The sequence below is a fragment of the Vicugna pacos genome, chromosome 1 (genome assembly GCF_048564905.1).
Source record: "Vicugna pacos chromosome 1, VicPac4, whole genome shotgun sequence".
NCBI classification, from domain to species: domain Eukaryota; kingdom Metazoa; phylum Chordata; class Mammalia; order Artiodactyla; family Camelidae; genus Vicugna; species Vicugna pacos.
In genome coordinates, this window is record NC_132987.1 from 121622459 (window position 1) to 121683406 (window position 60948).

The 60948-nt window shown below is 52.7% G+C and overlaps 2 protein-coding genes across 4 annotated transcripts in view; one reads left to right on the top strand and one right to left on the bottom strand.

Annotated features, from left to right (window-relative positions):
- TMPRSS3 (transmembrane serine protease 3) overlaps nucleotides 1-3834 on the bottom strand; it is an 18479-nt gene extending 14645 nt beyond the window's left edge. Inside the window, exon 1 of the mRNA XM_015239791.3 lies at nucleotides 3723-3834. Within this exon, the coding sequence (XP_015095277.1) occupies nucleotides 3723-3816 (94 nt within the window). The 5' untranslated portion in view covers nucleotides 3817-3834. The remainder of the gene's footprint in view (nucleotides 1-3722) is intronic.
- A 10632-nt stretch (nucleotides 3835-14466) lies between these two features.
- Nucleotides 14467-53957, top strand: UBASH3A (ubiquitin associated and SH3 domain containing A). 3 transcript variants are annotated; one of them, XM_072938555.1, is made up of 14 exons: nucleotides 14467-14583; nucleotides 16508-16561; nucleotides 18968-19154; nucleotides 21969-22167; nucleotides 25363-25532; nucleotides 26335-26543; nucleotides 34573-34723; nucleotides 38340-38439; nucleotides 40999-41121; nucleotides 43315-43407; nucleotides 47470-47614; nucleotides 48385-48491; nucleotides 51065-51174; nucleotides 53508-53957. In XM_072938555.1, exons 1-14 carry the CDS (start codon nucleotides 14471-14473, stop codon nucleotides 53643-53645), a joined length of 1899 nt encoding a protein of 632 aa, XP_072794656.1. In that variant the 5' UTR covers nucleotides 14467-14470; the 3' UTR covers nucleotides 53646-53957. The 3 variants fall into 3 exon arrangements, with proteins under 3 accessions (XP_072794656.1, XP_072794727.1, XP_072794768.1); XM_072938626.1 differs by having other exon boundaries at nucleotides 34573-34699; XM_072938667.1 differs by lacking the exons at nucleotides 48385-48491; nucleotides 51065-51174 and having other exon boundaries at nucleotides 34573-34699.
- Nucleotides 53958-60948: the final 6991 nt, after the last annotated feature.

Genomic DNA, 60948 nt, shown 5'->3' on the forward strand with positions numbered 1-60948 from the left:
CAGGACCAGGCCGATTTGGTAGAAGAGAAGGCTTCTATCCAAAAGTATAAGCCTCTCTGGGCAACAGGAGAATTTACCTTCAGGAGAACAGGCCATTTCATGCAAATTGTCTCATCAATCTCAAAAATGCATCTATGCTGAAGTTGTGTTCACTTAAAATTAGGAGAGTTGGAATGCGGGATGGGGGGGAAGGCTTCCAGGCAGCACACGATTTCTCAGGACAGAGACTGCCCCACCCTCTCTTCTCCTGCTCCTGGAGATGCAGAGCCCAGAGCTGTTCCATGGAAGAGCAGAAAAGATGTCCCACTGCCTGTCCTTGGAAACCCACGGCTCTACTCACTGCCAGTAAAGACTGTGATTGTGAAATGGTCAATGCCATTCAAGGTTGTCTAAGAAGAAGAGAATTGGAAGACAAAAATGGGGGGAAAGTGATGAAATGGGAGGAAAAGGAGGAAAGAGTAAAGAAGGAAAGAGCCTGTGGAGAGAGGGAAGAACAAGGGACCAGGAGATGCACCCCACGCTTGGAGCAGAGCAGAGGACGTGCAATCCGCAGGGCACTTGTCTCAGGTCCAGATGGAGGAGCTGGTGGTTCCTGCGAGCCTGTGTCCTCAGCACCTAGAACAGCACCGCCCGCCAAGCCACGGTCCTTGATGAACATTAGTAAAACGGACAGTCGGATGGATGGATGGATGGGTGCGTGGGTGTGTGGATGGGTGGGTGGGTGTTTGGATGGATGGGTGGATGGATGGATAGATGGGCGGGCAGACAGATGGATGGCTTCATGCTCATGAAGGTGACTTTATCCCAGGGCCAGAGACCAATTCCTTTCAGGATGACCAATTCACTGACCTCCTCTCCACTTCCCCCAGCCCCAGGAGCCCACACTAAATTAGTCACCTTCCCTCTGGAGGTGCCCACGCTCCATTCACACTTTAAAACTCAGCAGGAGCCCCAGAACGACTCTAGTTTTCTGTATCTAGGAGTGAGATTTAAGAAATGAGCCCAAGTTGTAGACCCAAAGAATGCTGTTCAATTAGAACCTTTGTATCTGTTCCCATTTGCCCCTTTGTGGCTCCTCCACCGCATTCCATGTGTCCCACCATGGCCCCACCCCCTCCTCGCCCTGTCTTTGAGGGCGCCTGCAATGAAAAGCAAAAGGCATCTCTCCAAAGAAGGAAAGCAAATGCTAAGCAAGCACAGGAAGACACTGAACCTCTCTGGAAATAGGAAAAAGGCAAATTAGGTATAATATCAACTTTGCAATGAATTATTATTACTGTTAATTTTTCCCACTGAAGTTCAAAGTGAAAGGAAATGGATCACACTTAACAGTCAATAGGATTATAGATTGTGTAAATTTTTGAGAGTCAAATTGGAAATATGTCCCAAGACGCTCAAAAATGGACAGAATTTTTGACCTATTAATTCCCTTTCTAGGAATTTATCCTAAAAAGCCATCACAGATGCACACAAATCTCTATGTACAAGGATACGTAAAGGAGGAAAGAGTGGCATTTGTAACATTGATACACGGACACATGGGAACAGCCTAAATGGCCAGTGAAAAGAGGGCTGGTGAAATAACAAAGTTACAGACACCTAAATGACAGAGGGGCCAGCAAACTTTTCCTCTAAAGGACCTGATAGTAAATGTTTTGAGCTTCACGGTCCGTACGCGGTCTCGGTCACAACCACTCCACCCAGCCGCTCTGGCGTGAAGGCAGCCGGCCACAGTGCGCGTAAATGGATGGGTCCGTGTCCCAGCAAAACTTCATTTATAAAAACAAGCGGTGGGCCAGGTTTGGCCCCGGGGCTATAGTTTGCCAACCCTTAAAGACAATTTAATTATTTAATGCCATGGAAAGATGAGCACAATATTTTAAAGATTTTTTTAAAAAGCTTAAGACTCTGCACAGCACAGGCAGAGCCCGACCTGAAGCGCTTCACAGATACTGTCGTCGCTGAGAACCAAAGGCTTATGGCAACGGTGCGCTGTCAGATGACAGCTAACAGGTTTTAGCAACGACATTAATTGTTTAACAACGTTAAAACTAATTTTTAAGTCAAGGCCTACGTGCATGGTTTTTTAGACGTAATGCTATTGCACGGTGAATAGGCTACAGTGTTCACATAACTTTTACCTGCACTGCGAAACCAGAAAGTCAGGTAGACTCACTTTATTGCAATACTGCTTTATCGCAGTGGTCTGGGATCGAACCCACAGTATCTCCAGGGCCTGCCTGTATGTGTCACTTCCAAAGGGAAACGTGGATGTGTTGGGGGGTGGGGGGTATAGCTCAGCGGTAGAGCCCTGCCTGGCGGCATGCGTGAGATCCGGGGTTCAATCCCCAGTGCCTCTGTTAAGGGAAAAATAAATTTTTAACGCACTTGTAAAAAGATATTTTGATAGGAAAAAGGCCCGAAACCCTGTAATAAAGCGCCACTAGAGCTGTTTCTGAACAGAAGTAAAATTGTGGGACATTAAAAAGCCTTTCCGAGTAACTCGATTTTCTAAGTTTCTATAATGAACAATGCATTGCTTCATTTAAAAGAAAAGCTTTAGAAAGTTTTTATTCCTTCCCACTACTAGGAGTCAATCATGAAGAAATGATCAAAAATCAGCAGAGAAAAATGTATATTGTGCTATTTATATCATGAAACATTAGGAGCAAGTATATGTCAATAATGACAGAATGGCTGTGTAAGTTACACATCCGGTCGATGGAATGCTCTCATCCCATGAAAAAGGCATTTATACAGCCCCCAAACCTGTGGGGAATCGCCTGCCTGCATCTGCTCTGTGCGTGAGTTCACACTTAACAGGCGTTCAGACTCACGGGAAAGGGACAAAGAAAACATAAAGACCAGGTAGGTTTTGGTGGTCAGTTCATTGCAGGGTATTTTTTTTTCTTTCATTTATGCTGATGCTGATTTTTGAGAAGTATTTTTAAATCGTGGCTCTTTTCTTTTATGGAAGCCTCTGCTTCTCCTCCCATCCTCTCCGCCTCGTCCACGTCAGCTGTCCAGGTGGTTTAAAGGGAATCGTTAGGACAGGTCCCACTCCATGCTTTCTGGAACCTCAACCAGAGCCCCCAGGGGTCCGTCTTCCCAGCCCCTGGGGTCAGTGTTCCTGGCTGTATCCGGACCAGGGAGCCACATCTTCCGGTGACAAGTCCTGATAGTTTTTTGGCAAAAAGATCCTATCCAGGCATTAAGGTATCCGCTATTTCTCCAAGCATTTATGACCCATTTCCAAAACCAACTTTCCTTCCTTTAGTTGCTAGGAGCACCTCTGTCACCTGTGGTTGAATTTTAATCTAGGCATCCGATACCTTCAGAGACACCCAGCTTATTCTCAGTTTTCTGGAAGGGCTGGTGACCACGGGTTCTCAGAACTTCCTGGGGGGCTCAGAGATTTCCTGGCCAGGACCTGGCCCCTAACTTCCTAACCCCTAAGGGGCAGTGGGAGGGTCACTTTCAGAGAAGCTCCATCCAGAGAAGGCTGACACCTGTCTCCAGAGAGCTGGCCAGGGGCTGAACAAAGTGATGGCCTCTCTAACGCCCCGTCTCGCCAGGATTCCGCAAGCCCAAGGGAGCGTGTGTGTCAGCCAGTGGGTGCGAGGTCGCCCGGCGAGGCATTTCCCCAGGGGACACTCAGCCACGTTGGGCATGTGTATTGGGGGGGAGGGGACTGCAGTGAGCACACCCGTGCGCCCACCTACCTGGTGCAACAGGACTTATTTTCAAATCATCAAGTCCGAAAAGCGATCTGAAGGAGAAGGGGGCCTCGGCAGCCGGCGGGTCGTTTTCCCCCATGGTGACTATTTCAGGACCTCTGAGACCAGGCTCCGCCTCCACCTCCACCTCCTTCACGGGAAGAGCAGAAAGCATCAAGTCCTTATTTATAGCTTTAGCATCAAACGAATCTTTGTCGTGTTAAATCTTTGAAATCTGACTATCCACAAGAAGCTTGTTCACTGCCAATAAATCAAAGCCATTTGTCCAGGGAGAATGCATTTTGTTTTTCCCGAGCTACAGCAGATAAGAGAGACACTTCTGAAGTGAGCGAAAAGATGCGAACGGAGTCCTGCCCCAAACATGACTTTCCCATTATTTGTTCAACCAACCTCAAATCAATTGAACAGCGTATCTTTAGAGACAGGCCTTTTTACCTTTAGAAGTTAGCGTACCATTATTTTTCAGAAGATAAATTACTTTCAAACGCTTTCCTTCTCTTTCACCACGGCTCTTGGTCCCACATAAACCCCACCCTTCGCAGGCACCGGGCAAGCACCTACCAGGAAAGTAGTGTCCGCGCCCCCACCTGCAGGCGGCACCAGGGAGGGGACTTCCACCCACAGTGCTTGTAGCTTCCCGTAAGCACAACCCTTTCCAGGCTCGCACAGGGTTGACCTAGTTAAGGATGAAAGTATCCCTGCCCTCTGGGTGCCCAGCCCCTGCCCCCCTTGCCATGCAGAAGGAGGAGTGGCTGGGGACAGCGGGCTTGCTTCCTCCAAGAGAACTCCACCCACCTCAGTGCCAGAGAGGCATTTCCAGTCACTCGAAGGGAGGCGGAGGGAGCAAGGAAAGGGCTGCATGTTCCCAACTAGATTCCAGCCCACCCTCCCCGGAGTCAGGCACCAGCCCTCCCGGACCTGCTCCCGCCAGCGCTGCAACTGAGAGGTTCCAACAGCCGTGTGAGCGTAGGCGCTTAGCTCAACCATCTTTATTTTCTTTTTGTTTATTCGTAATGTTTGAAATTCAAAAGGGAACTGTTCCTCCACTTAAACTCTGTCTGCTTAGATTTTCCTACGACAAGGTCTGTTTATGCAGCAGTTATGCACTAAAAATATGTATTTCATTTTCATCCCAAGAGTAGCTTCGCAGAGTATCTTAAGACCAATAAAATCACATTCACCAGTTTTCACTTTGCTGGCGGTTGCCACTTACTAGCAGCAGGTAGCAAATTCCACAGCCTAACTTCAGAACAAGAATGAAAGTCAATGGCCAAAGGGTTTCTGCAAAGTGGAATCTGCGTCAGGAAGCCCCTTCCACCCGGCCGCGTCGGGAGGCCTCACAACACGGAGAACTGCTGGAAAGCCACCTCCTAGAAGCGTCTTCTGCCCCCCACCCCCGCCCCCACCACCCACTAGACTCACCATTTCCAGAGCAGCCATCACCGAAAGCAGAAGCAGTCTCCTTTTTCATTATAAAAGAAGGCGTGATGGAAAACAGGCCGCCAGCCGGTTAGTCCAAGCGGGAAATATTTCCACCAAGTCACTCAGCCTTGTCGGCTGGATCATCGCAGCGGCCGGCAGTGCCGCGGGCCTCTGTGTAACCCAACCTGGAGGGAGCTATCAAGTGGCCGGCGCTGGTAGGGCTGCAGGGACCTGGAGGGGAAAGTGTGGCTGCCTTTACCTTAATTACTTTACCTTACTTACGTACGGTAAGCAGACCTTTTCAGAAACTTCACCTAAGGGAGGCTTTGGAACACAGGCACTCCTCTTACCTAAAAGAACACGTCAGCTCACCCAGGGGGCAGGCGATGCTTGGGTGGGGGTCTCCACCCCTCTAACCCAGGCCCAGGGTGAGACCCGCAGCCACTCTGCAGACAAAGGATGGGGAACCTGCAGCCAGTGATCTAAGGGACACTTCGCCCTCCGTCCCGCAGGGGCCTCTGCATCCCAAGAGGTTTCCACACACAATGCGGCTTAAAGGTGTGCTATCAGGAGAGAACACAGCCCTGCCGCGACGGGCGAGGGGGCTGAGCGCCCCTTTGGAAGGGCGGCATGAATGGGAGCGAGATGAGAATCGTGCATTCTTTGTTCAGCAAATATTTATGGGCCATCTGCTGGGAACCAGGCATCCAGATTCAGAGCGGATGGCAGCGGGGACAAAGCACTCGCCTGTGGCCTCAGAGGGTGACAAACCCTAGGAAGAGATGAGGCTGGGCGAGGCTTAGGGAGTGATGACACAGGCTGGTGGAGGAAGAAGTGACGTTTCAGTCAAGACCTCGATGATGGGGTAAAATGGGTCTTGTGAGCCGAGGAGGGGAGGGTTGCTCCAAGCATCAGACCATCACGTCAAAGGCCCAGAGGGAAACAATGAGCTGGTGGTATTTGAGAAAGTCAAGAAAGCTTATGTGCCTGGCGAGGCTTGAGGGAGTGGGGACCAGGCTGGGAGGCTGACCACCCCCCCAGTGCTAGAGAAGTTGGCTGACTGGCTCTGACCAAGAGGCCCTGCGCTTGCTTTTCCTCCCTCCCTGCTTTGATGCCGAACAGCCCCCAGGCTTTTCCGTTGCACACCCCCTTCCTGTGCATTCTTCATTGAGAGCTGCTTTGGCCCTGGGGCTGTGCTCCGGGGGGAGATGACAGGCTGGTGACCTCAGAGGGGTGGGGGGCCCTCCGGAGTCCCTCCGCGGCACCGGGAGGGTTCGCTGGCGCTGGGAGGAGTGCAGCGCCCTGTAAAACGCCCTGATCGTTAGCCCCTCTCTGTTCTACCCAGTTTTTCTATAAAACCTCAAGCCCCCAACACCAGGACGGAGTCTCAGCGTCGAAGGCATCATTAGCCTGCTGCAACTCCACTTCGCCTGGCAAAGCAGTAGGCTCTTCTTTTCTGACTCTCCCCAAACTCTGCCTCCGAGTCTCAGGCCATCTTTTGAGGCACAGAGGCCAGTTTTGCGGCAGCAGGCTGATGGGTGGATCGCAGAGGGCCGGGCCCCTGGAAGGACTCTGGTTTGGTTTGCACGTGAGGGAAAGGCACGGAGGTGCCGAGAGGCGTGGTCGGGACTCACCTATGTGTGTGCAGCAAGATGGGCGAAGTGGGGGTGCACAGAGAGCCTGGAGGAGGCTGCTGGGAACCCGGGCCCCGCGGCTGTGACCTGGACCGGGGGCTAGCGCTGCAGGTGGAGATCGAGGGCTGCGATGGGGACTGCTGCAGAGCGAGGTGTTGGTGGGATTCACCAATGGCGATGTCGACTGAAAAATTACACAACCGAGACGCTGAGAATATGCTTTGTTCGGTGCTTTCCGAGGACTCCAGCCCAGGCGGGTGGCCTCTCAGCTCGCTCTGAGGGACGGCTCCAAAGAGGCAGGGGAGGAGCCAGGATACATAGGAGCTTTGCCAGAAAGACCAGGTAGTCAGAACATCCAAAGATCACTGTTAATTGAAGAAAACCAAATATCTCAAGTTAAGGAATTTAGCGCTTTTCTAGGTATGGGAGGGTGCCAAGGCCTGAGCTCATTGAAACCGCTCCTTAGCTGCCCGGGGCCGCGTCCTGAGTTCCCTCAGGGTGCACGGTGGGGGTGGCTGCAGAGGCCGGGCTCTCTGCTTGTCCCCACCCTGCATTCCCTCTGGCTCACCTTCAGGGATGTCGGTACCGGCTGATGACTTGATGGCCACAGCATCCCTTGTTTACTGATACGGCTGCAGTATTTTTCATTTGCAGCAACAATAGCCAAAGATATACATTCAGCCAGTCGTGGTTTACTTCAGTCTTGTTTCCCCGCCTCCCAGCACGTGCCCACACATCTCTCAGTGTCTTTGGGATTTAGCACCAGCTAACCTTCAAGCTCGTACATCCCTCCTTTGCACCTTTCCTAACTACCCTCTCCAGTCCCTGAAGGAATATTTGCTCTCAAAGACGGTGACAGGAAACTTGGAACTTAATGCTTTATTTGCTTTCACCTGCTTGTTGTGGGTGGGCCTCCCGACAAGAGCACAGCTCTCGGAGGGCAGAGTCTAGAATGGACTCTTAGGGTATCAGGCACGGTGATGAGTGCGCTGTGCGCGCCACATATAGGAGCCGATTGTGAACCAAGGTGGACGAACGCTACTGAGCAGACATGCGGACTACCAAAAGCAATCACAAGGTCATACTGACATGTGTTACGTGTTGGCATGTGTGCCAGATGAGGTCAAAGATCGAGCCAATTCCCCAGGAGGTGTTCGGAAGAAACCCCTGCAGGTAGCTGACTTCTGTCGCCATGAAGTAGCCTCTCAGAAAGGTTGCTTACAAATCAATTCCATCAAGCTCAAAATGAAATCTTAAGGAAGCAGAACTCAGCATACTTAGGGCTGGCATCTGATATTTACCACGCTGGTGTCTTAGGAGGTCTTTGTCTGGAGGTAGGAGAGGGTCATCCTACCTGAGGGCTCCCCTAGGAGCTGGGAAGCCTTAGTGACCCTGTGTGCACAGCTTGAGCTACAGGTGTGAGCTACAGGTGTCTCCACCTTGACTCCTTTAGGGAGTGAGGGGAGGCTTTGGGGGTCAATCACAGTAGAAACTGTCAATTAGGAAGCTTTAGTCTTTTCACTGTTGGCCTTGGAAGGTAACTTTGCAAGCCAAGAAAAAAGGAATTTAGTTAGGGCATTTCCTGGTTTACGCAAATAAGATTTTTTTTAAAAAGAAATTTACATTTTTATAGAAGTACAATTGCTCAAAAAGTGGTTTACTATTACGAGAGAAAAATATGTTTGAGTAGAGGCTGTATTTCAGACCCCAAATCTACTTTTTTCCTTTTGTCTACTCTCAGACTTTCACATTTAAGCTCTATAATTTATCTGATTATAAAATTATTTCATCTTTTGAACTCAAAGGAAAAGGACATTATTTTAAAATATAATTTCTACATTTCACATTTAAAGGTGAGATATTGAAAGCTTTCCCTCTGAGATGGGGAGCAACATAAGGAGACACGCTGTATGGACATATACCAGACGATTCAGTATTTGCAGCTCAAGCCAGTGCAATAAAACTGGAAGGAGGAGGAGGGGAGAAGGAAAAAGAAAGAAAAAAAATGAAAAGGAAAAAAGGTGAAGGAAAGAACGAAAAAAGAATGGAAGAATGGAAGGAAGGAAGGGAGAATTTTTAAAAGAAAAGAATATGTACTGCTAAAAAAAGAAATAAAGCTATTATTATTGTTAGACAAAATTATTTTTGAACATAAAGTATCTTTAAAATTCTAAAGATAAACATTAGAATTAGTAATTCACATAAAACTTGTGGATATAAGTGAAATGCAAAATAATGTGAAATCAACAGTATTTTGATATGCAAATAACAGAGAGTAGGAACATGACATTTTAAAAAGATGTAACTTACAGTGCATGAATCATAATCAAATATCTAAGAATAATCTCATCAACACTGCACAACGTCAAACTGAAGAGGGGAGCCTCACTAAAATGCAGCTGGGAGGCCAGAAGGGGGAGCTCTCACAGACGCACAGGTAAATGTCATTACAGGAAGACTGGTCAATTACAGACCCAAACCGAAGAATCATTAAAAGGAAAGATCACAATGGGCCCCAGTGGGCCCCAACAGGAAAAGATGCACATTGCAGCTCCTACGAGAAACTGACACCACAGTCACTCAGCCAGTGAGAAACCATCATCACCCTAAACTCTCACTTTTCCCCATGGACTGAGTCCAAAACAAGCCCTCCCGACTTCCCCACTTTATGCTATAGAAAAAGAATATTCCTCTCCTTTGTTTGTTGGACTTGCCTGTGGTTTTTGCCACGCCTTGCTTGTCCTAAATTGCAATTCTCTACTATTCTCGAATAAATCCATTTTTGCTGGTAAAAAAACCTGACTTTCATTTTTAAGATCAACAACCTGACCTGGACACAGAAAACTGTGTAACAGAACTGGAAGAAAATAAAGAAGCCCTGGTAACTCTATGCCAAGAAATCTGACAACCTACGTAAAGTTGTCAGATTCCTTGAAAAACAATTTAATAAAATAGATAAAAGTAAAATACTCCTATACCTGTTAAATAAATTAAATCCATAGTCAAAAACTCTACAAGGAAAATTCGAGGCCCAGAAGACTTCATTGATAAATCTTTTTAAACACTTAAGAAAGAGATTACACCAGCCTTAACAAAAACTTGGAGAATTTAGAAAGAGATAATACTTCCCAAGTCATTTATGAGGCCAGAATAATGTTGACACTTCGGGAGACCAACGGTCCTTGTTTCCCTGGGACTGAGGGGGTTTTCCTGGGACGGGAACTTTCAGTGCTAAGACCAAGGAAGTCACAGGTACTGGTCACTCTACTGATAACAAATCTGACAAGGAAATTACAAGAAAGGAAAACAACAGGCTAATTTACAAACATTGATGCAAAAATTTGAAACAAAGCATTAGCAAATTGGTTCCAGCAGCATATTGAAAAAAAAAAACAACATATTAAGACCAAGGAGGTTTCATCTTTGGAAAACAAGGTTGGTTTAACATTCAAAAATCAGTTGGTCAATTACCTCATTCATTGAATAAAAGAGGTATGATCACCTCAATAGATGCAGAAAGAGCATTTGATAAAATTTAATATCCATTAATGAAATTTTAAAACACTTCAGTAAGCTAGGAATGAAAAAGAATTTCTCTTATTTGATAAAGAGTATCTACCAAAAAACCGCTTTTATTCAACATGGTCCTGGAGGTCTTTGCCAGGCAATATGGCAAGAAGGTGAGATAAAGTTTATAAATGTTAGAAAGTGAGGGGGAAACTGTCACTATTTGAAGGTTACATAATTGTGTACATAGAAAATCCAGAAGAATCTACAAAATATTAGAATTAACAAGTAATCTTGGCCAGATTATTGCATGTGATGTCAATACATAAAAATCAGTTGTATTTCTCCACACTGGCAGCAAGGAAATGGAAACAGAAATTATTTTTAAACAATAGCATCAAAAACACACAACATGTAGGAATAAACTTAGTGACAGAAGAACCAGATGCTGAAAACTACAAAACATTACCACAGGAAATTAAATACATAGAGAGATATACCATATTCATGGAATGGAAAACCTAATATTGTAAAATTGATCCACAGATTCACATAATCCCAAAAAAATTTCCAACAGGGCTTTTTTTGGTGGAAATTAGCATATTGTTTTTGTTGTCCTTTGGATTCTTTCCCTTTCCTTTTCAAAGATCAATTTTATTGAGGTTAGTTTACACACTATAAAATGCACTGTGTTTAGTTTAATCAGTCTTGAAAATCTATACAGCCATATAGTCACCACCAAATCAGGACATAGAACATTTCTGTCATCCCCCAAACCCCTTCATACCCCAGCCTGGGTCAACCGTTTGTCTGCTTTCTGTTTCTATAAATTAGTTCTAGCTTTTTAAATTTTTCATTTAAATAAAATCATATAATATGCATGACTTCATCTGTGGCTTCTTTCAGCCAGCATAATGTTCTTTTAAATTCATCCATGCTGCTGCATCAATCTGCAATGTGTTTCTTATTAGTGGTACGTGTTATCCCAACATTTGTGTATCCATTCACCAGTTGATTGACATCTGGATTCTCTCCAGTTTGAGTCTTCTCCTGTGAATAAAAGCCACCATGGACATGCATATACAAGCTTTAGTGTGGACTTACCTCTTCTTTTCTCCCTGGTAAATTGCTAAGAGCAGATTGGTCATGTAGCAAATGTATGTTTAACTCAATAGGAAACTGTCAAGATGTTTTCCAAAATGTTTAGACAATTTTGCATTCCCACCAACAACGTATGAGAGTCCCAGTTATTCCACAGCTATGTCAAAACTTGGTATTTCAGTCTTTTCAATTTTAGCTCTTCTAGCAAGTGTGTTGTGGTATCATATTGCGGTTTTAATTTACATTTCCCTGATGACTAATATATTGAATATCTTTTCACATCTTCATTAGCCATTCATGTCTCTTCTTTTGTTAAGTGCCATTTAGATCTTTTGCCTATTTTTAAGCTGCATTGTTTTTTCCTATTATTCATTATAAGAATATACACGTACAGATAGACACATACATAATTACATTCTGGATGTAAGTCCTTTGTCAGATGTACACATGATGATATTTTCTCCTGTGCTTGGCCTTTTTATTTTCTTTATAGTGTCTTTCAGAGAGCAGATGTTTCCAGTTTTGATGAAGTTCAATTTATCAGTTTTCTTCTGGTACGATTCATGCTTTTTATGTCCTATGGAAGCTTTGCAAACTCCAACATAGCAAAGAGTTCTTCTTTTAGAAAATTTACAGTTTTAGCTCATGCCCATATCATACATTTTGAGTTAATTTTTGTGAATGATGTGAAGGAAGGGTTGAGGGTCACACATTTCCCACATCCATACACAGCGCTCCAGCACTATTTGTTGAAAATGTTATCCTCCCTCGTGTGAACTGCATTGGCCCCTTGGCTGAGAATCAGTCTTCCTGCACTCTCCAATGTCACACTGTGGCAACCTGATTTTTAAATTTATATGAAAAATCAAAGGGCCTAGAGGAGCAGGACAATCTTGAGGCAGATAAAATCAGAGGGCTTAGCACTCTAACAGTTAGAGCAGTGTAGTGTAGATATAAAAATGGACAAATGGAAAAAGAGAACCAAACAAGAAAACATAACAGACTAGAAACAGACAATACATGTACGGTCAACTGCTTCATAATAAATGCTCTTCTGCAATTCGCTTTTCGATGAACGAAGTACAGGGAAGTGGATGGACTTTCACCCCTACTTCCCGCCACACAGAGTTAGTTCAAACGGATCGTACAGCTAAATAGGAGCGGTGAACGTGTAAAGCTCCAAGAAGAAACCCTAGGAGACTGCCTTCATCCATGCCAGTTAACAACGACTTCTTGAACAGGATGCAGAAGGTTCCAACCATGAAAGAAAAGACTGATAAGTTAATTTTTATTCAAATTAAGAAACTGTACTTCACCCAGAGATATTAACAAGCAATTCAAAAAGCAAACCACAGCCTGGAATAAGTCACCACCTTTAAAGACGTCCAACAAAACACTCATCTTCAGAGGTTCCACAGACTGATAAGAAAAATCAAAGAACCCAACTTAACAATGGCAGACAACCAGAACAGCCCTTTCCCCAAAGAGAATAGTCCAATGGCCAACAGCCCGTCCCATGGCGCTCAGTGTCATTGCCGCTGGGGGAAATGCAGATCGGAACCGCCGTGAGATACCGTGACACACCCAAAGGCTGGCTGAAACTAAAAGACTGATAGTATCAAGTGTGGGCAAGAATGCAGAGCAGCAGGCGCTCTCCTCCACCAAGGGTGAGATGCGGAGTTGGTACCACTGCTTTGTAAAATCTCTTGGCAGTTGCTCACAAAGAATGCACGTGTCTGTCCCATGACCCAACTACCTCACCCCCAGATGGGTACCAAACAGCAATGCTCACATCTGGCCTTCAAAGACACATACAAGACTGCCTGCTACAACGAAACAACTGAAAACCACCCAAATGCACGTCAGCCGAGAACCGGAGAAGTAAATAATGCTGATTTACCTGATGAAATACAACCCAGCAATCCAGTGAGCTAACTGTGGCGACAGGCAGTGATGTGGGTAGATTTCACACACGTGGGGCGAGGGGACAGCTCAGAGGTGCAGTGCGTGCTTTACGTGCACGGGGTCCTGGGTTCAATTCACAGCACCTCCATTAAAAAAAATTCACATATAATTTTGGGCAAAAGAAACCAGACATGAAGGAGGACAGCCCCATATTGCTCTGCTTATGTCAAGTTTAAAGATGGGCAGAATTAATATGCAAGGGAGCGCAGCGGCTGCCATTTTTGCAGGGAGGGAGGAGAAAAGACCAGGAGGCTGGGCGAGGGGCTGGGGTGACAGGGGCGGTCCTGAGGTTCTGGGGATGTTCCAGGACAGAGCTGCTCAACCTTGGCGCTGCTGACGTCTTGGGCGGATCCCTCTCGGCTGTCGTGTGCACTACAGTGTTCTTGTCCTCAGCCCGCTAAGTGCTGGTAGTAAACACCCCCACGTCCAGCTGTGACAACCAAAACTGTCTCCAGACGTGGCCAATGGCCCCTGGGGAGGGGCAAAATCCCCCTACTTGAGGACCTGTTTTATTCTGGTTCCGGAGGAATTAGGTGTGTGTGCCCACTTTATGAGAATGCGTCGAGCCCCAAACATAGGAGTTGTCAGCTTTTCTGAATGCATATTAAACTTTAAAAGTTTAAAAATTTTTAAAAAGTCAATGAATAATTAAAAGAGCCAAAAATTTTAGAGTTAGCAGAGACAATAGACACAGTGTGATTTAATGTCTTCTGCAGGAAAGGAGACTAGGACCCAGGTGGCTCGGGGTTCTGAGGCCAGTGGGACCCAGCGGAGAACCCTACCTGGGCTTCCACTCCCCTGCCCTGCCCCCTCCTTCTGAGCCAGACCTGGCATCTCAAGTCCGTGCAAAGGCCGACCCCATGCAGGCCCTGCAGGGACTCAGCTGGACCTCTGGACCCCAAGCCCCACTGTGGAAGCGGCGTTGGTGGACCCGACACCTGCGCTCTGCAGAGAGAATTCTGAAAGCCAGAATCTCATGCAAACAGGATATTAGCTTTTGTCAGAAAGATCAAAAAGGGCTTGAGGTTTTTCTTCTCAGCCTCAGCCTCTCCTGCCTCCCCCTCTCCGGCTTTATCTGCTCTGTTCAGTCTGAAGCAGGAAGAGATGGCCGCAGGGGAGACTCAGCTCTACGCGAAGGTTTTCAACAAGCTCCGGGGCCGCAGCGTCCCCTCGCTCCTGGAGCCCCTCCTGGGGATGGGCTTCCCGGCGCACACCGCGTGAGTACCACTCCCTGGGCTCGTGCCCGGGGCCCGGAGCCCACCCTTCTGTGGCCGCAGAACTGCAGGGGCTCAGAGCACGTACTTCCTGTGGAAGGGGTGAACCGTGCGGGCTAGAGACTATCTCAAAATAAGGTCTTTTCTGCTTCCATAAACGACACCATCTTTGCCTTTTAATGACAAACTCTGCTGGCTGGTGACAGGGGTGGGGGACCCTGAAATTTGTGAAAATTGGAACTAGGGTTTAGAGGAGCTTAGGGCCTGGCTGTACCCTCTCTGCGAGCAGCCCAGTGACTCTGAGACAGCGTTTCACTCTAATTTGAAAGCCCCGAAGTCGGGGGGTCTCTGATGCTGAGACCTGTTGAAATAAACAAGACCGCGTTTCTAAATGTGCAGGGAAACTGTCCGTCCTCAGGGGGATCTCTTAATGCCTGGTCATGAAGGGATATGGTCACAGGACTCCCCCAGCAGGGCTGGTGCGATCCTTCTCACCCAAGGAGAAGGGCCACGCGGACTGCAGTCTCAGGAGTACCCCCTCGGAGAGGCGGGTACCACAAAACAAGGAGGCCAACATCAGGTTGCGGCTTCCACAGGGAACCAGGTTCTTAGACCTGCCCTTTCCACGTGCTTATTCGCATGGGAAGTGCATCTGAAGTCTCTTGGTAACCTTGGATTTGGGTGGGGGCAAACTTTCCTTTAATGGATAACAAACCTGTGACCCAACTGGATGGAATGACTGGACCACTTTCCTCCCCAACCCGTCGGGACCTCTTCATCGCACATATCGTGGTAAACGGGGGTCTGTGCGATGGCAGCAGAACCAAGCGTGTGCCGGGTGCCTGCTGGGTGCCTGCCGGGTGCCGACACCACCCATCAGAGGCAGACGGGGCCAGAGGCCAGGGAGGGCGGGTGGTGGGAGGGCAGGGCAGGCATCCCACTCCCGGGGACTGGAAAGCCTTAGGACTACATGACCAAAGCTACCGCTGGAAGCAGACTCAAAATTCCTTCCGCTGTAAGCGTTAGCCATGTGTCAGAGGTGGAGGAGCGTGTCTTTAACGTCTTCCTGAGGCTGAAGCCCGGGTAGGGCCCCTGCTAACCACTCGGGAAGCCTCACCCCGGGGCCTGTACCCTCCAAACCAGCGTCGCCGGGCACCATGCCTCCTTGACACCCCGGCTACCTCCAGGCTGAGTTCCTGGATGGATTCCCTTTGCCACACTGCATTCTGTCTGGTGTGGTCCCCTTCAGGTAAACTCAATGCAGCATACTTACACGCCAGTTTCAACAATGAGGAAGACACGGTTACTCCCAGGGAACTCACAGGCAGGCAGGCGGACACAAGTCCAATGAGATGAGGGGCCGGTGACCACATGTGCAGTGGGGAAACACAGGAGGGCTGCACATCCACCCTGCTTGGATGGTCTGGGGAAGGCTTCCTGGAAGAGGAAGACTTCTGAGCGGAGCCTGGAAGGCCCAGTGTCGTTCCTCTCAGGGCACGTTGGCACCGCGCTGCATCTTGGCAAGGAGGCAGGTGTGAGAGCCAGGGACGTGACTCTGCACAGCCAACTGGAGGGTCCGAGAGTGGGAGCACCTGGCTGGGGAGCAGGGTGCATGGGGTAGGGCTGGGGAGGCCGGATTCTGGCATGGCTGCCCCTCAGGCATGAGTCCTTGGACTTCCGGCCAGGGACAGGGGGTGGGAGCCAGGGAAGGAAAATGATGGGGAAGATGCAAGCCGTCTGCATTTCCAAAACCACAGTGATGCCACGAGGGCAGAGGCCTGCATCCCCCACTGAGACCTCGCCATTCAGCCCTGGGTGGGGGACTCCTGAAGGTCCCGGGAGTAGCAAGGACACCCCTGCCTCTCTGACCTTTTCTAAGGAGTAGAAGGCGGGTTCTGAGACCTCCCTGTCTCCCGATTCCCTACAGGCTAAAGGCGTTGGCAGCTACTGGAAGGAAGACTGTGGAGGAGGCCTCAGACTGGTGAGTGGAGTGCCCACAGGGGCCGGGAGGGCTCCGCAGGGGGGACGCTGCTCACTCTGGGTGGGCGGTGGCACCTCCATGCTACCCACCCAGCGCCCAGGGAAAGGCGCAAAGAGCCCGCATTTAAAATGGAAAACAGGAGAGAGAGAACTTTGAACAAAGCTTTCTTCCCTTAAAAGTCTGATTTAACCCAGGCATGATTGTCAATGAAGAAAAATATTCATGTGATTTGTTGAATAAATTGGGAAGTGCCATTTGTGCTGCTAGGAAAAGGAGGTTGCCGCTTCAGATGGGGCGAGAGCTTGTGGGTGGTCATGAACGCCCCCTGAGCCTTAAGGGTGCCAGGTGCTTGGGGGCGGGGGGGGGGCGCTGGTTCCGGAGGCTCCACCCCCCCAGCTCGGCCGCCGCCCACTGCTCCGGTTTTCTGCCCTGGGAATCAAAGGGGGCACCCCGTCTCTAAAACCCAGTCCTGCCTGCGTGTGCCCTGATGCTATCATCCTGCCCTTTGGCGGGAAGTCCCCTCGTGCTCTGCCCCGGAATAGCTGTAGTGAAAATCAAGCAAAACACCCAGGTCCCATCAGGCTGGGGCGCCCCCCCAGAGCAGGATGGCAAACACCCGCACTTGGTCTCTGAGCGTCCAGCATGTCCTCGAAAAGCTTAGGCCAAGGGTGAAAAGGCACCCCCTGTGCAGAGAAACACCCAGGACCCTCTGGGCTAGAGTAACTCTGAAGTCAGTTACCACATTTGAATTAAAAATCAAACCCCCTGCTGTACAAGTGCTGGTTGGTTTCTGCCAGCGACGACTCAGTGGAAAAGACCAGCAGGCCCACCAGGAGCAGGGAGGCGGGGGGCCCCTGGACTCTGCAAGAGTGGCCCCAACCTCACTCCTAACAGGGAGGTGCAGATTAGGGTGCTGGGAGCAGCGAAAGGCAGCTTTAAGCATTGGTGGGGATGAGGAGAAGGTGGTCTCAGCTTCCAGGTTGCCGTCTGGGGTGACTCTCAACCCCGAAAATGTGTGTGGCCGCAGCCCACCAGTTCATGTCTGAGTACATTCCGTGGCGAAACACAAGGGGCCTAAAGAGACACGCACAAAGGTCTTGACTACAGTGCTATGACATTGCAAAAAAAAAGGGAACCAATGTACACGCCCATCAATGGCCTGGATGGACAGAATATCACTCATGCAGACAGTGGAACGTGTTACAGCCCTTAGACGGTTCGTGCTGACGCACTTAACTAGATGGCTGTGTATACGCTGCAAAAATGTCTTTAGTAAAAAATGCAAGTTGCAGAATAATTTGAAGAACTGCTTCTGATTCATATGAAACACACACAAGTGCTATGTATGGATTCGTTACCTACATGTCTAGTAGTAAGCAAAGCGGATTATGAACTGAGCTGCTGCTAGACAAGTGAGCCAGGGAAGGGAGCCAGGATGAAGGGGACACAGCTTCCTCCGCTGGCATTTTTGTATTATTACTATGAGAAGGTATCTGTGCACATCGAATGTTTTCTCAAGTGGTTGTATATCGATTCCTAAATTTCATATCATGTCACAAGCACTTCTCGGAGGCATCAGAAACTATTCAAATCCGTAATTTCTAACGAGTACCTGATGTATAAATTTACCATTATTTATCTAGTTTTTCCTTCTTTCCCATTAAAAATCACTGTACAATAAATGTCTACGCAGGCCATTGTATTTATCGCTTTTGCTTTTTCCTTTGGACCCATGTCTGGAAGTGGAGTTATTAGTGCAGAAGGAAGGGGAGTTTAAAGGCTCTTGACACATGTGGGCAAGTGGCTTCATATAAAGGCTGCAGAGATTCATCCTCAAGTCTCAGCACCTTTGACACGACTGAGCGTACTTTTACCCCCTGAAAGACATTCTGTTCATTTGACAAATAAGAAAAGTGGTGTCTCATGCCTGTCTCCATTTTCTTTATTATTGGTGAGCATGAACTTGAATTTGGGGCTCTATATCATTTTTCCTAGTACTTAAAATAACTTTCCAAATTGACAGAAAATATAGGTCTTTGTGGCTTTGATTTTTATACTTCACAAATTTGAAGTTTGGGATAAAATTAAAACGTCCGTCTTTTCCATATAATTTTCAGCCCTAAGGAGATGCCTGGCCCCCAATGATCATTAGAAAACCAGGTTCTGAGCCTTACTGTCACCTGCCTCTCCTCGCGGTCTTCGGGCCTGGGAATCAGACCAGCTGGCGCTCAGACCGGCCAGACCCCGACCTGCTCCGCGGTCGCGCCGCGCCCGGACTTGCTGAGCCTCGCCGGGCGTGCAGCTCAGTGCTCTGCGCGGCCTGTCCGTCCGAGACACGGCCCGGCTCCATCCTCCCTGGGGAAAGACTCTTCACACCAGGTGAACATGTCCCATCCTCTGTTGCAGGCTGCACTCCCACTGCAATGACCCTTCTCTCGACGACCCCATCCCCCAGGAATACGCCCTTTTCCTCTGCCCCACGGGGTCCCTGCTGGAAAAACTCCAAGAGTTCTGGAGAGAGAGCAAGCGGCAGTGCGCGAAGAACAGAGCTCACGAGGTCTTCCCTCACATAACGCTCTGTGACTTCTTCACGGTGAGTCCGCCCAACGCGCCTTTAACGCTCATTAACATGGCGACAGCTGAAGTCATTTTCTGCGATAACTGGGCAGTGATGGGACAAAACTGAGGGCAGCCACAGGATTCTCTTTCATGGAGTGATCTGCAGTGGTGGTGTTAGCTGGCCTCTTTGCGTGAGATAGCCTTTACTTTCCTCCTCATCTTTGTCAGCTCAACTCCTATTCATTCTTCAGAACCCAACTCATTTATCCCCTCCCTTTTTTTAAGTATTCCTCAGCTCTCTAGGCGGAAAGGGGTGCTGCCTTTTGTGCTTCCACCAGCTTCTCATTTCTATCGCTGATGGCACTTTCCCTGTTGTATGGCAACGTGTCTGGTGCAGCTCTGTATCCTTCACTGGACTGAAATCCTCAAGGAAAGGTGGATGCCTCACTCACTGTGGGACCCGCTGAGACTAGCACAGTGCCTCAAACAGAGTGGGTGCTTCACAAGTGTGTGATGGATCAACTGGAGAATGGGAGATGATTGGCCAGTCACAGAGGCAGATGGGCAGCTCCATAGGCATCCTGGGAAGGTGAGGAGGACCTGGGCTGCTCAAAAGACAAGAGGAAGGGTGCGAAGCAGGGAAGGAGGGACACCACCTCCTCTGTGGCTCTGGACCAGGGAAGCCTGGAGACCTCCCTGGCCCCGCCCCGGCTCTGCTGTCAGCAAGCTCTAAGTGTCCCACTGGGGCCAGGGAGCCCTCCATTCCAGGCTCCTGTGCCCTGCGTGGAAAGGAGGATGCAGACCTCGTAGGGAAGGTTTCCAGAAGATGCACAGAAGAAGCGGCACCTTCCCGAGCCCCTGCCAATAATCCTCATTTGCTGGGCTGGTGGCATTTGTGACATTCGGGCTCCTTTCTGGCTGTCCTTGGAGTTCATCAGGGAAAGAAGAGGCAGCCGGGCTGTGATAAACATGACCTTAGAAATGCACATGCTTGGCCGTCGGGGAGAGAGTGCTGGCCTGGGCTTCCATGTCCTTCAACATCTCTACACTGAGGTGTGTACACGCCTGCACATGCACACACATATGCATACACACACACGTACGCATACACACAAACCATGTCACGCACAAATGCACACACAGACACACACACACACATATGTACTGTAAATGAAAAATATTTCAGCCATCAAGTCCTCAGCCTCTACCACCACCCTCAACAGTGAGCGGAGGGAACTCAGGATGCAGACAAGCAGGCAGCCTGGCCTCTGCTGCCACCCCCAGCGGTGCCCCCTGAGGGGGCTCAGGATGTGGACGAAGAGGATGCTGCCCTAGACAGCAAAGGTGCGGATCAGAGGAGTGACTTCAATGAGCCCAGCCCTTTGCACCTTCCCACACACAGAAAAGCGCTAAATTCCTTAACTTGAGATGTCTGGTTTTCTTTAATTAACAGTCATCTTTCGATTTTCTTTGTTGCGAAAACTCATATGCATCCTGGCTTCTACCTTGCCTCTTTGGAGCCATCTCTTAGGGGATCTGAGAGGCCGTGTCCCGGGCTAAAGTCCTTGGAAAGTCGCTGAATAAAACATAATGCTCAGCTCTTAGGTTGGGACTTTTATTTCAGTCGGCAATATATACAGACACACAATGTCACACACAGATACACAGACACAGACCGTGTCACACAGACACAGACAGACACACACACACACACACACACACCCCTCCCTTCTGCTGCGCCTCCTGGTCCCCCCACCCCTGCCCCACCCTGCCTTGGTGGCCAAGACCCCTTTTCCAGCAGAAGCGTGTAACAGGGTCTCTCTCTGCCTTTGACTCGGTAAAGTGAGAACGTGCGACCCCCAGGTGGTGGCGTCCACTGCAGCTCTGTTTATAACATGGCTCTGAGCGTCCTGATCAACGTCTGAGACCGAGAAACACCACGTGGCCAGCTGTTCCCCCACGTGCAGTGGTGCCCACTGCTTTCCAGGCCCGTGAGGGCTGCAAAGACGGAGCCCACAGGGTTTTGTGAGTTTAGTGTGCCCCCAGTTCAGAGTGGGGAGGAAGTGTCCATTAAAAGCGGCAATAAGGTTTATCCCTCAGAGACTAAGGAGTGCGTGGGAAATTCAGAGGGAGCCCGTGGCTGGGGAGAGCAGGGACCGGCCAGCCTCCCGTGGGGGTCACCGTGTCCGGGTCCTACGGGGGTCCCACGTGGCCTCGCAGAGTCTTCCGTGTGGAGGAAGGGCTTCAAGTTGAGGTGGCGGCTTGGGCAGCGCTGAGCCCAGGAGCCAGGAGGCGCTCGGTCTGGCTGGAAGGCAGGTGGTGAGTGACAGGCGGGGGGTGACGAGGAGCTTGGGACCCAAGACCACCTTGGAGGACATGCTGTCAGGGACAAGGACGGCTCAGTCACTGGCTGAGAGCATGGTCTGCTGCTGGCTACGACCCTCCTCTGTGGGGTAGGTTCTGAGCAGGGTACCCTGGGGCTGCCTCAAGGTCGACTGGATTCCTCCAGAAGCCAGTAATGCGGTGCTGAGCACAGCTGTGGGCCCCGGGAGAGGAGGGGGCTCCAGAAGCGACGCAGGGTTGCGTCACCGCAAGGTGGAGTGAGTGAGGGACGGAGTTAGACGGACAGGGGACTTCCCACCTGGGCACTTAAAGGGTATTCCATCCCCAAAAGAACTGTACCTGAATTGTCTAAGAAACTGGGAACCAGCTGTAGAGCAAATCCATAGCCCCGAACGCCAGGACCAGTTACATTATGTTATAGTGTCACAAGCACAAAAGAGCCTCCCGTGTCGGGTGACTTTTATTCATTAAGGTAACAGGTGACTGTCCTGTCTCTGTCCCTCAGTGCGAAGACCAGAAGGTGGAGTGTCTGTACGAGGCACTGAAGCGAGCTGGGGACCGGGTCCTGGGGACCTTCCCTGCGGCTGTGCCCCTGGTTCTCCACTCCTCCATCAGCTACCTGGGCTTCTTCGTGAGCGACGGCCCCGCAGACATCATCCGGGAATTTGCCGTGATGTTCGCCTCGGAAGCCTCATCCTTGGCAGGTAGGCAGGGCCCGGTGCCGAGGAAGGGACCCCTTTGTGCCTGGGGCTGAGCTCCCGCACTTGGATGCCATAGGCGGACCACGAGTGCAGGCTGTTCTCCGACGTCAGCCGGCTGGAGGCCTGGCTTGCCTGGTCTCCGGGGCAGGGGGCGCACGTGCCCTCAACAGGCCACTTCCGCCCCCACCTGCTCTTTCCCATCAGCAACTGGGACACAGCCTTAACCTAAAGCTGAACAATTAGTCAGAGCCTCCCTACTGGGCTAGGATGTCCTTCAAAACCGTGAGCGAACAGAGACTCAGAACCAGCAGAGAGCTGTCCTCTAAGAGGGAGCAGCCTCGTCTGCAGGGATGTGGTTTTTTCAAAACACTCAGTCATAGTCCAGCCACCTGGGAGACTGTCCCAGGAGGGGACGTTATGTGGCTCCAAAGGGACGGGGGAGTGTAGGCTGGTGTGCACACAGGGGGTTGGGGAACCCCCGGCCCTATGTGTCTCCCCCTCCCCAAGGTCTCTCTCCTCACGGGGCCAGCGCTGTGTGTAAACACAAGTCCTAGACGGTTCATTTTCATTTTTTAGGTATGAGTGTAGCCTTGCCTCCTTGGCCTCTTGGGGGAAAGATTATTTAGACTCACTTTGAGAATTAGCCAAATCCCTTTTCTCCAACACCAGCCGGGGTCTGGAGGCTGAGGTGCCAGCTGGGGTTTAGAGGCAACTCTGCCCCTGACCTCAGGCGCGAATTCTCCCTCATCTCCACTTAGGGATGTGCCCCTAATCACCTGCTCTAACCCCCGAGCCATTTTCTGCAGCCTGTTTGGGGAACTTCCTGGCACCCAGAGGTGCTTGGTCCTGCTGTGATTTGCTGAGTCTGAAACTCGAGGAGACCGCGGTACCCGGGGAGGGGCCGTCCCTGCCCCCCGCAGACTTGTGCGCACGAGGATCCCAGCCATGTGACCACGTTCCTTGGCCCCAGGTTTCCATCTGGATGCTGGCTTGTTGGGTCTGGGGTCATATTTGCTAGATCATTATAAACATACCCGCGTCTTTGAGGACTGGTCGCCTTTGTGTAAACGTGCGTCCAGAGGACAACTCTTTAATCTCCTCGTCTCTAAATGGACAACGTGGCTCTTGTCCTGGTGAAAAGTGTCAGCTACTGGCCTCCGAACAGGCACAGCAGCCCACTGACTCTTCATGCCCCCCCAGAATGGCTCTCAGTGGTCCCATTTTAGAAAGGAGTGACCAGGGCTGTGAAGAATAAAGTGTTTGCCCAAGGTCACTGTCATGGGTTGAAACGTGTCCCCTAAAATTCATGCCCTCCCAGAAGCTCAGAGAAGGACCTTGTTTGGAAATAGGGTCTTTGTAGGTGTAATTAATTGAGGTCACACTGGAGTAGGGCAGGCCCTAAACCCAACATCTGGGGTCCTTGTAAGATGAGGGGAAGCTGCAGGGAGACACAGAGAGGCCATGTGACACTGGACGCAGGCACTGGAGGGGCGCGGCCACAAGCCAAGGAGGGCCAGGGGCCGCCGGGAGCTGGAGGAGCGAGGGAAGACCTTCCCCAGAGCCTGCAGAGGGGGCTGGCCGGCCGCCACCTTGGCTTTGGACTTCGGGCCTCCGAATTTTGAAAAGAAATGTCTGTTGTCCTAAGCCACCCAGTGTGTGGCAGTCTGTGACAACAGTTCAAGAAACCAACAGAGTCCCCTAACCAGTGGGGGCCGGATCTGGCACTGGAGTCCAGCCCTGTCTTGCTCCACACCGCCTGGCTTTCGTGCTGGCCGGCCCTGCTTCCTGGGGGGGCCGGCTCTGACCTCCTGCCCCTCACCTGACCCTGGGCAGGCTCCGCCCTGCCCTTCCACAGCCTGTGCCCTGGGCCGACTCCGACCTGTGGGTCCTCTCCAGCAAGTGTGTCCCTTGCCACCTCGGCGTCCCCAGGGCCACGCTCACTCAGATGCCGGTTCCTCCGTGATCTCTCCGATAAGGACCGGCGGGCCTTTCCCAAGCCATGCTGACTCACAGGGCACGGCCATCCTCCCCTGCTCGGCTGAAACACCCGAGAAAAGGAATTTCCCCGCCGCCCACACACTCTCTTGCTTCAGGCTTCTCACCCCCGCAGCTCAGGGCATGGAGACCTCACTGGTTTCCCCTTTGGTCACAAAGTCTCAGCTAGAGGGTGGAAGACAAGGGTGGGGCCAAGTCTGGGCTCCCGGAAGCGCTTGCGTCTCCTTTGACTTTTTTAGGGGGTGGGGTGGAGGGGAGGGCAGAGCCTGCATGTGGCTAAGGGTGGCCCGTGGGAAAGGGGGCAGATAACTAATGCTACCTGAGTCTCCTGGGGACCTGACAGTTAGGAGACCGGTTTCCCACGACAGCCCTGCGGGCTGCCATCCTCACCTCAAGTCATTGCCGTGGAAACTGAAGCTGAGTCAGACCAGGATGCTCCCAAGGTCATCTGCCAGACAGGGCCAGGTCTGTCTGACTCCAAAGTCTGTGCCCTTCCTCTGATCACCGCCACCCTGGAACATAGCAGCCTGGCAGCCTGGCTGATGTTAGATCCTGCTGCTTCGGGGTGCCGCCGCCCACTGACCTGAGAGCCCCGGGAGGAGGGCCATGAGGGCTGGGGCCACAAGGATAGAGGTCACTCAAAAAGGCCAGGGCCCGGCCGCTCCGAGGGCACCCGCCTCACCAGAGCGGCCGCTGTTAGAGGGGCTGCCGTGCTTGCCGGAGGCGCATTGCCCAGGGCCTTTCTTCCAAAGACTGCAACTGAACAGAAAGCCGACGACCTGGAGCCTGCCCGAGCTCACCCGCCCCGGCCACTGAGCAACATGTGCATCCCAGGGGATGCAGATTTTAATCATTTGGGCAACTAGCTTGCAAACTGGTAGGCCACAAACCATCCCCCCGCCCCAAAAAGAACCCTGTATCTCTACACCCGCCGCTTTCCCACTTCCTCGTACAATCTGCAGGCGTCCAGTCATCTCCTTACTAATGAGGTGACCTCTGTGCCACGACGCCATCGGGGCCGAGTGTCTGCCTTGTGGAGGAAGCCCCGCCCGGTGCAGGGGGGTGGGGAAGAGGCTCCACGTATAATGGCGCTTTCACCGCCAACCTGGGCGCGTAGCTGCCCTGGGACGCGGAGCCCCTGGGCGTGCGGTGCTGGCGGTTTGGGTACAGGTGCCCAGCACCCCCGTTTGCCTGATTTCACAGACTGCACCGTGAAGCCTTGCACCAAGCAGCTGCATCTGACCCTGGCCCACAAGTTCTACCCCCACCACCAGAGGACGCTAGAGCAGCTGGCCAGAGCCATCCCCCCGGGCCACAGCTGCCAGTGGACCGCCGCGCTCTACTCCCGGGACATGCGCTTCGTACACTACCAGGTAAGCAAACCCGGGCCTGGGGGCCCAGCCAGGGAGGCCCCAGTCAGGCTGTCGGGCTGGGTCCCCCCACAGGAACAGGTGCATGGCTCCCCCTCTGGCAGAGCACTGGCCCCAGGGCCCTTGGCTGGAGGAACTTTAGAAGAAGGAATAACTTCTACTGTTTCTCCAAAATCACTTTGTTGTCTGCATTTTGAAATCAACTTTCTTTTGTAAGTGAGTTGCAAACACATAGAAATTTGGGGGAAAAAATGGAAAAATTTCTGGCATTAAAAATGCACCATTATAATTAAAGAGGAAACAAAAAAATGCACCATTGCAAAGGCTCATAATGGAATACACTGGGTTGCTTATTAACTATTTAATGACTTGAGTGAAGTCGCATGCCAGGACTTCCTCCCCATGGAACTGGTTGGTTTAAATAGGAAGCTGGTCCTCCTTTCAGACCCATGGAATAAGTATGACCGAATCCACCACGTTCCTTGGTGTGGGAGATGCTGCAAATCACCTCACTCCAAGGAGGGTGGATGTGAGCATCTCGTTACACTTTGAGAATTTTCATATGAGAAACACATAAATAGAGATAACAGTAAGATGGACAGGGACAGATACCAAAATTCACTTCTACATGCATCCACAGAAGCCTATGCACCCTTTTGTTCTATCCTACTGTCATCAACAAAGGCTTGGATGCGTCTTGGAGACGTGGAAGCCATCAGGGGAGCCTGAGAACAAAGACCCTCCCAGTGCTCTTTCCCAGCACACGTCCTTGCTCGAGACATGAGGACACTTGCCTCCTTTCTAGACCCTGAGGGTCCTGTACCAGTACAACCCCCAGAACGTGGATGAGCTGATGCTGAGTCCCGGCGACCACATCTTCGTGGACCCCACTCAGCAGGAGGAAGCCAGCGAGGGCTGGGTGATTGGGACCTCGCAGCGGACTGGCTGCCGGGGCTTCCTGCCCGAGAACTACACGGAGCGGGTCAGCGAGTGTGACACGTGGGTGAAGCACAGGTGAGTGTCGCTCCGCCGCTCTCTGAGTCAGTGTCTGGGAGCTGTCTGCAAACAGTGGCCACAGTGCCTGTGTGCTTCTAGACCTTTCCACTCTTGGTAAAAGTTGCCTTCTCCATGTTGGCAGCATTATCCCTGCAGGTATATGGTAAACATCTTGGTTGATTCGTGGTTTTCTGCTGACAACAATCAGAAAACATGAGTTACTCTACAAGAATCTTCTGAGGTCATAACCCCAAAAGGACTACAAAATGCCGCCTCCTTGTTGGGAGCGTAATAACTTAGAACCAGCAGCCCGGAGCTCAGTTCTTCTTGTCCTTCAGCTCAGTGTATAAGCTGTAACATCCTAAGGGGCAGCAGTACTTTTCTGTTGCTCTGTGAGAAATGGCCATGAACGTAACAGCTAGAACAACACACATTTATTATCTCCTAGTTTCCCCAGTGGGGTTGGCATAGTTGAGTCTTCCACTCGGGGTCTCCCAAGGCCGCAGTCACGCTTTGGCTGGGGCTGGGGTCCTATGTGCGGCTGGGGGTCCTCTCCCCAGCTCACGTGGTTGTAGGCGGAATTCCTTTCCTTGAAGCTGTAAGAGTCCTGGTGGCTTGCTTCTTCGTGTTCAGCTGGAATTTCTTAATTTTAGCACCGCTAGCATCACTTGGGGAGCTGAAGCTTTTCAAAATCATCAGGTGCTGGTTCATTTTTGCTGGATGGTTCTCCTCTCGATTTCTCTCTCTCTTCACACGTTTTACTATAAGCAGCAAGAAGGAGCCAAACCTTCAGTGCTTGGCTTGGAAATGTCCTTACCTACACAGGAACTTCATCACTTACAAGTTCTGCTTTCAATGGACAATGTCACTAAACTCTTTGCCACCACATAAGAGGGATCCCCTTCCTGTGGTGTCCTACCAGTGTCTCACTCCACCCCGCGTCCTCACCAGTGACACCTGGGACATCCACATTCTATTCACAGTCTGTCCAAGTCATTCAGACTTTTTTGACCGTGCTTCTCAAAATTCTCCCAGCCTCCCCCCTGCTCAGTCTCAAAGCGGCTCCCAAATTTCAGGTATTTGTCACAGCAGCTCCCCACTCTTGAAACCAAATTTTGTATCAGCAAAGACTAACCAGAGGAGTTGAACCAGTAATTTCTATATTGTATATTTATCTAATACATGTTTAAAATATACTATTCTATTCTTAATATATGCTAATATATTGATAATATAAATGATTTATATTTGTTATATTATTATAATATACACATATGTCACATACCACCGAGATACATACAGTGTATATATGGACTTATCATAAGAAATTGCCTTGTGTGGTTGTTGGGGCTAAGCAAGCACAGGCAAGAAGAAAGGGAAGGCAACCACAGCAGGCTGGACACCCATGGGTGAGTGGAACTTGTCACCTGTGTGTGACAACTGGGGAGGACCACCCGGGCAGATGGAGAACAGTTAACTGCAGACACAGCTGCTATTTGGAACCTCTGAGCTCAGGGAAGACCTAAGCCTGTTCTGTTTTTTTAAACTCCTTTATTGTGGTGTGGCTCCTGTACCATAAACTCCACATATTTCAGATGCACAGTTTGATGGTTTTGATAGATGTCCACACCCATGAAACCACCACCACAATCAAGATAGTGAACATTTCCATCGCTCCCCAAGCACTGCAATTTTCGAATTCCCAATTTATCCCTTCCCACCCCCTTCACCCCCTGGTAACCATAAGTTTGTTCTCTGTGTCTGTGAGTCTGTTTCTGTTTTGTAGATAAGTTCATTTGTGTCCTTTTTTTAAGATTCCACATGTAAGTGATATCGTATGGCATTTTTCCTTCTCTTTCTGGCTGACTTCAAGACCTCAGCCTTTTTCAAAGACCTTCCAACTAAAGAAGTGAGGCCCACCCAGGATAGTCTCCCCTTTGATTAACTTAAGGTCACCTGATTAGGGATCTTAATTACATCTGAAAAACCTCTTTGCATCAGCACCTGGATTTGCATTTCATTGTATAGCTGAGAAAAAGTGCGTGTATGCTTTTGACCATGATCTAGTCTGCCTGTAGAAGAGATAATTAAATAAAAAATAAGCTAGTGAAATATATTATGATATGGCCATACAGTAGAATACTTGAAGTTTTAAAAAATGATGAGGAGGAAGTATTTTATGTGCTGTTAGTTTTTTAAAAATCCAAGATAAGTTGCAGAACAATGTGTGTAGGACAGCACTGCTTGTGGGGAAGGATGAAGTAAAACATGAGCATCTGTACACGGATGCACAATGTGTACTGATATGCGTCTTTATGCCTAAAAGTTCCCTGGAAGGGAGGACCTCTAGAAACTTCTAACCATGGCTCCCCACAGGGCTGAGGGTCGGGGACTGGACAACAGGACAGGGAGGGAGAAATTTTCACTCTATACCACTGCATAATTTAAAATTTTTTTGAACCATAGAAATGCATTACTTATTCAAAATATAAATTGATCAATTTTAAGTTAAAAAAAAGAATATAAGAAAGTTGGGTCGAAGGGATGATAAATGGAGAAAAGTCAGACAAACTCAGGGCCACACTTTGCACACACTGTGCTCGCTGTGGGGCCCCAGCTCCGAGCTCTCCCCAGCCCCAGGTGGAGGGGGACTCGCTCCCACAAAGTGATCACAGCTGACCGAGGTGCGGATGTGGACCAGCTGTTCCATAAAAGCACAGTTTTGTGGGTGTAGGCATGACCATGGGTCCAGAGGCCACGGCAAAGTCACAGGGACTGCAGACATAATCAGATCAGTCATCCTCCCTGAGAGCTGAGAATGCCCGGGCCCAGGGAGGTGGGAGGCTGGCGGCATCGCTAGATGAAGGAAGCCCTTGCTCCGTTTTAGACCCAGCCCAGCCCGTCACCTGGTCCGACGAGCTGTTAAGGAGGAGCAGGAGCGGAGGTGCTGGTCCCACCCTAAGTGGCCACCTACTTCCACGGAGCATGGGCTCCCCTGTGGCCCCTGTCCCTCAGGACGAGACAGCCTCACTGTCACCAGACAACTGGCAAACTGGATGTCTCTAGAACCATGCAGCAAAGACTCTGGAGAAAATGAGCCTGTGGCTGTTACATTTCTCACCTCACAGTGAATCTGTCAGTCACCCGTCGCCAAAATAACCATTCCAGCCTTCCAGCTGGACATATCTGGGGCTGCTCTTCCTAGAAACAAGCTTCCCCTCAGGACTTAATAAGTATTAACAAGAATTACAGCAAAAGGAGAGAAAACTAGGCACTGGGCTAGGCTGTGGGGCGTCCGACTGGCCGTGTCTGAGCAGCACTCCATCCTCACTGGGGCAGCAGTGAGACAGCGTGTCATGTGACTGTGGGCAGAAAGGCCGGGAACCACCCTGCTGTCGGACTCAGCTGTCCCAGCTAAGTCTTCTAAAGCTGCCAAAGTTGTACTTTATTAAACACTTAAAGCCTTTAAGATCAGAAATGGCCCTAGAATGTCTGGGCACATCACTGGTCTTTTGAGCACTGGGCAGTGTGGTCAGACGGCACTGTCCCAAGGCTACCTGCATGGTGGACGGACAGACCGCGGTTCAGACGCTGGACCAGGATCCCCGACAGTGTCAGCACAGGGTCCGCACTTGGCACAGGGAAGCCAGCAGGGAGAACGGCTGGCCTTCCACCCGGCACCCACCCCAACGTGGCCATGCGGCCTTGGGGCAAGAGCTCGGGAGTCTGGATTCACAGGACAACAAAATGAGCCGGCAGTCTTTGCTCCTTACCTTGAAGAAAAGGCTCAGAGGTGACCCGAGGGACAGTGGTGGAGGAGTGCATTCAGGAATCACAGCAGTTCTCGACTCTCCACAGAGAAGGACGGACGTGGCACCCCCTCGCACAGAGAGCGGAGGAGCCGCGCACGTTCGCGCTCCAAGAACCTTCCGTCTCCTTCTGGCCAGGAGGAGGTTACCAACAGTACATACCCGGTGACTTTCCAAAACCACAGCGTGAGCTGGTGGCAGGTAGCTCAGACATAGTGAAGCACTGTCGTGGGCTGCATTGCATCCCCAGAATTCAAATGTTGAAATCCTCGCCCTCGGCACTCAGAATTTGACTGTATTTGGAGGTGGGTTTTTAAAGAGGAGATGGACGTAGTGTGAGATCATCAGGCTGGGCCCTGATCCATCTGACTGGTGACCTGGTAGGAAGAGGAAACTGGGCCTCAGGCGCACACAGAAGGGGACCGTGTGGGGACCCAGGGAGGAGACGGCATCCACAAGCAAGGCGAGAGGCCTCGGAGGAGCCAGCGCCGCCCCACCCCGGCCTTGGCTCCCAGAGGAGGAGGTCGGCTGGTGAGCCGCCGCCTGGCGCCTCGCTGCGGCCGCCCTAACGGCCCGCGCACTGTAGGTGAACCGTGCAGTGAGCCTCTGAAGTTTAGGGGAAAGCAGAAATACTAAAATGCTAAGTTCTATCCTTTCCCTCTCGTCGCCAACCTAGATCATGTTTCATTTGAAAGCCTCGCCCTCCGAAAAAAGATTCCGTTTTCTCTCTGACTGTAAACTGCACAGATGTTATTTATAGATAAAGACCCGTGCCACCTGCACCGCGGCCGAGCGGGGGTGCGCGGCCGCCCGCCTCCGGGAAGAGGAAGCCGCCGCGCGGGGGGCGGCGGCCGAGTGTCGGCCGCTGGGGGCGGGAGCCCCCGGGTTCTGCGCGCTGACAGCGGCCCCGGGGGCGGGGGGCACGCGAGCCCAGTAGACCCGTCCGCCCTGAATGCTGCCGTCCCGCCAAAAGGAGCTCAAGGCCGCAGAGGAAGCAGCAGGCGAAGGGAAGGCACCGCTTGCAGCCGGTTTCGGAAACGCGTTGCCAACGTCCAACCACCGCAGGCGCGGAGGGCGGGCCGGGCGGCTGCGGGGTGACAGGCAGGTGGCCTGAGCCCCAGGGCCGCTGAGCCTCGGGAGCAACGATGCCCCTCCCAGGGCGGGACCTTGCGGGGTCTCCGGAGGGACGCCTGGACTGCCGTCAGCTTTGTGGGAATCTGGGACTTGGGGCCCCTCTGCGAGAAAGGCAGACATTAGCAGATGGGCTGAGTGAGTAGAAACACCACGTTCATGATGGAGAATATCAATCCTCTCACTCATTTCCAGGTTTCGTGACATTCGAGGGACAGTCCCAAGGGGATCATTTGTTGGGCCTTCACTGAATGATTGAAAAGTGTATCTGGGAGAGTAAACAGGAGAGGAGAGTTGAGAACACTTTGAACAGTAAAGGGGAGGAGAGGAGAGACCTACCCTGCCAGATAGTAAAAACATGCCGTCCGCATGTGATATGGTACCGCCTGGAAGGAAAGGGAAAAGGCAGCTCCGGGGAACAGGTGGATGGCAGGGGGAGAGACCCGGCGTACTGGGAGGTTGTGTCTGCTGGGCGCCTCAGAGACAGGAGCGTAAATGGGTTCACAGTAAATGGTGCCCTACGTGACCTCACAGCATGCACTGAAGTCAGCTCCTGACAGAGAAGAGAACTCGAGAGAGAAAGAAAATCATTTCAAAATAGAAGGCAGTTTAAATGACAGTATGTCTGAATTCTGGACTGGGGAGAGCTTTGAAAGCAGAGAAGCATGTGGGCACATCTTAGAGTGAAACTTAACAGACCTGTCATTAATAAGGATTAAATGCTTAAAATTTAAGACTTCTGTAGGTTAAAAATCATAAATATATTACAACTTATGAGCAAGATGGAGAAAAGGGAACCCTCCTACACTGTTGGTGGGAATGTAGTTTGGTGCAGCCATCATGGTAAACAGTACGGAGATTCCTCAAAAAACTAAAAACAGACTTATCATATGATCCAGCAATCCCACTCCTGGGCATATGTCTGGAGGGAACTCCAGTTTGAAAAGATACGTGCCCCTCAATGTTCACAGCAGCACTATTGACAACAGCCAAGACATGGAAACAACTGAAATGTCCATCACCAGATGACTGGGTAAAGAAGCTGCAGTTTATTTATACAATGGAATACTACTCAGCCATAAGGAAGAATAAAATAATGCCATTTGCAGAAACATGGATGGACCTGGAGATCATCATTCTAAGTGAAGTCAGCCAGAAAGAGAAAGAAAAATACCATATGATATCTCTCATTTGTGAATCTAAAAAAAAGAAAAAAGAAGACACTAATGAACTCATCTACAAAACAGAAACAGACTCACAGACATAGACAATCTTATGGTTACTGGGGGAAAGGGGGTGAGAAGGAATAAATTTGGGAGTTTGAGATTTGTAAAGGTTCACCACTATATATAAAAATAGATAAAAACAAGTTTCTTCTGTACAGCACAGGGAACTATATTCAATATCTTGTAATAACCTTTAATGAAAACAAATACATGTATGTATATGTATGACTGAGACATTGTGCTGTGCACCAGAGACCGACACATTGTAACTGACTATAATTCAATTTAAAAAAATAATAATAATAATAAATAAAATAAAGAGCAAGATGGAAACAAGGCTTTTCAGAAAATAGTAATTAAGATGAAGTTCCCTTACCAGTGACTCAGGTGAGCAGATTACCTGCCTCCTCTTCCACTAGCATCAAAGGCCCAGGCATCCCTGGACGCTCTGCTGGCCGGTTGCTTTGTGTCTGACCCGCTGCCGTCTACACTCCAGGCACCGTGACAGGTGGGCGTCAGGAGAGCGCCCACCAGCTCTTGCCACCTGCGGCCTCTGGGCCCACCTGCCCGTCTCCCGCCCATTAGACTATGATGCTCGGTCCAAACTCCTGGCCAACTTACCAAATCCCATCCCTCCTGGGCTTCTGGTGCCCACTCCCCCAGAGCACTGTGCCAGCATCATCTGCCGTCCCAAGACCTTCCCCAAGGGTGGCCACCCGCAAACAAACATGCTGTCATCCTCAAAGCAAAACCAAGCACAAGCTCTCTTTCCCATCTCCCTCTCCAGCTCCTGCCCGTCACTCTGCTCTGATTGTATGTTTTTATTTTAATCAGCCTGGTTTGAACCCAGCCCGCATGCTACATACAGCAGGCTGCCCGCACTGTCAGGACAGCTGCAGTGGCGCTCCTTTGCGACCACCAGCACGGGTGTTCGGATCCCGCAGGAAAGGGAACCAGAAGTGGTTGTGGATTGTTTCTGGATCGAGTTGATGAAGATGACCTTTCCCTTTATAACATGGGTCTTCCCTGGGGCGCCCAGTCATTTCTTGCCCTCGGAGGATTTCCGTGACCACGGGCTCCTTCCTTACTCACGCTCCTCCTCCGGCCCCTCCCTCATCCCTCCCCTCGGCGTCCCCCACTCACTTTGTAGAGTTCTCACGGCGCTGGTATGCTGTGACCTTTGCCCTCAGCCATCCCCAGAGCTCCTGAACACCTGCCCACCCCAGGGGCACCTTTCCTGATCCACCGGACAAGGAGAAATTTCTCTCGGCTGCGCCCACCCGCCCACTAGTCTGGGCCTTTCCGGGGCGTTCCCACGGTGCAGAACGTGCCTGCTCTGCTCGCCTGTCCCCGTCTCCCAGCCACAGCCACCTTCACGCCTTTAGCTGTTTCAGAAGATGGGCCTGAAGAGGGTGATGTGCTGGTTTGCTCCGGTCCCTAACAAGACACCATAGGCAGGCGGCTTAAGTGACAGAGCTCATTCTTTCACAGTCCTGGGGCTGGACATCCAAGATGGGGCTGCTTCCCCTGAGGCCTCTCCTTGGCGCGCGGATGCCGCTCCTCCGAGTCCTCACACGGTCGTGCCTCTGTGCGAGTCGGTGTCCTGACCGCCCTTCTCATAAGGACACCAGCCAGATTGAATCAGCACCCACCCTAGCGGCCTCTTTTTACTTGAATCAGCTCTTTAAAGGCCCCACCTCCACGCAGGGGCACCTTTGGAGGTCCTGGGGGTCAGGACTGTAAACTTCAAGGGCACGCAGTTCAGCCCATAGCGGGGTGTGATGCCCTAACCCGCCCACCGCTTCCTGTACCCTCCCAAGCACGTGCTGACCGGGGCTTCCCCGTGTCTGCCCCACATGGCATCCCCTTCTCCTCCTGCAGGACGTACACCTTCAGTCTGGCCGCGGACCTGAGCTCCAGAAAGGACGGCGAAGCCAGCGGCAGACGAAATGGGGAGCCTCACCCTCCGCCCACGTCCTGGAGCGTCTGCAGCCTGCAGTCCCTACAGGTGACCAGGCCCCTTGATGTCAAAGTGAGCTGAGTACAACTGCGCTCGGTGTCAACTCCAGGTGTACACAGACCCTCGGGTGTGGCTTCTGTTTGGAGACCCTGCCACCCTGAGCTCAGACCCGGGTGGGTCAGCAGGGGACCCATCTGTCTGCCTCCGGGTTGCTCTGTCCTGTCCACCCTGGGCAGACAGTGACCCCTACACACACACACACACACACACACACACACACACACACACACACACACACACACACACACTGTCTGCAAGAACGTGCAGTTCATGTCCGTAGCTTGGCCGGTCATAGTGCCAGGACCAGGGTCAGGAATGGGGCAGGACACGGCCCTCCAGGAATCCCCTCCTCCAGCCTAATTCTCTCATCAGCCAGCTGGTTCCCACCAAGAACCCATCGGCCTCCCAGTGGCTGCCTCCAGGCCAGACAAGACTGAGCCCAGGGCAGAGGACACTGGGATGCTGGGAGGACAACGGGGTGACCTCTTTAGCCAGGTCCTCGGTGGGGGAGGACGGCCCAGACAGAGGGGCTACTGACTGTGAGCCAGGGTCCTGCCAGCCACAGACAGATGAAGATGGGGCCGCCCCAGACTCGCTGCGGTGGGGAGACCAGGCACGGACTCAGGTGGGGGCTCCCCGAGGCTACACCCCACTTCCCAGGCTGAAGGGGGGGAGAAGCTGGATTGGGAGGCTCAGCCCCAAGCCGGCCTCTGAATGCGCTGGCGCCTCACACGGGGGAGAGCTGGCCCCGTCGCCATGACCGGAGCCCCCCCACCCCAGGCTCGAGCTCGCCCCTTCCGGGCGGCAGGAAAGGAGGGCTGTGGCCGTGGGCTAGCTGAGGCGGACGCGCAGCGTGCTGAGTCGTGGCCCCAAAGACGTGGGGTCCTGACGCCTGCCACCTGCGAATGTCATGAGAAGAGTCTTTGCCTTTGGGGCCGAGATAAGGATCTCCACGGGGAGATGGTCCTGGATTAGCCTGCGGGCCTGAAATCTAATCACCACCATCCTCAACCAGGAAACGAGGGGAGGTGAAGCCCACAGACAAGGAGACACAGGCATGCAGGGAGCGGCCCTGTGACCACAGGACAGAGACTGGACCGTCCGCCACACGCTGAGGATGCCAGGGCCACCAGCAGCTGGAAGAGGCAGGAAGGGGCCTCTCCTAGAGCCTCTGAGGGGACCTGGCCCTGCGACACCTTGATTCTGGACTTCCAGCCTTCGGAACTGGAAAAGAATAAGTTTCTTTTGTTTCCAGCCCCCAGTGGGTGCTTCGTTACCGCCGTCCTGGGAAAGGCGTCCACACCTTCGGTCTGCCATCCTGGAGACCCTGGAGATGAGTCCATCCCAGTCCCCATGGGCCTTTCCCTTGATTATAACACTCCGATTGCAAACCTCTGTGCTTCGTAGTTCAGATGCTCTGGCTCTTCCAGGGAAGGAAATGCCTCAAACCCAAAACCTCAGCCCGAGGCAGCGGCGGCACTTTGAGACAGTCAGTGAGCTGACCAGCGCTGGGGCCCGTGTGTGCCCCGCAACCCACTCGGGGATCAGCCCCAGCAGGGAATGGGATGGACAGGGTGCCCTGGCATCAGTATCGGCAATTCCGCGTGGACACACTTGAGCTGTAAGATGAAAGACAGCCTTGCCCTTGGAACTGCCCTGGGCGTTGGCATCCAGAGCCAAACATCCTTTGCTCCTCCTCAAAGTCACCCCACATCACAGCCTGGAGGTGACCCTTGGGTTAACTCACCAAAGCACTGACCTCCCTAAGAACAGAGGTGGTCGTGCTCCCTGCAGTTGTGAGTCTCAAAGGCCATCGAGCCCCTGCCCAGCGCAGAGGAGGGCTGCCCCAGACCGATCTGCTGGTCCCCTGGCCACACGCTGCTGACCTCCGTCAGGGCCTTTCTCCTGCCAAAGGAAGGTACACAGGGTGAAACAAAATGCCGTTTCCCCCAGCACCCAGCCAAACAGAAAACCGCCAGCTGTGGGAAGGAAGAGCGGCCAGCAAGAAAGAAGCAAGAGGATAGATGCAGGGCTCCACCCCCCAGCGCTCAGAGCTGAGCACATGCCCTGGCACCAGGCAGGGAGCCACCTTTAACACACCAAACCAGGCTGGTCCTGGAGGGCCCCTCGGAGGACGAGTCCCAGCAACAGAGATTAGGATGGATGGATGGATGGAAGGAAGAAAGGAAGGGACGGAGGGAGGAAGGAAGGAAGGAAGGAAGGAAGGAAGGAAAAGAGAAAGAAAGAAAAAAAGAAAGAAAGGAAGGAAGGAAGAAAAAGAAAGAAAGGGAGAAAGAAAGAAGGAAGGAAGGAAGGAAGGAAAGAAGGAAATAAAGAAAGAAAAGAAAGAAAAGAAAGACATATGTACAGAAGGTTCGACTGACCGTTTTTCAGCGTTCCTATGGTGCAAAGGCAACATGCATTCGGTGGAATTTTGAATACTTGCATTTTGAGTGTGGCTCTTCCCCTGGACTAACGATACGCAGCGCGATCCTCCCTCGTGCTGCGGGGCAGAGGCAGCCCCGCTCGCCGTCAGCCGCGCAATCATGAGGGCGAGCCACCGACGCACTGACAGCCGTGCCGGACTGAGCCCCCTATTCTGTTTCTCACTTTCCGTTGGGAATTCAATCAATTACACACGACTTTCAACGCTTTGTTATAAACAGGCTTTGTGTTGGGTGATTTTGCCCAACCTCAGGCTAATGAAAGTGTTCTGAGCACGGTTAAGTTCAGGTTGACCGAGCTATGATGTTTGGTAGGGTGGGTGTATTAAATGCATGTTTGATTTAAGAGATTTTTAATTTACGATGGGTTTATGGAGGCGTAACCCCACCATGAGTCAAGGAAGATCTATATATTTATGTATGTATATGTATACACACACGCACGTTGATTACACACGTCTATCATACAAGGTGCATTACATAATCTATAATACTGTACATCACTATAACGTTATGTGTACACATACTGTTGCTTTTAGACAGGTACTGATGATGCCCTAAGAAGTCACCGTGGAGGGATGCTGTGGGCTGAGTGTTTGTGCCCCCCCCAATTCACATGGTGAAATCCTGTTGATTCATGTGATACATGAGGAGGTGGGGGCTTTTGGAAGGTGGTTGGGTCATGAGGGTGGAGCCCTCATGACTCGGATTAGTGACTTGATGAGAAAGACACCAAGAGCCCCTCACCCAGCTGCACTGCACGCTGACCCTGGGCACCCTGGGACTCCCAGACCCCAGAACTGTGAGACGTAAATCCCTGTTGCTCCTAAGCCAGCCAGGGCACATCATTAGAGCAGCCTGAAGGGACCGAGACAAGGGGTGAGGGCTTGGAGGACAGGAGAGTAGACACTGGATGGGCTGTGGGGTGGGTCGTTAAACCATCTTTCCATTTCCTGTGTACACGATAATGCCCATAAATTAAAAGTCGCCAGAAATTGAAGCGCTCTCCACCTGCAATTCCTCGTCCCCTTCACCGTCGTGGCTCTGGTGACACGGGCAGGAGCTGCTGCACAAGGAGGGAGGCAGGTGGCGCCCAGTCCAGCCCTGGGATGAGGGGAGATGTGTGGGGCAAGTCTCACCATGTGGGTGTTAAAGCGCACGTGCCCTTCTCTCCGCCGCTCCAGGCCACGGCAGCGAGGAAGAGCATTTTGGTGGTGCGCCACGGTGAGAGACTGGACCAAATCTTCGGGAAGTCGTGGCTGCAGCAGTGTTCCACTCTGGACGGTAGGTGGAGTTCTGGCAGAACCCAGACACAGAAATTAGACAAACTTAACAGATGAGATTGCATCTCAGGGTTCCTAGCCAGAGCCCCCGGGGCACCGTTCTTCAGAGTGGCCGCGCATGGACCGTCTGTGCGCCCCGCCTTGCCCCTGGCACCACACATACGCATTCGAGTGTGGATGCAGTCTGTAAGTATCTTAATGCTTTGCAGGAGATGGAGGAATGGTTTCAAGATTAAGCAGGTCTGCTGGTGTGACGCACGGGCAGCCTTGTGTGTCCGGGCGGCTGGCAGGTGGATGCGGCGTTGACCTGAGAGCGGGTCGCTCTGACCCACAGCCTCGGACCCCTCAGCTGCTGGCACGCACCCCATCCTGCAATCTCACAGCTGCAGTTCTCTGAGTTCGCCTTCCCTGCGGGGGTCACTGCCCTACCATGTGTGGCCATGTTGCTCAACAGAAGGGCATTTTTTTTAACGTGTCTGGTGTTTATACCAACTTCACCCCCCAGGATGCCAAGAGCTAAGAACAGGGCTTGTAAAAACAAAATACCCACAAGCAGTATCTGTACTGACCCACAACTGTATCAACGCACATCCCCTGGTGGAAAGTCCGCAGCGCCACAGTTTCTAAGCCACGGATAGTTACATAAATGAAAGTATCTGATGAACATAGGGATGAAGTCTATTCACACTGGCTGGACCTGCTGAGCCCTTTGGGGGAGCCCTCCAGGAGCCCAGCAGGCCAAGAAGGGGGATGAATCAGGGGAGGCATCAGCAGATAGACGACCAGCGCACACAAGAAGTTCTGAGCAGGTTAGATCACGGCCACACCTCCGAGAACCCACAGACCTGAGCACAAAGCAGAATCAGGTAGAGGCACAAAGGCTCGAGGAAGACGCAGGTGGATCAGAGGATGCACTGACATTCAAGGACTTGTAAGGAACTTTCCTGCAGTAAAACGGGTATGGAAACTGCAGTCTGAAATGGCACAGCCGTCAGTGGTGGCGGTGGTGGTCTGGGAGCCAAACCAACCAACCGACATCAAGGACAGTGACTGGGCTTCATGAAAAGAGGAAAGTGTTCGGTCCTCTATACCGGAGATCGAGGCACATCTAAGGGGAAATATTAAAAGTCATGAAAATTCCCCGGGTAAAGGGAGCCGCTGGCGGTGTCTCGCCAGGCGGGGAAGCCCCGATGGAGTGGATGCTGATGGTCTAGTTGGTCTGGAGTCTCCAAGCGGCATCGTTCGGTGAATTACCACGGGGTGTTTGGGGGCACTGCTGACCCCTCCTCGGATTCTAGAGTCCCTCCTCACTTCTGCTCACGTCTGGCCCAAGCGCCCACACCCTCTTATGGCCTCTCACTCCCCGGCGGGGCTCGCCCCACGCGGCCCTGCTCACTCGGACCCTCTCCCTGCGGGATCTGACCTTCCCCCAGGTGCCCTCTGCTTCTGAGCTCTGCTCTCTGCCTCACACGGAAACCATAGATAAAGAGTCGATGAGGGCAAACATTTGCGAATCACAGATGCCTTTGAGAATATGATACAAGTGGTGGCCCTTCTCCTTAAATGAAGAACAGATTCCACCGCTCCCTGTGGACACAGCTAACGCTTTGGCACTTCATTTACGCTTACGGTTCAAAATCTCTGCCAACGGAAATTCCAGGGAGTCAGCTTCCAGAAAAATCTTGCATGGAACCTAAAAACCAAGACCTGCAGGGTGGCCTCTGATGGGAGGACCGGCCGCTGGGGGGCCACGAGAAGCGCTGGCACGGCGTAGTGTCCTCCGCAGGGACAACCGATGGTCTGAGGGTGAGAGCAGACCTACCTCTCGTTGACCGCTTACTCTGAGCTGGGCTCAGGGCTCTGGGCTTTAACCCACCGACTCACTCAGACACATCTATCATTTCCCCCTTTTGACTGATAAGAGAGACTAAGTCAGTCGCCTCTAGTCCCACAACTAGTAATGGATGATACCAGGATTTGCACCAGACCATCGGATCTCAGAGCTCAAGGTCAAACTCAAAGTGACCCAGGGTGCTCTGAGCCTCTGAATGGGTGAACTGGGGGAGTCCCAGGGAAGCCCCGTGATTCGCAGTCCTGCTTCCAGCAACTGGCTGAATGAGGCACGGAGCAGGACCCTCTCTGGCTGTCTGAGTTCCATCCCGGAGGCAGCGTGACCCCTTAAAGCGACAGGGATGGGTCGAATGTCACCTAATTAATTAATGCCAATTTGAGATTCTTACCAAGTTAAGCTCTATCAGCCATGGGCACACCTGGTTCTTAATCAGGATCTCCGGGAGGGGTCATGAGAGGACAGGGGTTTTGTGGTTCCTGTGGCCAAAACACATTGTCTCTGTTTGAGGAAATGTGTGCGTAGCAGGTCAGATTTTCTCCTGAAACCGAATCCACATCACAGAACTTTTAGAGGAGAAAACAAAAATCAAACAAACAAAAAGTAATGTTGACAACGATGAAATCACTGCCCTGTTTCTAGCGGGGGGCGTGCTCCTGAGAGCTTGGTGGGACACATCGGCGCTAACTCGGTAGCTTATTTACGCCTTAGGGAGATATTACCGGCCAGACCTCAACTTCCCTCGCAGTCTGCCCAGGCGGAGCTGTGGAATCAAAGACTTTGAAAACGACCCACCATTGTCGTCTTGTGGAATTTTCCAGTCCAGAATGGCAGGTATGTCTGGGGCTTCTTCTAGTAGCCTTGTCACAGCAATGATGGTCACTAACGTGCACTGAGCCCTCGAGACGTGTCCTTTGAGTCAGAACGAGCCTTACCCTCACTCTGCTGATGTGGAAGGTGGGGCACAGAGAGGTTAAGTGAGTTGCCCAAATCACATAACTCGTAAGCGGAAGCTCAGATCTGACCCAGAAATGGATGGCTGGGGAAGTGGGGAGAGATGAGAGGAAGGAACGAACAAGAGAGGGAAGGAAGAAAACCAACAACCCCTGTGCATTAAGGATATCATTTAAAATACTAAAAAAAAAAAAAAAAAAAAGCCAGCCTCTCTTTGGTTTCACTCCAGAATCTGTCACTTGGGGCTTTTGTTTTGTCTGGGGTTCTGGCTCCACGTGACTGACCTCCTGGAACAGAGGAGGTCACTTTGTTCCATCTGGTCTTCATTTTATGAATTAAGAAACTCAAATCTAGAATCAGGAAGACACTGGGCTTCCCGAGTCACACACTGGTTAACTGAAGGGACACCCTGGGCCCGCACCGCCGGCTCCTCACCCAGGGCTGCGGTCAGTGCTCAGCTGGCAGCTGCCGGGGCAGGGCGGGGGTGCCCTGAGTTCCAGCACCTGCTGATGTCAGCGGTGTGAACGCAGTGCCCACCCCATGGCTGGTTTCAAGCTACCGATGTGCAGTCCCTGAGCTTGGAGTTGGGAGAGTGACACAGCTAGGACCTCCACGGGTAGATGTGACCCCCCCAGGCCCGCCTGGGCTCCCTCCTGCACCACACACCGTGGTCCATGTGCATGTGTGTGTGTGTGAGCACACCCTTCTGTAACAAACCTCTGTGTCTCGTGCCTGAATCCTCACCCGGATGTTTGCGCAGTCCCCGTGGGGGCACATGTGAATGGGTCTACATGTGGGCAGCTGCTGGCCTCTGCATTTGTTTCCTGTGCCTGCCACAACAAAGAACCACAGATGGAGAGGCTTAAGTCACAGAAACGTGTTGTCTCGCGATTCTGGAGTCTGAAAGGCCGAGATCAAGGTATCGGCAGGGACGCTCCTTCTGAGGCTGTGAGAGGAGGCTGTTCCAGGCCTCTCTCCTTGGCTTATAGAAGACCGCCCTCTCTCTGTGTCCTCTGTGCATGTCTGTCTCTGCGTCCCGATGTCCCCTGTTTATAAGGACACCAGTCAGATTAGATTGGAGCCACCCTAATGGCCTCGTCTTAACTTGCTCAACTCCTTAAAGACCCTACGTCCAAAGAAGGTGCACTGTGAGGCACTAGGGGTTAGGGCCCCTACGTATGAATTCAGGGAGACACGCCAGCCTTCAACGGCACCAGGGCGGCTTGCTGGCATTGATGCTGCGCAGATTCTGTGCTGATGGGTGCCCCTTCTTTCTCAAAGATCAGGAAACGTGGTTTACGGGCTCATCCTTCCATGAGCCTCGGGGGTCTGGAGTTTCCATCGCTGCCGAGCAGGTCACCGTGATCTTGAAACAGCACCCACCCACAGCTCTTGGTTCTGTGGGTCAGAAACACAAACACAGTGTGGCGGGGGTCTCTGCTCAGGGTCTCAACCTGGAAATGAAGGTGCCGGCTGGGCTGAGTTCCCACTGGAGCCTCCTGGAAGCAGCTCCTCACTCATCAGGCTGGAGGGAGAATTCAGATCCTTGCAGATGTAGGACTGAAGTCCTCACTGCCTTGCTGGGCGTGGGTTCCTGGAGCCCACCCACATTCTTTGCCACGTGCCTCCTTCTTTGAAGCCAGCAGTAGAGAGTTTCTTGCACATGGAATCCCTCTCCCTTTGAATCTCTGTGACTTCTCTCTGTGACCAGCCGGAGAAGCCTCTGCTTCAGATGGACCCACCTGGATGAGTCAGGTCCCCCTGAATGGGTCAGGCACACCTGGATGAGTCAGGCCCACCTGGATGCGTCAGGCACACCTGGATGGGTCAGGCCCACCTGCGATAATTCCCTTTCCCCTGTGTAGCATAACCCGGTCATGGCAGTGCCAGCTCACCGTAGTCACAGTTCCACCCACGCTCAAGGGGATTATCCAGGATGTGTGCACCGGGGGCGGGCATCTTGGAGCCACTTGAGACCCTGCCCATCACAGGGGATAAGCCACTCATCGGAGTTGCCACCATGGTGGGGTGGGAGTCAGTTATGAGGCCATTTTTCCACGGGCTCTTTTCCAGGGGAAGCGCTCCTGGACAGCGGCATCAGCGTCACCTGTGTCTTCACCTCCCCCGCCCTCCGCTGCGTGCAGACGGCCAAGCACATCCTGGAAGGTCAGTGCCTCAGCATCTCGTGTGGCCTTGACCTTATGACTCTTCTCTCAGGGGACGGGGAGTGAGCGGAGGGGAGACTTGTGTGAGTGGCCTGGATGGTCACATAAGGTCACCAGATGGTCGTGCACTGCACTCGTGACCTGCTAGCGGGCACTGAGCCCATTAGCACTTCTGGAGGATCAGGACTGGAATCGAGTGCCGGGGCCAGGCCATCCCAATTTTGCCTTTGGCCTGCTTCTGCCATGTGTTTAAAATAAAAAATCTAGGGAGGGGTATTCAGAAACCCAGAGAGCTGGGAACTGCTGTGACCCCTTCTTCAGCCTAAAGCACGTGCCCCCCAGGGCCAGGGAATCGGCTTCCGGGAGCTGTCCAGCGCCGTCAGAGGCTGCTGGGTGGCGGGAAGCCAGTGGTGCACCCTTCTGCGGAACCGGAAGAAGCCGGTTCCTGCCAGAGAAGGGCAGCCTGGTCCGAAGGACTTGGATCTGCCCCGCTGTCTATGCCTGTCCCCACCCCTCCGTGTGTGGGGAAGAGGGCACGTGAGCTAGCTCCCCCTCCACAGTGAGGGGACAGAGGGCAGAATGCGTGGATGCAGGAGCAGCAGGTGGGCGTGTGTGGAGGAGGGGGCTGGCCTCCGCTCTCTTGGGGACACAGGAAGTCAGCTCACCAGCTGAGCGTGAGGAAGGGGAGGGACGGCTGGAGGTCTGCAGGCAGGACGTACTTATCAGGGAGCCAGGCCAGGACACGGATGGGGCGTACAAGGCGACTGCTTGAGGTCAGTGAGCTTACACAGAGGTCAGAGACTTTACACTGAGACCCGTCAGCTGGACTGGGGCTGTCCCCCAGGCACGGACAGGGCAAATCAGGAAGAGCCGGGTCTAACCCTGGACGGGTCTGAGAAGGAAGCGTGATGAGGCCAGAAGGGGCGAGAGGGAGTGAGGGTGTGCACAGGATGGCGACGGTGACTGACCGGAGATCCTGAGCTGCGCAAGGAGGGAGGCAGAGGCTGGGGGAGGAGGGCGAGTCCACGGAGTGAGACCCTGGGCTTCCAGGCAGAAGGTTGGAGTTGGAGGATGAAGGAGACGCAGTGGCAAAGAGGGGAGGGCCGGCTGGAGACAGAGGGGGGCTGACACTGAGCATAGAGAGGGTGACAGCTGCTGGTAATGACAAGGTCAGGTTCAGGGAGGAAGCCACGTCACTGGAGGAGGGGGACCAGGAGCCAGGAGGCTTCTGCTGGACAGCCCATCCTGCAGATAATGCTGTCGCTGAGCACTGTCCCTAGAGCAGTGTCAGAGAGAGGGCCACCAGTAGGGCTGAAACCCTCACGGGAGGAGCTGTTGAAAGGACAGTGAACCCACAGCCCATGCACCGGCCCAGCCCCGGTGTGTCCTCGCTAATGAAGCGCCTTCCCGAGTCTGCATGCGGTCTGGAATCCCTCCCAGGGATGGGCCTGATCCTGCACCGGACCCCTGCAGGCTGGTGGCCAGTCCGTTCCTTTCCTGCCTTCTGAGAGATGTGCTGTTTCCTGGCCACGTGCTGATTTGTGAGGGGAGAAGTCCATCTCATCCCTGTCCCCTTCCACGTGTCTCTGCATATCGTCCTGAGGCCGTCCCCCGTTTGTCGTTTCTCACCTGCACGCCCCTGGCAGTGTTCTGGGTCCCTGAGCCTGAGAAACGCCCATGGCCCTCCTAAGTTGAGGTTCACATGGTAATTGCATTGTTTCCCTGCAACTCAGGGCTGTCGACGCAGGATGGAGCCGAGTGCAGGTGAAGCATGAGCCCAGCGGCTAAACAGACCAGGGAGGACCCAGACCCCCAGTGTGCGGCTTCAGGATGGCACGGGGTTGAGGGGGGGCCCTGAGGCAAAAACGGCGTCTCTGGACACAACTCACTCCCTCCCCGACCACACACACTCACGCACACACACTCACACTCCCCTTGGGGTTTCATTCAGCCGCAGGGTGGTAGAGTCTAGTGCTGGGGGACAGAGATTGAAAGGAGGTTGTACCATCGCTACTTTTGCAGAGCAGTGACCCCCGCCCAGGAAACAAAGGCCCACTGGTGTCAGACTCCCTATTTCTGTGTCCAGATCGATCAATGGCCCCACTCTGTTCAGGAAGGACTAAGAAAGGAGGCGTGGTTCCTCCAGCCCTGCCCCTGGTCGCAGGTGATGGGGAGAGCAGAAGTGGTGACCTGAAGGCCGGGGCTTCCCCTGGTAGCTGGGCCAGCCTTCTCGGCTGTGTTTGCTCTAGAAGTGTTTCCATTTGATAGCTCTATTAGTAAACATGATGGAACAAAGCAAACTGGAGATGAAGTGAATTTATCCCTAGATAGCTTAGGATCAATATATTTGTAATTAATTCAACCACTGTCCTAATCAGAGGTGGAGAGGAGAAAGCAAGAAACACACACGGATACATGATAAATGGTGACAGGCACGTCCTCGAATCTCCCCCGCCCTCTCCCGCCTTCATACCCGCCGTTTAATGAGCTCATTTAGTTCTAACCGACCCAGGAAGCTGCTACTTTTCCACTAACCTAAAAAAACACTTCGATTTCCACCTGTGGCCAATGAGATGGCCTGTGTCCAGCCAGGCCAGCAGGTGGATGTCTCTGAGGATGACTTCCTCCCACGCCGTCAGGAAGTGATGCGCTCAGTCTCCCTTCGCCCACCCAACCTCCCAACCACGGCCACAAGATATTATTAAAAAAGAGAGAGAGAGAGAGAGAGAAGGAATATTCTTTTGGCCTTAGAAGAATATAACTGAGAGCTTCAAAAACATTTTTCGTAACTTCACCCTTTTTTTGTCATTATTCCTGGTCCCTCGTTAGGAACACATCTGTTCCAATTTCTCTGACTTCTATTATCTGGGTCTCTTGCATAGAAAATAAAAAGCTCCCATGATGTGTTCTGACAGTGATCATGTCAATGTCTTTGATGTGACCCCTCGCTGACTTTTACTCTGCATGCGATGATGAGGGTGATGAAGCTGGTTTAACGAGCGTAAATTCAGAAGCTGTGTGTCAATCTAGAGAAGCAAGGACACCCAGCCTTCTTCACGCGCCCCCCGGCCTGACCATCTTGCTTCTCTAGAATGTTAACCTTCATCTCAGCACCGCGTCAGGCAATGTCCGGGTGGACCGCTCCCCAAAGGGGGGCGCAGAGGACAGGAGGAGGGGCCGACGTCATCTGGGAAACTCTCCAAACTCTTTCCTCACGCTGTCTGTGCCCAGTGGACACGAGCCCCTCATGGGCTGCAGGAGACGCCAGGAGCCCCGTCAACCTGGCTTAACTCTCTTTTTAAAAAAAATTGCTTTAATTGAAGCATAGTAGACTTACAGCGTTGTGTTCATTTCTCGTGTAGAGCATCGTGTTTCAGTTGCGCATGTATATGTAAATTCTTTCTCCGATTCCTTTTCATGATAGGTTATTAACTGTCCTTTCTAAACATGCTTGACAAAGGAACCCATTTCCTGGACCTGAAATGCATTTTGGGGATTGATTTTACTGCGAGCATTTGCATTTAATGTCCTTTTCTCCATTTCAGTCAAAACCATTAAGGTCTCTTTTCCACCACTCAAAAGAGGCGGCTTTAGTTTATGGGTCCTTAGTGAAGGTATACAATGCCAGGGAAGGGCGAGTCGTGAGGGCTAGAATGCTCCAGAAGGTGAGTCCTTTCCCCCTTCAGCTCTGCCAGGCCGGTGCAAGCGTCCACCAGGACGGCGCTTCCCTGGGACTAACAAGCCCCATGATTCGCTGTTTTCCCACGGGTCTTGGTTTGGCCAAGTCCCCCTTGACGCAAGGACGGGCAGTGGGGCACTTCCCAGATCCCGGGAGACTCTGTCCCTTCCTGATGGACAGCGGGGTTCTCACCCATCTGATAGCCTCCAGCTGCCCATGGCTTTTGTCTGAGAAATGTCCTGGCTGTGCGTAATCACAGGACAACATTCAACAACAAATCTGCATTTTTTCCAAAGGTTTGGTTTAGACCTAGGAAGAGACTCATTGACATAAGGCCAAAATGGACACTGAGGTTGATAAATGTCTGTATTCTGTTGAGTCCAGAGCTCAAACTGGAGAAAAAAATTAAGATCAGAGTGGAACCCGGAATCTTTGAATGGACCAAATGGGAGGCTGGCAAAAACACCCCGACCCTCATGACCTTGGAAGAGCTGAAAGAGGCAAATTTCAACGTCAGCATGGACTACAGGTGAGGGGTCTCACGTGGGCTGCGGGTGAGGGGTCCCATGTGGGCTGCGGGTGAGGGGTCCCACGTGGGCTGCGGGTGAGGGGTCTCATGGCAACTGCTGCTGGGGTTTTCTCATTCTTATTGAAAACTTATCCATGACGCTTGTTAAAGACTGTGGGGAAGGCTTTATTCAAGAGGGACCACTGCAATGGGGGTTTGCGGCAGGGAAGAGAGATTGGATTCACATGCAAGGCCAAGTGGGGATATTTTTGCCTGGGAGCAGGGTGGGGGAAGGGAAATCCTGGGAGAATATGGTGATTCTTGCTAAAGGCACATAGAACATCCTTGCCACAGGCGGGCCAGGGGTCAGACATCCCCCGGGGTGTGGAGGGAGCTGAATTTGATCAGATATTCTGTGTGATCAGATACCAGGGGTGGCGGATTCTGGCTAAACTGAGTTAGCAGGATTCTTGCTAAAACTGCGTCCCCAAGGTTGGACACGAAGCCCACAGGTCGGGCCTGTTGAGAAGAGGGTCAGGGAGCCGGGCTGGAGTTTGTCTGCCAGAGGACCTGGTCGTTCTCTGCCCATGGCTGACTCTGCCGTCACTAGCCCGTCTGGTGCTCGGGGAGAAGGGACACTGGAGCCCCCACAGCAGCCTTTTGCCAGTTTTGAGCTCAAAACCGAGGCTCGCTGCTGCCCATGAGCCCTGCCTGGAGGCAGAGTCGTCTCGCTGCTTCTGCCCCCAGTGCCAGCAGACCCGGCCAGCAGCCTCGCCCCCGCTCTGCCCTAGGCCGGCCTTCCCCCTCGCCTCCCTCCTGCCGGCCGAGAGCTACCAGGACTTCGTGCACAGGTGCGCGGTGAGCATGGGCCAGATCGTCGGCGCCTGCCCGCAGGATGGTGAGTGCCCTGCTGTCCTCGGGCCCCAGCAACCCCTGGGGGTTGGGGTCTCACTGATGCGAACTGGGGTGTATCCCGTGAAACGGCGTTGTGTTTGGGATACGCTTTAAAATACTTCGCTAAATGTCCATCGACAGATGACGGTAAAGATGCGGTGTATGCGCACTACACACAATGGTCTATTTCTCAACCATACAAAGAATGAGGCTTTGCCGTTTGCAGCAGCATGGGTAGACTTGGAGGGCACTGAGCTAAGTGAGATAAGTCAGGCAGAGAAAGACAGATGCTGTGTGGCATCACTTACATGTGGGATCTAAAACATACAGCAAACTAGTGACTATAGCACAGAAGCAGGCTCACAGACAGAGAGGACAAACCCGCGGTTACCGTGGGGAGAGGGAGGAGCAAGGGGCCGCATGGGGGGCAGTAAGAGGTTCAGACTAGCAGGTGTAAAACCAGCTCCAAGTATATACCGTGCGGCAGGGAGTCTGGCCAGCGGTTTATGATAACCCCCAGCGGAGGAGAACTACAAATTGCGAGTCACTACATTGTACACCTGTAACTTACACAGCATTGCGCATCAACTGTACTTCAATAAAAATGTCTAAAAAAAAATACTTCCTGGAAAAGGGGGCTGGGGCAGCAGACAGACAACACAGGGCGAGCAAGGCAGCAGCAGCTCTTGGGGCTCCACGCCGGGTGCACGGGGTGCACGGCGCATCGGCCCCCTGGGTCTGTGTGAAGGTGTCCAAGGTAAAACACGAAAAACGAGTCCTGTGAAACTGAAGTTAGCGAGTGTGCTCTGAACATCAGCGGTGCGTCGGGCGCCAGATGAAACATCGTGGGAAAATCTAAGTGAAGAAGACACGTGCTCTCCCCTCAGGGGGTTGAATATTTGGGGAGAAAGGGGCGCAAGCATCTGGAATATTAAATAACAGGAAGGCGAGCTCAGGCAGAGTCGGTGAGAGACCCCCGGCCCCCTCACCCCACCTGCGCTCTTCCCACCCCTCGTCCCGGGGGGCTCAGGGGACGGAGGGCCCCGAGAACCAGGACCTCAGGGAGAGCTGAACCCCTGGCCCCCTCCCATACACCGTGGGGTACCCGCTCGAGACCCCAAACCTGGGCGTGTCCAGCGCCCCACCCACCCCGGCCACGAGGAGGTCCCCATTGCCTGCTTTGCCTGATGGGCACCCTGGGGAGGGAGCTTTGGGAAACCACACCTTAGTGCCATTTGGTTAATCATCAGACTCACACACTGGGGGGCAGAATGAACTCAGAGCCTTTCCTGCGCGCTGGGGCCCCACCCTACTTCTTTCCGCCTATCCCATTTCCAGCCTCCGCCGTCCCAGGCTGAATTTCAGCGTCTGTGGACGATCCTCCCTTCCGAGCTCCTCCCTACAGTCGTGAGGTCTTCTGGACACACAGGTGGAAGCATGGCTTCGTCACCTCTGGTGTCTGCAGAACCCCGTCCACAGGCCGCTGGTTGCAGGGACGCAGACCCAGCCGTCTGTGGCTGTGGCACGTGGCCGGGCGCTCAGGGTGCAGCACCTGAGCGGTTGAGTGAGGAGGACTGTGAGGGAGAGGACAGCCCAGCAGGAGGAGGAGGGTGTGAGCAAGGCGAGAAGGAGAGGGCCGTGTGGCTCAGCAGACGGAGCAACAGAAGATCCAGCGGGGCTGGAGGGTGACAGCGAACGCCTGCCGACTGCCTGGCGCGGGCCCCTCACAGGCCTCACCTGCTAAGCCCTCGCCCTCGCCCTCCTGGGTGATCTGAAGCGTTTCTGCCACTTACGCCGCGAGACTCTGAAGCCCAGAGGCGCTGAGAGGCCGTGTGCGCAAGTCATCCCACTGGAGAGCACGGGCCGGGGGTCAGGCCTGCGTGTCCGGCTCCCAGAGCAGCCTCCTGGCAGCCGCATCATGACTCTGGGGCCAAAGACATGAGTGTGACATTGATGGGAAACAACACAGGAGACGCGGATGGGGGCTTCCGTCTGGGTGTCGACCGAGGGAGAACGTAACAGTCGCAGGAGAGGCAACGTGACCGGTTTGCCGCAGCCTTGGCTTTCAAAGGAAGCTCTGTGTTCTGATCTCCCCCTAAGGCAGCTCAGTGGGTCTGGCCTCGGGCGTCTGCCTGACTCACTCGGCTGGTCTAACCCCCAAAGCCCGGCCTTGTCCCAGCATTGGCCCCACGTCCTGTCACCCGAGGGAGGCCCGCCCCTCCCTGGACTCCTGGCTTTCTCTGAAGTCAGAGTCTTCCAAGGCCCGTTGTAACAACCAGCTGATAATTCTCAAGCTCACAGGACGAGGCCTGGACAGGAGGGCGGCCTGGAGCACAGCCGTGCCATCCCTCCAGCCCCCCGGCCCACGTGAGGACGTGACAGGCTCGGAAGAGCTCACGCACCGACGGGCTGACTGCACGGACTGCGCTCCAACCGGCCACGCCTACTTCTGCTTCCAGCCAGGTCTCTCAGGGCCTCGGCACCACCACGTGCTCCACCCAACGACGCTGGGGGCCCCGTCTAATAAGAGGCACGCTCTGCGCCTGCTCTGACCTTGAGATGTGCTCTGTCCCGCAGCGGGCGTCACCCTGATCGTGGGCCACGGCTCGGCGCTGGACTCCTGCACCCGCCCCCTCCTCCAGCTGCCGCCCCGGGACTGCGCGGACTTCGCCCAGCTGGTGAGAAAGGTACGCGCCCCTCTTTTCTCTTTGGGCAGCACAGCCGAGCAGCCTGAGGATTTGGGGTCGCCATGCCCCCTCCTCAAGATGGAGACAAGTGTCCTGACATCCCAGGCAGCAGGGACCCGCCTGTCCCCCGAGAACATGCAGGAGGCTGACGGGAGAGGTTGGCACCTTGATAGTAACTTTGGCCATTTGCTGCCAAGATGATATGAAAAACAATACCAAGGAATTTAGAAATCAGCTCCCGTGGTAACTCCTTGCCGCTCTGGGGGTTAAGTACATGGCCCGGCGAGGAGTCCGTGATTTGAATAGGGAGAGAAAGGACAGTTGCTTGGCTGGCTGGCTCTGGGGACTCGGGGCTGCTGGATGGAAAGGAGCCCCTCCCTCTCGCCGTTGGAGTCACCACAGAACACGAGGGCAGGCCGTAGCGGCCAGAGCACCCGGCACTGGGCCGGGGCCGTGGAAACACTTGCTGAAAAGGCAAGCGGGTGGCGGATGTGCAGAGAATACCGGGCCCTTTGGACCGACCTGCGGTGCGTCCCACCCAGCAAAGCAGGGTGGCTTTTACCCAGCTAGTGAGATGAGCCAAGGCGGGCAGACTCAGGACTCAGACCTCCTCCTGCCCCTGCCCCGAAAATCTCCTCAGGACTGGATCACCCTCTGCCTTTGTCTTTTTCATCAAACTAATCAGTCAGCAGACCTGTGACCTTGAGGCTGGGAGTGCAGCGGTGCAGACAACCCCTGTGATGGAGGGTGGGTCCCTGACCTGGCCGTGGGACCACCGCCGGCCACAGGAGTGGGTAGCGAGGTGTCGCTGAGCCCCGCAGGGGTCTGGGGGCTGCAGAGGAGCCTGACCAGCACCGGCTCTGTGCTGTGCAAAGCGCCTGGTCTCAGCCGCTCCCTGCCCTGCTGGAGGAAGCACGTTCCTCCCTCCCCCGGGGTGCATGAGAAACGAAGTGCTTCCGTGCTTGAAACGCCCAGGCAGCAGACCCGAGGATGCCCAGTCTTCTTCCTGTCCCCTCTGGACCTGCGTAGAAATGTGTGTTCCCCTCCAAAGTGTCTTCACAGTGGTGTTTCCCAGTCATGACCCAGATATCCCTGAGCCCTTCCGGTTCCTGGGCCACCAGTTGACCGTTGTCTAAATGCATGGCTCGGTCACCCTCGCCACACGGGGAGACACTGGGGAGACTGTCTGAGGGGTGCTCCTGGTCAGCCCCAGCACTAGCTGCTCCGTAAGTGTCCTCTTGCTCCCACAAATGTCACCACATCTTCCGTTCCTGCACCACATCCTACAGCCCTCAGCTCTCCTGGGAGCCCCATCATCCACAGAGACAGCAGTGCTGCACGCACCAGCCACGGCCTGAGAGCTGCATGTTGACACTGCTCCAAAAACTCATTTGTCTTTGTGGCCAAATTCCCACGCGCTCACCTGACCCTTGGCACCCTCCCCCGTGAGATGCCAGCCTTGACCCTCCAAACTCCTGCCACTTTCCTTATGCTGACGGCTCAGTGTCCACCCCTGCCCAGCCCCAAATACGCGGGGCCTGCCTGTGCACGTCACAAACGCACATCTCCGCGGGCTCTGCCGGCGGGCCTCGGCGGGGCAGCGGAAGGTGGACACGCTCGGGCCCACCCCCACCACGCCCACCCCGGCCCCCAGGCCCTCAGAACAGAGGGAGAGAATGTCGCTGAGTCAACACCAGCCCCCTTGGGTCCTCCCCGCAGGTTGCAGTGCTTGCAAATTTCATCTGACCAAGAAACTTCTAGACGTTTAAAAGAGAAGGGGGAAAAGGAGAGCAGAGCTCGTAAACAAACAAACAAAAAGCCTGAGGAAGAAGGTCTGCTCCAAACCATTCATTTAACAGACGAGGGAACCGAGGGCTAAAGTTGCACTTCGTGCTTTTATCTCGGGTTTGCAAATGCAATCCCTGTATCTTTCTGTGATGCTAAATTTGAGAATGGAAGCCACTCTTCAAGCAGTCAGTAGACAGATGGGGCTCTCAGCTTCCGCACTGCTGACATCTGGGCAGAATCCTGCTGTGCTGGGGACTGTCCTGTGTGTCTGGGGTGGTAGCAGCATTCCTGGCCTCTACTCCTTAGATGCAATAGCACACACACTGTGACGAAGGACAGTGTCTGCAGACACTTGCCACTGCCCGTGGGAGGGGCAGGGCAGCACCCCTGTGGAGGACTGTGTGTGAGACGCTGGCCCTGTGTTTAAGCAGCGGTGCCAGAGAGGGTACGTCACGCGAGCCTCCGGGGTGTAGCTGGTTTTAGAACGCGTCTACAGTCAATTGACCTGGTGTAAAATATTCATCAGTGATTGAACTGTGTTCCAGGTCCCTTCTCTGGGGATGTGCTTCTGTGAAGAAAATAAAGAGGAAGGCAAATGGGAGTTGGTGAACCCTCCGGTGAAGATGCTGACTCACGGTTCAAACTCAGGGTTTAACTGGAGGAGCTGGACCCAGGGCAACTAAGAGCCACCTCTCTGTTCGCATAATGTCACAACGAAGAGGCTGAACTCTTCGCAGAGGCTGTAAGACACTGTCATTTGGAAGGGACCGTTAGTCTCCCCGAATGCGATTTGTAGAAGCACGGAGCGCACTTTCAGATGCAGAGGAACGGCCGCTTCCGCAGTGGCGCCTGCCGTCTGCACGCCCGTCCTCCCACGAGCTTGGCTGTGGGGATGCCACCTTGGACCGCGTGCATCCGCCATGTGGCTTGGGGGCAGCTGAGGAGCCATGACTCAGGTTTCCAGGAATTAAAGACCCACCCCACACTCCCCATAAGGATGTCTCCACTTTATTTTTTACGTTCTTAATCATCAAATTCCCTATCATTTTTCCTTTTTCTGTTTCAATCACTCTCTGGCTACGTCCACACAGGCAGAAAGAGGCAGAAAATTGTCTCCCTTCTGTGAGTCCCTGGGCTCTGCCGAACCCACCCACACACCCAGGAAGACCTTCCTGCCTCAAGGTCCTTAACTTAATCCCATCTGCCAAGTCCCCTTTGCCCTGGGACGTAGCACACTCACAGGTCAGAGGTGAGGGTGGGGACATCTTGGGGGCCACTCTTCAGTCTGCCGCACCCCCAGTCCTTCCAAGGCATGTCAGGGCTGCTCAGATAGAGGCCCGGGTGTTGGGGTCTGGGTTCCCGCTTCACTAGGTCTCAATTGTCTTCTCCTTTTCTCCCCTTCAGGCTAGAGGAGGAGGGATGGGCGCTTCACAAATGGAAGGAGTGGGTCCCGCCCCAACTAACAGGAAGGAGAGACCAGAGAAAGGACTCCCCCTTTCCCCCCGCCAGGGCAGTGAAGCCTCCAGAGATGGTGTGAATTCAGTGATGCCCTGAGTTTGATAAAGTTGGTCCAGGCAGTGGATGAGGGACCCCAGGGGTGTCCTCTCACCCCGGCCCTGCTCAAGAAAAAAAAAGCCCTCCAAGTGCTCGGGGGTTGGGGGGGCACCATCGTCCCTGGAGGTGCCCCCCCATCCCCCTGTTTTCTCTCCTGGACACCCTGGTGCCACATCAACCTTGCTAATTCTGATGATGAATAGAAACTTGAGGAATGGCGCAAACGAGGTCTAAATCGAGGTCTCTTCTTTGGGGGTGGTCCACGTGATGTCCAGATTCACCCTCTCAGAGGTGAGGCATCTGGGTCTCGTACCCCTGGGCGATGAAGGGGCAGACAGCCACCTCCTCCTTGCTGGGCTGCTGATGAGGATTTACAAGGCACAGCGAGGGGGGTTCGCATCTCAGAGCTCGAGGTGCAGGATGCAGGAAACACCGCTTTCTTTATATTCTGTGATTCTGGTTCTGACCAGCCCCCCTTCTGCTGCAGTGGCAGAAAAGCCCACTTCTGTCACTCTTAGCTTCCAGAATAAACCTCACTGTGGCTCTTTCGGAAGATAGGAGGTGGCCGGCCTTGGGCTGGGCTGCAAGGAAATCGAGGGGCCGAGCCGGCGCCTGACGGAGGAGCACGTGCCGCGGGGGTCGGGGGCCGCCGAGCCCTGACAAACACTCTGCTGTGTTTATCTGAGAAGACAGAGCAATCATACTCCTCCACGGAAGCAAGTCTGATTTTAGAACCAAATTTGAGCTGGTAAACTTTAGGGCTGACTTGTGTCCCTTGCAAAACTCCTAAGTCCTAACGCTGAGCACTTTAGAGAGTGACTTTTTTTGGAGAGAGGGCCTTTAAAGAGGTGACGAGAGTGAAACAAGGTCACTGGGAGTGGTGCTAATCCAAGATGGCTGTGGTCTTTACAAGAGGAGACGGAGACACATGCGCACACAGAGGGGTGGCCCCGTGGGACACGGGGAGAAGACGGCCACCTACACGCCATGGAGACAGGCCTTGTTCTGTCGTCTGCTGTCACTAACCACTGCTTCTTTCAAAGAGTGCAATAGTGACCGTGTGCCAGTTCACCACCAGCCTGGGGACCCGGGCAGGGGGTGGTAGCCAGTCGTCTCTGTGACAGTGATTCACCTGCAAACCTGCTCTGTTCATGTAGCCCAGGGTTTCCTGACCTCCACACTATCGACCCTGGTGGAGGGGGTTCTTTGCTGCAGAGACTGTCCTGTGCCCTGCAGGATGTTTAGCAGCGTCCCTCGTCTGGGCCCAGTAAGATACCAGTAGCACTCTTCCTCGTTGTGGTAACAAAAACTGTCTCCAGACGCTGCCAGTGTGCTCGGGGAGCAAAATCACCCCAGCTGAGGACCGCTGATGTGCTCCGTCCCCAGGATGCCGAGAGCCCTGTAAACCAGTGACGCTATGTCAAGGCCCTCGAGAATTCCGTGACATGCACGCGCGCGCCCGTGGGGCCCTGCTGGGTGTACGTGCTCCTGTGGAGGTGAATGTCAGAACAAACGGGTCCCTGTCTTGAGGTGAGCAGCTTGTGATGCGCTGAAGGGCAGGGTTCTGTGAGTCGGAGGACGAGGAAGTCCAGGTGTGCCCTGTGAACAGGTACGTGAGCCTGGGAGGGTGGGAGGGGGAGCAGAGCGGAGGGGTGGACATGCTCCATCGAGTGGGTCCTTCTATCCTGGTGGCCAGGTCCTGATGAACAAGCCCCACCTAGTTTCTGGTCTTTTAGTCCATTTGATGGAGTCATCCAACCAAAGTCCAGAACTTGCAAGTGTGCCATGGGCACCAAATGACTGTAGAGTCCTTGGACCCAGTGCTGGGTCCCAATACAGAGGAATCTTCTCTGCAGCTCCCCTGCCCACTCTCCCCACTCCCCACAGACCCCAAGGGCCAGCAGACAGTGGCTGCTCACACATTAATGGAATTGCAATTAGCAGTTTCCAGTAGGGAAGGAGACACTAATTTCTCAGCATCTATGAACATCAACAACAGCATTGCTTAGAGGAATTAAACTGGGTTCAGGAGACCTGGGCTTGAGCTCCGAGTCTGTCCTTAAGTCATGCTTATGCAGGAAAAATGGATGTGGGGCGTGAGAAGGGCCGTGTCCCAGGCTTCGTTTGAAGTATGGGCCCTTGGCTTCGCGCAGAAAAGAATTCAAGAGCCAGCCACAGTTGAGTGAAGGTAGATTTATTTAGAGAGACACATTGAAAGGCAAGAAAAAGACCACAAGGTGTGGGGAGTTGAGTGCTCACATTAGAGTAAAAGTAGGTGCACACTCCATAGACAAGTGCGAGTCGTCTCCAAAATGGGAGAGAGGGAGGAGGCGCGGGCAGCAAGGCACTGTGTTGCCAGTTTTTTGGGGCTCAGTGTCTTCACATGCTAATAAGTGGAAGGACCAGTCTAAGTAGCCTGGGGAAGGGGCTGGGAGTCCCAGGAAGATGGCCATTTCCCACTCTAAGACCTTCCGTGGCTAGCTAGCGTTGGAGCTGTCATGGCGCCTGTGGGCATGTTACTTACCATTTTAATATATTACAATGAGTGCATAATGAAGCTCAAGTTCTTCTAGAAGTCAGATCTCCCACCACCTTGAGCCTCAAGGCCTCCTGGGGGCTGAACCCTCCACCGTTTTGATGTTAATTGCTGTAGCATTCCTGACCAGCTATGCCCTGCCCCCTTCTGGCCTCAGGTATGACCTCTTTGAGCCTCCGGCTCACTGCAGTAGGGTAGGTGGGCTGGTCACAGCGTCCCGCCTCTGCTCTGGAGGAAGGGTCGTCCTCTTAGCTGTGAGCGTAGAGGGGCTGATCTGAAGTGTCTGCAGTATTTGTCAGTTTCCATGGGGGAAATGCTCCCATCGTGGCCAATTTTGAGCCACCAGCATTTCAACAGTTGATTTAAAAAATGCCTGAGAATTTTAAAATCTGCTCTCCCAAGCCGCTCTTGGGAGAGGGTCAGCTTTGGTGAGAAGACGCTTCGGTTGCCCTGTGGGCACCAGCCCAGCCACATGGTTCAGGCTGGTGCCCACTTCCTGCTGAGAAAGGCAACAGTCTCATCCACAAAAAGGGGAAGGACAGAAAGGGGCCAGGTCAGGAGGAAAGACAGAAGAAGAGCCGGGCCAGTGCTGTGTGCTGAGCACTGGGCAGACAGTGGGCTCCCAGCACCCCCCGGGGTTGTGTCTCTTCTGGGCTCCCCATCCAGCCGGTGACTTGGTTGCGGGGACTGTGCCGGGAGGGAGCCCCACCCCTCCCTCTACCCAGCCTCCCTGTTCAACTAACTACTGCCTGCTTCCACCCCCACCCCCGACCCCCGACCCCGCTGACTCAGCCACACTAGGGGACCACAGGCGCTGTGGGCTGGGAGTGTGGATGAGCTGGGCCAAGCCTGCTCCGGGGCCAAGCGCTCACCCCAGGCTCCCACCCCATGATGGTCCCTGCCACCACTACCCAGCGAGGGCGGAGAGAAGAGCCGCGGCCCCGCCCGGCTGGGACCTCTTCTGTTGTTTTGGCATCTGTAGGATTCTTGATTGTCTGTCCCACCTGGCACGTGTAGAGCATAGAGCAGGACCTGGAGTTGGCTGTTTGCAGCCGTGATTGGGGTGGGTGACGCATCTGCCCAAAAGTCACTTCAGAGCAGGTGACGTAGCCCAGGCTGGCCCTTAGGTCCTGGCAGTGCAGCGTAGCTGCAAGGAGCACACGTTTAAAGTCAGAAAACTCCAAGTCGAGCCCAGGCCCGACACTAACCTACTCTGTGACGTGTGTCTGCCGAGATAGATGCACAGTGCTATTCCGTGAACGTTTCTGAGGACTTGAACCCCTTGAGCTGGGATGACAGCCTCTCAGATGGCTCTGAGGGGTGGCTCCGAAGAAGGAGGGGAGGAGCCAGGATATATAGGAGCTTTTATAACAAAAGCCAGGTAGTCAGAACATCGAAAGATTGTCGTTAATTAAAGAAAACCAGACATCTCAAGTTAAAGAATTTAGCGCTTTTCTATGTGTGGGAAGGTGCAAAATTCTGGGCTCACTGAAAACATTCCTCTATATGCACCTGGCTGTCTAGGGCCAGGGTCCTGTTCTTTCCCATCCTGCGTCCCCTCAGGGGGCACAGCTGAGAGTGGCTGCAGAGGCCGGGCTGCCTGCTTGTCTGCGTCCCGGGTTCCCTCCGCTCACTGTCGGGGTGGTTGATGACTTTACGGCTGCAGCATCCTTTGTTTACTGACATGGCTGCAGTATTTTGCATTCGCACCTGGAGTAAGTTGTTTAATTCTCTAAACCTCTATTTTCTCACCTATAAAATATGAACATGCATTAGTAGCATCTTCACAGGACTGTTGTAGGGAAAGGGTAAGCAAGGCTGTTAACAGAAAGTTTCGGCATAACGCCTCCAACACAGCGATCTCAGTTTGGGTTGAGAGCTCTGTTATTCGGATTACCAAGAAAGCCAGTCGCACTATTACCTAGATGCTCTCCTCTGCCTGGCCCTGGAGAGCGCAGAGGTGGGGTGTTCCGTGGCTCTGCGTGGGGCTTTGTGAAAGCCAAGACAGCAGGAAATGGCACTTAGAAACCTGACTTAGATCTGTGTTTTGTATGCACTTGGATGTAGAAGAATTATATACAAAAAAAAGGAAAATAGTAATTTGCTGTAATCAGAAAGCCAGAGCACTTTAGAAGGGAAAAGCAAGTCAAAGAATGGCTCCTGAAAAGACCCGGATGCCCAATAATAGTAGCTTCACAGAATGCTGCTTATTTTCCTGAATCGCTTTCTATTCTTTCCATTTTTGCCTGTAATAAGAAGAGCAAGTGATACCATCTCGGTGTTAGAGCGGGAGTAAGTGGAAGACGTGGCTTCCCAAGCCAGCCTTGTAAGCGGTGGGGCCCCGGTGGGAAGAGACGGCACCAGGTTAGAAAAATATAGGTCCAGAGTCAACAGTGAAATTGGGGGAAAGTGACTCGGAGCGCAGAAGGAACCGTTGTGGGGTTTTTCTTCTCACCATAAACAACTGGAAAGCTGGCCAAAAATACATGAAGCAAGTTTTTTCAGCTATTGCACAACAGGCAGTGCAAGACTGTGATGTTGAAAAGGGAAGGAAATGGAAATGAGCCTTAAGACCACTGCAGCTTCCTACGAGAAGTAATTTCCAAACCACAGAGCAGGGAGGGGCAATATAAACAGAACCCTGAGACCTTACAGAGTTGAGGAGACAAAAGTTGACATTTGGGGAAGATGAGGCAGGTGGAAACTGTAGAACAGGGTATCCAGGAGGGGGGTGATTGCAGAGAAAGAGGCCTGGAGACTTCATGGAGGCCCCCTGAGTCTCTGGCGGACACCAGTCTGAGCGTGAGTAGAGTACAGCCCCACCAGGCCAGGCGATGAATAGTCACAAGACTATAGGCAAAATGCTTGGCAAAGCTTTACACATGTATGGGACATTTAAGTGCCAACCAGCCAGAGTACAGAGACCTCACTGAATACATACAGCATTTAATAGAGGCAAAAAAAAACACCTTACATATCAGTTATGGTCCAATCAGGAGACACAAACTACTCAGTAATTTGAGCAAAAAGTTTAATATAAAGAGTGATTAACTATAATAAGGGCGTAACTCTAAAGACGAAAAGAGAATTCTAAAGAACGTTTTAAGGCTGAGGGAGAATACTCAAGAATGGACAACCTTAGGAGGAGGTCTTCCTCCTCACGGCTGGGTTCAGGCATCACTGGAGACAGTATTTGCAGGTCACTGGATGGGAAATAACTTTGCTGGAATTTGCAAATCTGAGCTGGTTCTCAGCAACCGTGGAAACAGGAAACATCCTCCAAGTACAGACAGGCCAAGGCTGGTGGGCCAGTGTGCAGAGAGAGTTGGGGCATTGGAAACCCATTTGCCAACGAGATGGCATAAAACCTGGTGTGCATGGAGTCTATGTTTGGAGGGCCACATCCAGGTGGTCATCAGACTGGGTCAGTCACCACCGACGGTGTTCAGTATAAGAAAAAAAAAGACAACATGCCAGAATCAGAAAAAGAAGCTCCTTCCTCCTGAATTTCCCTCCAGCACCCTCTGCTGACAGAGCTCAATATTGCGCTCACTGAAGAGAAGAAATGTTTCAAGCTCCATCATCACAGTGCAGAAGAATGTGGATAAGGAGCTCAGAGGCAATAAATTGACAAATGGCATGAGTCACATCTCAGTAGCAGTGGAGCAAAGCCAACCCTAGAGCAAAAGGGGACTTTAGACCTGCTACAGCCAAACTTAAACAAGACTCCAAAAAAATCAAGCTGATCTTCAAATAGCTAAACTATGAGATAAGAAAAATTCCAATAGTCTTTAAAGAAATACCATAAAACCCTGCACTCAGTATTGGATTAATGACGGCAGATATATAATCAAAAAACTGCAAGACAGGAAATCAGCCTTTAAGCAACTTGGAGT

Excerpts from the sequence above, each read along its gene's own strand:
- UBASH3A (XM_072938555.1), top strand. The coding sequence starts at position 14,471 with ATGGCCGCAGGGGAGACTCAGCTCTACGCGAAGGTTTTCAACAAGCTC. Across the intron at positions 43,408-47,469 it reads GGCCAAGCACATCCTGGAAG|AGCTCAAACTGGAGAAAAAA; the intron begins GTCAGTGCCTCA and ends TGTTGAGTCCAG. Across the intron at positions 51,175-53,507 it reads TCGCCCAGCTGGTGAGAAAG|GTCCCTTCTCTGGGGATGTG; the intron begins GTACGCGCCCCT and ends ACTGTGTTCCAG.